Genomic DNA, 72,089 nt, shown 5'->3' with positions numbered 1-72,089 from the left:
GGGTTTTTTTTTTTGGGTACTTTTTCCTTATATTTAAATAATAACGATTATAGTGACTTCAATTGTACCATCAATTTTTTATTTATTTAAGATGGTAATCCATATGTACTAAATTGGTTATTATTAGTGACTAGTATGGCCTTTCGTTTTTGGCCAAGTGTACTATCAGTTTTTTTATTATTATTATTATTATTATTATTTTTTATCTATATATATATATATATATAACCGAAGCTTTTTAAGCTCCCACAATTTTCCACATCAGCAATACCTTAATAAATAATAATAAATCTTTAAAAAGCTTCCACAATTTTCCACGTCAGCAATACCTAAATAAATAATAATAAATCTTTTTTTTTCCACCAAATACAGGTTACAAACCGTAGGTTTCAGCCAATACTTAAATAAATAATAATAAATCTTTTTTTTTCCACCAAATGCAAATTACAAACCGTAGGTTTCAGCTGCGGCTATCTCAAACCTATCTCTCAAATGCAAAATTAGCCCTAACAAAACCCTTGATTAAACTCTCTCTATTTCAAGCTCACTCCCATCTCCTTCATCTTCTTCTTTAACTCACTCATTCAATGCAGCTCCCTCCTTTTCTCAGCCACAACTCCTCTGGCTAATGTCAATTTTGATTCATGGTTATTTTGTTCTTGAGTTTTTATCATCTGGGCATTGATTATTTTTTGGCCCCCTTTCTGGGCTTTTGGTTTTTAGGACTGACTTGAAGAATTTGGATCATTTTCCATTTCTGATGTTGGACGAATTTGGATCCTTCCGTTTCTGATGTTGGACGATTTTTCAGGTATAAAGAATTCCAATCTAATCTTTTTCAAGTTTCAATTTTATTTGATTGATATGGGTTAAAATTCAAATTGAAATTGGTTTAAATGGAACAGAGCCTCAAAGTTATGTTTTAATTATATGTCTTCAATTAGGTTTTCTATCTATTTAGAGATTTCAAATTCTACAGGTTTGGTAAGAAAATATTGTAAATATCGATGGGTTTCATGGTGGAGATGGTATCGATTTAATTTTTTTTCTATGTTTTTGAAAGGCCTAAGAGTCGGCTTGAAGATTAATTTATTTTGGCTGAAAAATTAATTCATATTGTTGTAGATTATGTTTTCAGAATTTTTAGTGACATGTATGGGCTGTGTGTTGTAGATAGTTATGGGCTGCTGCTGGGGTTTGTTTAATTAATTTATTTTGGGTTGCTGCTGGGGTTTGTTTCAGTTTCAGGTTGCTAGAGTTTTTAATATCATTTTTTATCTAAATTTGTTTTAATTTAGGCTTATGTTTGGGCATGTGATTTTTTGAAAGAAAAATTCTTTTTGTTAACAGAGAATGTTCATAATATATGATTGTTTAAGGTCCTTAGATATTGTCAAGAACTGTTTTTTTTCTTTTTTGTTTCTCTAAAACTACACAGTAAATTAAAACATGCATTTCTCTTTACAAAAACAGTCCAATGGACAGTGAGATTGACATGTCTTTCCATTTGATTTTGAATTTGATTGTGATTATCAATTTTTCATATACTTACTAATATATTTATTGTTTCTATGTCTTATTGTGGTACAAATTGAATACTTTAGTGGGGTTTTTCAAACTTGGGCTTCTTCCCAGTTAAGTGATGGTATTATGATTTCTTTTGATTACATTTTTGTTTATGGTATCTTAATTTCTAATGTTGTTTCCACTTTGTAATTTTTATTTCATGTTAAATTATGCTTGATATGACTTTTGATTTTAGTTCTAATATCACATTAGCTACTGAGCATGTGAATCTGTTTCCAGCTACTAAAGCTTAGAATGACCTATTTTTGATGCTGTCTTCCAGATCTTGCACATTTGTTTGATGTCTCCTAAAGATTGCAATCTCTGTAGTTCTGTACCTCTATAATCATAATGCACCAGAGCATGTGAATCAGTTTCCGACTATTAAAGATTGCAAAGCCAGTACCTCTTTTCTCTGAGAAATTGAACATTTTGGTACTACACACAGATAGACATACATTGATCCATGTCTAGGTTTAGAAATATATATTATGTTACTTTCTTTTTTGCATGCTTGGAGTTGCAAAGGATGTAGGAGTTAATTCTCTCGCTGTTGTTTTTGTGAGTAGGTATTAACTTGATTTAGGTGGTCATTTATTGCACTATTATTGATCTTCGTTATTCTGTTTTTTACAAATTATTTTAATTAAAAAAACAAAAAAAAAATACTTATTTTGCAGGTTCTACTTTCATTTTTGGATAAAGAGCTGCATACTTAACTGCATTGACTCAAGGTTTGTTAACAATTTTTGTAAAAGATTTTTAAAAAAAGTTCCTGTTGCATAAAAGTTATATATAAATAGTCAATATAAAACCATTAATCAGATCATTTACTGCTTTGCTACTAATACATGTATTGCACTATTTGTCTGATGTAGATAGTTTTGTTTATGAAATCTATATTTGTTCATTATTCTGTTTACTTGCTAAATAAAAGAAAAAAGAGAAAAAAAAAAAAAAAAAAAAAAAAAAAAAACTCCTTTGTTTTTAGACTATTTTCATTTTAAAAAGTATATTTAACTCAGCTGAGTTGTTATACAAAATAAAAGAAATATTTCTTTAAAACGGTTGGAACATATTGTTTATTGCGATTGTTATACTCATCATAATTGTTTTTAGTTGTTTTTCCAATAATTCATTGTGAGAAGGTAAAATATTTCTTTTAAATGGTTGGAAGGTAAAATATTTGTTTTCAATCATACAACCTGCCCTTGAATATTTTGTATCTAAAAAAATTCTTCTCTTGGCTTCAACTCAAACTAACAGCTACCGTACATCATTTGTAAAGGAAAAACCAAACAGCTCGGCAACCCAATCTGTTCTGTGTTAGACAGCACCTTTAAGATAATATACCCGACTGTTTTGTTCTTATTACAGAATCTGAATCTAAATTCCCAAATTTTTGAATGTTTACATAAATTTATGATCTTTTTCACTCATTTTTATTGTGTCCATGCTTTAATTTAAAAGATATTGCATTAAACGACGTCGTTGGGTTATTTTGGCATTTTAAAAGGTGCAGGAGTGGTGGAGAAAGTAGAAGTAGAGATGGAGATAAAGGAATATAAGTATGAGGAATTAGTTAAAGCCCTTGAAAACTTTGAAAACAGGTATTATATCTTTCTATTCTTTTTGTTTGTTTATCTAATTTCTTTGACTGGATTGAAAAGAATTAGATTCCCATAGGTGTATAAAATTTGTTAACCTTGACAAACTTTAGTAGTTTTGGAAATCCTTAAACATTTTTGGCAGTTATAAATAAACAGTTGAGTTCTTTCTCAGTCTAACATTTTAATCTATTTAGATTTTTATAATTTTGGGTGTGTTATTCATGGTTGATATACGTGCCAATTTGTTTGGTCTGTTATCCGCTTATCCTGTAACTCCCTTGATATCCTTGCTCCAGGAGGTATAAAACAATGCAAGAAAGCTTGGCAAGCTAAAACTTTTAGAGTTACTTCCTTTCCAATTGAGTCTAAAATCTTAACAATTTATGTTAGGTTTGTTAATTCTGCTCCCAACAATCTCCCTCTATGTTCTTGATATTTGGTTCTTTATTTTGTGAATTTTAATTATTTTTATTTTGCTTCATTCATCTCTCTTCAAATATTATGATTATTTGTTGGTGATATTTCTGCATTATGGCGTTTTTAAAATAAGGCTGCTTTTGAATCAATTTGTATCTATGCTAATGGTGTATATATTGAGAATTTTAATAATAAAGGCATGCAAGATTTTGATAAAATCATGAATCTTAACTTTTGTTAAGGGCTGCAAAAGTAGGAAATGAAAATTCTAGAATTCTGCTTTTGTTTGCACAATTTTACAAGGCGGGAAGCTTATGATGGGGGAGCTTTAGTTGTAGAGCACAGAGAAGAATGAAGCAATCCAAGAGAGACTCTTTGTGATACTGTGTAGAGTCAACAACAATATGCTTGCACTTGTTTTCTCATATTTAATATGATAACTTAAACAAGTCTTATGAAGAAAATAATTTTTATTGATAAAATATAGTTAGTGAACCTGCCCCCAGCAATTTAATAAGATTTTGATGTTGATCTACAAAACTCTTTGAATATTATGATCATTTGTTATTAGTGCATGTCATATATTTTACTTTTTGTTAGTGTTTCTTTTAAATGTGATATGTAATCTTTTGATTTGAAATTTTACCCTTTTTGTTGTGAGGGCAATAACCAGTGATAGAACATCATATTATTTTTCATCTACTCAAATTGTAATTCACAACAACAAAAAGTATGTAAGCTTCTGCCTAGAATGAACATTGTAAATTGCTTCAAATGAGCAATAATTTGCTTTGTTGGCAGATTAAGAAATATTTGACAAGGTCACTATATATATATATATATATATATGTGGGGCCAGAGAAATTATGATTCGGCCCACAGTCTACTAGGGCCCAGGGCCCGTGCTGAGGAAGGTATTTGCCGAGGACGAATAGGGAAAGGCCGAAATGCCTGAGGGCACAGCCAAGGATGACCCTGTCCTCGTCATTCCAAGACTTCAAAGGGAGGAGCAACATCTCGTTGAAGGCTGCCCCTAAAAAAGCCCCCTGAAGAAGAGACGAGTAGAATGAGACCCACGTGAGGGTACGGTGTAGAACTGGTTCAAGGTAAATACGTCTCCTCCGTATTAAATGCGCCCGCAAACGTCCTAACCATATTAATGAGAAAAGACGCCTAAACAGGGTGACTTCGGTCATCGCAACTAACAAAAAGTAAGGGGAGGCAGCTGATGAGACGGGTACTTAAGTGGGCATCTGCCTGATCAACAAGTGGAGAGGTAGGATCAACCAAGAAGGGCTATATAATATAAAGGTTGATGCGCCAAAAAGGGGGCTGGGAAAAAAGGCCAAAAAACCAGAGCCTCCCAGACCGTATTGAGGAGAAAGACTTCTCGATGCGAACATGGTTTACTTTTGTATGAACACCACGGTTACCCGCTAACCAGTGACTAAGGCCTAGCCTTTCAAACCCACGCTTTACAAATGATATTGTTTGGGCCCTCTTTACGTACGAGCCCAATATCATCTTGGGATCGTCACGAATTGAGTCCTTACAATATATATATATATATATATATATATATATATAAAGACACACGCACACCTACCTTGGTTGACCAGCTCAAATCCTAATGAAATTTGTATATTCCTTTTTGTGTGAGTTATTCCTTAAAATCCAAAGCGAAAAGGTTCATTTAAGTTGACTAAATTTCTCTCAACCCGACAAAAAATGCATTTAATTTGATTAAAAAAAATATTTAGCATTTCAAAGAACTTTCCCGTGGATCGCATGGGTTAGCGACTAGTTATTATTATTACTAATGCTAGTCCATAAACACTAAATTGTTCGATAAATACATTTTAAATCCTGTCAAAGACCTTGTAGCTGAATTGGCACCTTCCCATGTACAAAGTGCTTGGGGATCTAGGGGGGAAAGGGTTCGAACTGCGGGGTTAACAGCATGTTGTAATTATTTCTCCAAAAAAAAAAAAATCCTATTTTTCAAAGATGATTTAAACATTATAGTTTCAAAATTTTCAAATTAAACCCTAAAGTTTAAGAGTATTACAAATTAAGTTCTATAGTTTCATTAGTTTAAATCTAATCTCGGACTATTAAATCATATCAATTTAAACCCTATAATTTTTTTGGTTTGATTTGGAGGTGGGTTTGATTAGGGTTTAAACTTTAAATTCATAGTAAGATTTTAAAAGTTGATGGGTTTCATTTGAAATTAACAAAACTATAGGGTTTAATTTGTAATAGTCTTAAATTTCAGATTTTAGTTTGAAAATTTTGAAATCATAGAATTTAATTTGAAACCACACCTAAAGTATATGGTTTAAATATATCTCTTGTGTGTGTTCAAATCACCAACCTGACGACATGGATTGGTTTTCCATGGGTTGATGGGTTAGGTTGGATTCTAATATTCTTTGAAACTTAGGTTGTAAAATTTTTTTAAAATTAAAATAAATAATTCATGATCATATGCGTTTAAAATTGTTCTTACATGAAAATTCTCATTTAAAAAAAAAATTGTAATTACATTTCCATGCATTGTGTGATTGTTTGAAATTGCGTTTCCAAGAATTTCATATGATCATCCTCTTTCATGGATTGTAACTATGTTCATGCATTTTAGTATTAGAATCATTGTCTTACTTAAAACAAGCCAAATATGAATCTTATCTTAGTTTAGGGGATGATTGGTAAGAGGATTTTTGTTTTTGTTTTCAAAATAGTATAAAAACAATTTTTAAAAATTTGAACTAGAAACCAGTTTTTAGATAATAATTTTTATATTTTACGTGTTTGGCTCCCACTTTTAAGAACAATTTTCAAAATACTAAAAACAAAAAAAAAAATTTGGGAGACCATTTCTATTTTTGAGATTTAAAAAAAAAAAAATTACAAAAAGTAATGTGTAAAATCTGTAAATTACTTTTTTTTTTTTTTTTTGTGAATAATGATAAAGGAATAGAGATCATCATTTTTTTTTTAATGACAAGTTTCAAATTTGAAGTGTGAGAATTCTTTTTGTAATAAAGATAAGCCCTTTAATTTAAGAGATAAAAGAGTTTGGACAAATGTGTGAGATCCACTATTTTCAATTTATTTACAACTATGTCATTAAAAACATTTTCTATATCCCGAAAACATCCCTTAGCCGTTTTCAAAATCCTATTTTAAATCAAGAAAATAGGATACAAGTTTTTGAAAACTGTATTTAGAAAATATTAGTCAAATAATAAATTCAAGCGTGGGACCCACCATTTTATGGATTGCAAAACAAAAAATTATATTTAAATACTCTTACCAAACAGGCCCTTAGTTATTATTATGATTAAAAAAAAAAATAATAACTATGTTCTCAATTTTGGCATTTCATGGATTTCTTCTTATCTTTACCCTATGTTTGATTCATATGAAAAGGGAGAGATGGAAAACGGGGGAAGAAATTCATGATTATCTGATATTAACTAATATAACAATTCTAAATATACAAGAAAATCTTGTAAAATTTTCTCAATTAATTGAACTGTTAACTATTTTACTCATCATAGGTATAAACACTGTATTTTGTACCCATTATTAAATTTTAGTCCCCGACCCCAATGATGAGTTTGACATATGTCAACTAAGGATAATTAAAGAGTTCACAATAGTTTGGAAGTAATCACAACTTAAAAATGCTCAAATCGCTTTAAAATCGATATTGAAAAATGACATTTGCTCACTCTTTTAACCATAACCTTTGATCCACAAAGAGTTTTTGAGTGAGGTTTATTTTATTGGAAAGTAGACATCCTGGGCTTCAATTTGAATATAGAATTTTCCTAATTTGGACTTATATCGAGTAAGTTATGACTATTTGAAATTGGGTCAACTGGACAATTCGATTTTCTTGGTTTTAAAACTTCATTTTAAAGGCTCAAAATATCATACTTTGATGTGGGCCAGCCCATATATCCTTGAGAATGTCCAAAGATCATTAAAATGCTCCAAAAACCCTAATTTTAACTTATGAATACTCATCTTATGTCTCCAATCAAAACCTTAGCCAGAGAAAGTGATTTTGTTGTCCTCCATATTCTCTAAATCCATTTGTTCTCTTTTCAAAACCATAGGACAGCACCTTAGATCATTTTCTACAAAATTAAAACCTCTCTTTAATTAGTTCTAAGGCAAAAATTTTTGCTTTCAAAATTGTTTTCTAAAACCTTTTCAAAATCTTGTGTTCTTGAGTTGTGATTACTAATTATTGTTGTGTTCTTTGATTATTGTTGTCTTCTCCATCTAGTATTTATATTGTAGGCAATGGGGTCGGTTAAAACAATCTCAAATCTATGATTCTAAAGCAAGGTGAGTCTTTTCTCTATGATTTCCCACCTTACTACATATGATTCATATGAGTTCTTGATGTAGTTTCTCTAGTTATGTTATTTTATTTGCTTATTGATTTTATTATGTTTGATATGTTTTAATTTTATTTTAGGACGTTTATAATCTGTTTTAGGTTGTTCTTGTCTTATTATTCTGGTTTTATGTAAAGTATAATATGCATTTTTAGTTTATGTTAGTTTAGTATATTTGTTTTTTCCATGTTTATTTGTTTATATTGATGTTTGTTTTATTTTATTTATATTAGTTTAGTGTTTAGGGTTCTAACATGCTTGTTTGATCTCACATGTTATATTTTTGTTTGATTAAATTTGTAAAAATGTAATTTTTCAAATCTGTGTTATCTTTGTTATGCGTACGCACCCTGAATCCAAATTATGGCAAAATCTTGTTTTTATTTGTTTTAATCATTTCTCACATGTAATTTGATTCTATTTGAATCTGTTTTAGGTTAATTATTTATGTTTAATTACTATGGTTGTTTGAGTCTTTTTGCTATATTTGGTTTATTTCATAATCTTTTCTTATGTGTATGATTTAATTGTTATCTTTTCCTTTTTTAATATAATATGTTTGATTGTGTTTTATTTGTGCATGATGTATGTTTAGGTTAAGGATTAGGGCTCTCTTAATAAAGACTTTAATTAAATATGGTTGTTTGAGTCTTTTTGCTATATTTGGTTTATTTCATAATCTTTTCTTATGTGTATGATTTAATTGTTATCTTTTCCTTTTTTAATATAATGTGTCTGATTATGTTTTATTTGTGCATGATGTATGTTTAGGTTAAGGATTATGACTCTCTTAATAAAGACTTTAATTAAATATGGTTTAGTAACACATAATAGAGGCCGACCCACAAGCCGAACGATCTTGGGTGCCTAACATTTTCCCAAGCCGTACCCAAACTCGAGACCCATATTTTGGTATGTGGACCCATGTATGTAAGTGATTAGCCCAAAAGGCCCAACATGGTTCCTAGACCTAATCTAGGTAGCGACTCTACTTTTTTCCGCCATGGTCCACTTAGCCGATCGAGGCGTACTCTCCTTTGCGCCCACAATAGGTCAAAATAAAATTAACTTATATTATATCAAGACCTACAACAACTATAACAAGGATATTGTGAAAATATTTTGAAATTCTTGTGTCCTTAAATTTTCTGATATGAGAAATTAGAACATTATAAAGAGAACCTCTATGCTTTTTAAATGAAATAAATGAAAATTTCACCAAGGGAAATGTTTTTTCAAATTCCATTTTCAATTCAAACTTCTTTTCCAAATTCAAAATTGATTTATTTTCAATTTTCTTTTCCTTTTTTTCCTTAAAATTTCAATTTTGAATTTAAAAATTTTAGACCCCATTTTTTTAAAAAAAATTCTAAAATTTTGCAAATTATTATTTTTTTAAAATTCAATTTTCTTCCAAATATTTTGAAATTTTATAATTTTTCTTGAAATACAATTCAATTTTTTAGAAATGTAATATGTTATTTTTAAATTTTTTGCATTTTGGATTTCTTAAATTTTTTTTAAATTAAAATATTACCTTTTTCATGTTTTTTCACTTACCTTTTTTTTAATCAAAATTTTAGAAAAAAAATTCAATTTTGAAATTAAAATTTTCATAAATTTTTTTATTATTATTTGTTTTTGAAAATTTTTCTATTTTTTTAAATTTAAAAAAGATTAATTTTTATTATTTTTGCTAAAATAATATTTTCATCACTAGTCTATGTTATATTTTCATCCTTGAAATTTAAAATTTTTTCCATCCATGAAAATTTAAAATTTTCTGCACTTCAACCCTCATTCCATTCATGTTAAGTTTTAGGAACAAAAATAAAACCTCGATGATGTATGTCAAAGCCAAAAATATAACCTAAATAATATCCTCTCTCTCTCTCTCTCTCTCTAAGATCGACCACTTGAAATGGTGTCACATGTTTCTCACACGTGATCTATGTATTACCCATGGATTCATGAAATAGTGACACATGGATCATGTAAATAGAATCCTGATTCAATTAAGAGAGATTAGCCACCTAAAACAGTGACACATGTTCCTCTCACATAATCCGCTCTAGTACATGGATTCAATTGGTGGAAAATGAAGAATTATGTGATTTATGAAGTCACAACTAGTCTTTGGGTTTTAGGCTGTAATTGGTCATCTGCATCTAATCTATTTTGTTAGCAAACCTAAGTCCAAGGGACATTTAAATTTTAAAGGTTCCTTAGACTAGATATGGGTCAAAATTATGTTTGTGAAAATAATGTCTTAGGGCATAAACATGATTTCGAAGTTTGAGTATGCGTGTAGAAGATGTCAGGCACCCCACGTTATCTATTTGGCAACAATAACTCATTTTAACTTTATGAAAAACAAATTGAAACATTGGCTTTTGATATCTAGAGTGACACATTTGTTGTGATGTGTATTTGGAAGCTTGGAAAAACACATTTTTGAGTTTGGACAATTATTTTAGAAAGCATGTGGGATTGTTAGGTTTGTGTCAAAATATTCTGACTCTTAATATAACCTAGGACGACTGCTTGCTTTTTTTTACAATCGGGATATCATTGCCTTTGTTGGAGTAGGAGCAATGCAACCTATCACAATTGGCGAAGGTTGGTAATGGTCTAGGTACACATCATGCATGTTTTGTCAGTTTATATGAAATTCGTGACTTGATTTGATAATGAAAATCCGATATCACTTTGCCTTATCTTCACAGTAGGTGTGTCATGAGACATTGGTGGTCTCGAAAAAAATATGAACTTTTGAGAGAAGCTCATGCATGTCCTTGGTTATGCGATTTTCCTACACAGTGGCCATGCCATGAAGATGACTTAATACACATGACATGTTCTAGTGGGTTAATTTGGTCATTTTCATAAAAAAAAAAATTGTATGGACACTTTACACACATATATACTTAGATTATGTTAGAGTAAAAATTCTATCTTGTATAAAAAAAAATAGACAAGCATTTTTTTTTTTAGTTTTATACAATATTCAAAAAGGAAAAATTCACTTTTTGTCTCTATGTTTTGTGGGTATTTTCATTTTAGTCATTGAGTTTTTATAAATGTTGTTATAGTCCTTGAGTTTTTTAACAACACTTCATTTTAGTCCATACCATCAAATCACTTGTGGAATCTGATGATGTGGTCAACGGAATGCTTACAAGGCACACTTAAAGATGACATGGTTTGTAAAATAATCAAAAATATTTATTTCCGTAAAAAAGTCACATAAAAAAAATCTTTATTCAATTAAATTTTAAAGGGGAAAAATGAATTAAATGAATCAGTAAAAAAAGAAACTCAATCCTCGTTTTATCTAATGATAAAATCAAACAATAACCATATATAAACATAAAAACTTAATTGACCCAAAAAAAAACTTCAACATCAATAAAATCCCAACTTTTTGATTTTCCTTTTCTACAATTTCTCAAAAACCAAAAACCCAAACCCATAAACCTAAAAGCCAAATGACCAAACAATCCCCAAAATTAGACCAAGCCCAAAATGAGAAAACAATAAAAAAAAAAAAAAGGGGGGGTGGGGGGGCAAAATATATTCCACTTGTGTGTGTGTGTTTCTTGGTGTGTATGAGAAATCAGTATGGTTATATGGTACGAGAGGAAGGGAGCAAAGCTATTAACATAAATTTTTACCTCGAGAATTGTTAAATGAGATTAAGAGGTTGAGATTTTGATCTGGCACATAAAAAAGAGAACAAAAAACTGCCACTACTCACTACTTAATAAAATCAAGTATGTGTGTGTGTGTTTTTTTTATAAACATGGAATTTCGAATTTTGATTTGGCACACAAGAACATGGTGTCCATTTTTTTGTTTGTGGTGTTTGTACCTTTTTGGGCTTGTCTTTACTCATAACACTATGCACAATAGGGGGAACTGTGTATGTTATGTTTGGATGTCAAAAAAAAAAAAAAAAACACCATGAGTTAGATGTTGGGTTTTTTTCTTTTTTAATTGATTTTAATTCTTTCCTTCTTCTTTTTTTTCAAAATTGTGGAACGATTCTTCTTTTTTTGTAGATTTTTTTTTTTTTTTTTTTTTCAATAAGATTCTAACTATTAAATTTTTTTAGTTATTCAATTAGCCACAATCATCTTTAAGGGTGCCATGTAAGCATTCCGTAAATAAAATAATGATAAAGACCAAAATTAAATGTTGTGTAAAAACTCTCAAGAACTAAAATGAAATGTATGAAAACAAAAGAACTAAAAATAAAAATAGCCCCTGAATATGTGGACAAAAAGTGAATTTTCACCAACTAGAAATATTGCATAGTGTATCCATAGTCAAGTCATTTACCCTTTCTTCATGCAAAGTGTTATGTCATTAAGACGCTTGCCCAAAAATGTGCCATGTACACACTTGGGTTTAGTCATCCAACATCTATAGGCTACGGCACCCTAATTAATTAAAAATGGTAAAGAGCATCAAGGAATGCAATAAGAGTTGTCTCTGATTAAGATTTTTAGCGTGTTTTGGTCATTTCAAAGGAGTTCAAGTGTGTTTTGCTAATTTGTAGAGTGTAAGAAAAGTTTGATAATTTTCATCACGTTTAAGGGATAATCTAGAAAGTTTTTCATAGTTGAAGTTAATTTGGTAATCTTGTAGGTATTGGGAGCAATTTGGTAATTCTTGCAAGCTGTTTTTTTTTTTTTTTTTTTAACAGGGGAGGGGGGAAGGGAGATAATTTGGTATATTTTTGGAGGTTTAGGGAAGTAATATTAAAACATTGATGGTTTTGGGGATTTATGTTTGATGTAATTGAGGATTAATTTGGCAGCCTTAGTAGTTCTAATGGTATTATGACTTAATTTAGGTCAATCTTGTAATTTTGGATAATTTTGAGAATTCTATGGTAATTTGGCAATTTTGATAATTAGGTAACTCTAACTTCGGTGGGTTTGGAGATATTTTAGTTTTTTTTTTTTTTTTGAACATGATATTTTAGTCACGAGGTATTTTGCCATTTTGATACAATCTGGGATCAATCTTTAAATGAAAAGGATGTGGGGGGCTTTATGTAATTTTGGAAGAGTTTAGGTCAATTTGGTAGTGTTCATAAACTTTAGGGGTAATTGTTACAATTTGTACAGAGCTTATGGTTATTGGAATCTTACATTTGGGCCTTTGTTTTGGGTTCGGGTTTAGGTAATATTTTGGGCCTATTTTTGGATTATGTACAGGTTAGTGGGTTACCTGACTCATACCTGATATTTAGACTTATGCTTGGATGTTTGGATCAGGCTTAGGCTAAACATTTTAGAATGAGAGATGGATTTGGGAATATTGGGCTCTAGATTTTTTCTATAAAATAACTTAGATTGGGCTTTAAGAATTGGGTATAATTTTTATTAATGTGTTGGTTATATTTATTTACAAATGGGCCGATGGAGTTGGGCATGTGGCTTTCTCAGGATTCGAAGGTACTATAGGAGATTTGATGGGTTTTAGGTACTCAAGTTCGGAAGTTCCGATCCATTTAGGGATTTTAGTTCCTGGGGCTTGAAATTGGTTGCCACTCTATGGAGGGGATGTGATTGGTTGATGAATAACTATTTCGGGTTTTCTAATGGTTTGGAATGTGAGATTGAGAAGAGAACTATTTTGAATTTAATCAGGAAAAAAAAAAAAAAAAACTAGAGGGTAAGGTGTTTTGTTCTCTGTTGTTACTTGTGACTTGTGAATGTATAGGTTATATCTACATACTACATATTTATTATTCTTTTGGAGTATTTCATAATTTTTTTTTGGTATAGGGTGGTTGATTCTATGAATTCTTAGGCTATTTTTACGAGTTCTAAAATCATAGTACACCATCCATTTTGAAAGGGAAAGTCCAAATACATAGGAGGTGTTTGGTATATATGTTTGAAAACATGTGTTTTGTTGTTTGAAAACATGTGTGGAAATATATGTAGTTGAAAAAATATGTGGAAATACGTGTAATGTTATTTAAAAACTGAAAACATGTGTTTAAACATGTCTACCAAACAACCCCATAATATTTCACACTCTCTCATGCTTTTGTATGTGGTAGGTCTAGATACTCTCAAATCTATGTTTCTATCTAGATACAAGATTTGACCACGACTCTTGATATTGAAATTTTTTTTCACGTAAAAATATATATATTTTGCGTTTTGAAATGCAAAATTATTAATTAATTTTTTTATTTAAATTCTATTGACATTTTATTATTAATTGATAATATGGCTAACTCACTTAAATAGGATTTTATCAATATTAATTTTGATAAATTTTCTGTAATGCTTTTTCTATTACTAGCAAATATTTATCCAAAGATACTTTTTGAGATTAAGTAGTTTTTCTTTTTCTTTTTTTCAATTTTTTTATATAGTTTTTTTTATATCCAAATAGTTTTTTTTTTTTTTTTTTTTTTTTTTTTGTAGACACTTATATTAAAAAAATTAAGAATAAATGATTCTATGATAGAAAATTAAAATTTAACTAGAATAAAATAAATTTTAAAGTATAGAAAATAGAACCTACTTTATCAAAAATACAATTGCATCTTTACCTAATAGTATGATGCACTTTATACTCTAAGTTGCACAAATAAAATTTATCAACTACAAGTTAAAGGACATGCTTGGCACAAAAAAAAAAAAAAAAAAAAAAAGGTGTGCCTTTTGTACTTTTAAGACATTAAGTTTTTTGAATTGATTTTGTTTACTTCACTATTAAGTTTTATTTTTTTTATAAGATAGAAATTCTATTCTAACCTAATTTAAGTATATATGTGTGTGAAACTCCCTCCTGTAGACTTGAACCTTGACCCTTGCCCCCACTACAAAACGCGGGGGTCTTGGGCCGCGTTTTTTAAGCTGTGGCTATAAAAAACGCGGCCCAAGATGGACTGAAGCCGCGTTTCATAAAAACGAGGCCATACACAAGTTCTTAGGCCGCGTTTTTTAAACGTGGCCATAGACGGGACCTTAGGCCGCGTTTATTTGAGCTAAAAACGCTGCCTAAGGACCTCCGTACTTTATTTTTTGGCAACTTTTTTTTTTCTTTTCCTTAACTGTGGCCACGTTTAAAAAACGTGGCCATAGACAGGTTCTTAGGCCACGTTTTTTAAACGTGGCCATAGACGGGACCTTAGGCCGCGTTTATTTGAGCTAAAAATGCGGCCTAAGGACCTCCGTACTTTATTTTTTGGCAATTTTTTTTTTCTTTTCCTTAACTGTGGCCACGTTTTTTAAACGTGGCCATAGACGGGCTCTTAGGCCACGTTTTTTAAACGTGGCCATAGACAGGTTCTTAGGCCGCGTTTATTTGAGCTAAAAACGCGGCCTAAGGACCTCCGTACTTTATTTTTTGGCAATTTTTTTTTCTTTTCCTTAACTGTGGCCACGTTTTTTAAACGTGGCCATAGACGGGTTCTTAGGCCACGTTTTTTAAACGTGGCCATAGACAGGTTCTTAGGCCGCGTTTATTTGAGCTAAAAACGCGGCCTAAGGACCTCCGTACTTTTTTTTTGGCAAATTTTTTTTTTCTTTTCCTTAACTGTGGCCACGTTTTTTAAACGTGGCCATAGACGGGTTCTTAGGCCACGTTTTTTAAACGTGGCCATAGACAGGTTCTTAGGCCGCGTTTATTTGAGCTAAAAACGCGGCCTAAGGACCTCCGTACTTTATTTTTTGGCAAACTTTTTTTTTCTTTTCCTTAACTGTGGCCACGTTTTTTAAACGTGGCCATAGACGGGTTCTTAGGCCACGTTTTTTAAACGTGGCCATAGACGGGACCTTAGGCCGCGTTTATTTGAGCTAAAAACGCGGCCTAAGGACCTTCGTGTTTTATTTTTTGACAAACTTTTTTTTTTCTTTCTTTTCCTTAACTGGGGCCATTCAATAGTAACCCAAACACCCTAAAACCCCATTTCCCAGAGCCACAAAACATTTCAACCCAGAGCCATTTCGGTCAAAAAAAAAAAAAAAAAAAAAAAACACAAACCACAAACATCGTCGCCGTTGAGCTCAGCCGTCGCCGATGAAGCTCAACGGCGACGCTCTAGCGTCGATCGCGACGCTCAAGCGGCGTCGCGATCGACGCTGATCGCGGCGCTCAAGCAGCGTCGCGATCGACGCTGATCGCGGCGCTCAAGCAGCGTCGCGATCGACGTCGATCGCGACGCTCAAGCGGCGTCGCGATCGACGCTGGAATCGCGACGCTCCAGCGTCGATCGCGGCGCTCAAGCGGCGTCGCGATCGACGTCGATCGCGACGCTCAAGCGGCGTCGCGATCGACGTCGATCGCGACGCTCAAGCGGCGTCGCGATCGACGCTGGAATCGCGACGCTCCAGCGTCGATCGCGGCGCTCAAGCGTCGCGATCGCCTGAAGCGTCGATCGCGGCGCTCAAGCGACGCGATCGACGCCGAGCGTTGGCGATCGGCGTCGATCGCGGCGCTCAAGCGACGCGATCGACGCCGAGCGTTGGCGATCGGCGTCGATCGCGACGCTTGAGCGCCGCCGTTGGCCTACTGAGTTTCATTTTGATTTTCTTCATTTGTTACTGTTGATTTTGCTCTGTTTTGCTGCTGGGTCAATGCAGGAATCAGTGAAGGAAAATGGGTTTCTTCTTTTTTAGCTAAAGTTTTGGTTTTGTTGAGTTTCTTGTGTTCTGTTTGTTTACTGGGGAAATAGAATGAATAGAAAGAAAATGATTTCTGGGGTTTATTTGGTTTTCGAAAGAATGAATTTCTTTGGTGCTGATCTATTTCTCTGGTTAGTATCTCTTGCCCTATCTTTTTCCTTTCCGCCGCATCAATAGAATTAGACAAGTTTTTTTTTTTGGGTCAGGAATTCTTAGTAAAATTATCTCTCTTTGCTTTATTTTTCTTTGACCCATGGCCGAAAATTATTTTCTTTTTTTTTTATAGTGTTTTGATTAATTTTTTGTTTGAGCATATGGACTCTTTTTCGTTGAAGGAGATGTTTTGTTTGTGTTCTTGTACTGTTTTCTTGTATTTTAGAACATGTTGTGGTTGATTAATTTTGAAATTTTCTGGGTTTTTGTTTGAATTTGAATTTGCTGGGTTTGTATTTTTGTTTTGAATTTCTTTATTTATTTAAAATTGAAATTTTAAAGTTTGAAAGTATTAATTTTAAAAATTTTAATTTTAATTTAAAAAAAAAACTTTTGATTACCGAAAATTAATTTTTGGTAATCAAAGTTTTTTTTTTAAAAAAAAATTTAAGGGTATATAGCCGTGTTTTAAACGTGGCCTAAGGTTAAAACCTTGGGCCGCGTTTAAAACGCAGCCCAACTTAGGCCGCGTTTAAAATGCGGCCCAAGACCACAACCTTAGGCCGCGTTTTAAACGCGGCTATAGGACCTGGTCTTGGGCCGCGGTTAAAAAGTGTGGCCATAGGACCGTGAGTCCTATAGTCACAGGTTTTAGGCCACACTAGAAAGCGTGGCCTAAAAAAACGCGGCTATAGGCTATAGCCACGTTTTTTTGACATATAGCCATGTTTTAAAAACGCGGCCATAGAACCTTTTTTTTGTAGTGCCCCTACACTCCCATAAACATTTATACTTATAGAGTAACCAACACACCAAAGATGTGCAGTAGTTACTACACTATTAAGTATTAAGTGTATTAAGTTATGTTTACCCCAAAAAAAAAGTGTATTAAGTTATATTACAAAAAATAAAAAGTAAAATACTAAATGTCACGTGGGAGGCTATGCTAAAATGATGGTGAATAGGTGATGTGATAACTCATACACTTCTTCTTTTTGACAATGAGTCATGCTAATTGAAAAAGAGGAAAAGTATTCAAATTTTGAAAAATAATTGATTTTTTTTAAAGGGAAAAGTAGAAAATGTTTATTCACTTTCTTTATTTTGGAGACTATCCTTAATTTTATCTTTTTATGATTTTAATAGAAAATTCATTTTATTGGTCAATAAAGAGGTCTTAACTTATTTTTTCTAAGTGGAAGGGGTTTTCAATAAAATGTACATTATGCAAGCCCGATAAATATAATATATTTTATTAATTAATAGCGCCCCTTCTTTCATTCGCAAGCCTTAGGCCATCACCTTAGTTTTCTACAAGGATACTAAAGAGATGCTAGGTTAAATTTTCATGTATTGGGGCCATGTTTGATAAAATTCAAGGAAGATACCTAATAACCTTACCTTGAAGTCCATTAACAGCTGATAAAGCCCTAGAGATAATGATTGAAGATTAATTACCGTAATGATGATACCCACCTATATATTGATGGTCAATTTAATTTCATTGACAATGTACTAGTGGTAGGGTTTCCAAAACACTTTGAGATGAGCGGTTTCTGTTAAACTACAGTACTACACTAAGAACACATGCTCAATTCCTGAAAATGAATGTACCAGAGATAAGGGTATTCTGATACTCTGTCAAAATCAGACCATATATATGCAAGCGCATATAAGTCGTTGATAATATCCATACCTGCAAAATATAACTAGAGAATAAAATAAAAAATGCTAATAACAACTAGGCACAGTGGTGGGTATTATATCGTTTCAATTTGTACATACATCTATGCAACCTTGATGACTGTCGGAAGATTATCTTCTATGACAGAAATCTAAACCTCTCAAGAAAAGGGTAAAGAAGCATGAGAATTCAATATTAGTAGCTCTGAGGGGGCGGCTGCACATACATCTCAGGGGGTTCAAATGAACCCCTGACTTGAAAAAAAAAAATTTATATATATATATATATATATATAATATATTGCTTTACTAATTTAATACTTTAAAAATATTTTTGCATACTTTATTTTAAATCTTACACACTCTGATCACATATCAGCTTATCTCACAATTAAACAACAACTTATTATATTATTTATGGATGGATGAGTATGGTTGTGTGAATTAATAGTTATTTAGTGCAAGTGGAGTTGAGTTTTTTCATCTAATTTAAAATATTTTTATAAAAAAAATGACAAATATATTACCAAAATTGCATAAAAACAAAAATATTATACAAACTTAACAAAATAAAATTGTTATAATTATATTGACAATAAATAATGAAAACTGATAATACACTATCATGAGATAATTTCAAAATATGAAAACTCATAGAAGAAAATTGTAAAATTTCATATATTTGTATGTTTTTGTTTTCGATAACTCAATATATTCAATTTTTTTTTCTAAATTAAATTTTTGTTTAATTTAAGTTTCTTACCGACCTCTCTAGAAAAAATTCCTAGAGCCGCCATTAGCTTTGTCTCCAATGGCTCAAACAGTACTGAAGAAATGAAAATTGCAATTTGGTGGTTAGACCCACTTGAGTCTTGATCCTCAACTTAATTAGCGAGGAATATAAACTGAATGAAGGCCATGTCTGACGATGACTGAAGGATCGAAGTCATGTAATCTATGATAAACATAAAAAATAATGCAGGATTAGGATTCCCAACAAGAATCATTAATAATTAATTAATAATTCAACAAATAAAAATAAAAATAAAAATGAATGATTGCACAGGGACATCATGGGGATTCATGGGTTGAATCTTGCGTATATATCTCCATGCAGTTGTAAGTTTAAAGCGAATGTGAACCTTCCTGTTTACATGTCTATACGATCCCAGACAAGATATATTAATTAATTATGCCTATGTCCTTCAGCGCAAAAGGCATACTTTTAAGAGACATCAGCGGTTGCCATGTGCCGATATTGACTGAAGGATGGGTTCCCAATAAATGTAGGGTAACTATCAACTAACGCATCTTTATTATGTCAGAATCCATATGAAGATTCAGGAGGTTGTCAAAGGAAAATATTTGAGTAATAGTGCATCCATTATAAGCAAATTTATAATAAATAAATTAAAAAAAAAAAACAAAAATAGTAGTGGTTGTAGGAAAATTTACCTCCCTAAATAACTAAAATCTGCAAGATATGCTGCCTTGGTTCTGGTATCGTACATGCAAACATATAAAAGGTCATATTTATTTATACCATGTTAGCAAGGGTATCGGTTTAGGAGGAGGAGTTATATATCATGTTTTCATAGAATCTACTCTCATGTGAGGGAAAAGACTCATATTATGAAAACATGATATATTTTTTCGTTTAGGAAAGTTATTGTTGTGCACTATAAAGAGAAAAATCCTAAACTTAGTTTTCACTAGCTAGCAAGTACTTTGACGGTCACTGTTTTTTTTCCATATGTCTAACTCATTACTCATGGGAGATTAATATATTTTTAAAAATAAAAACTAAAGATGTAGAAGATAAGAAGATGAAGATGAACAAGACAATTAAGTAATTTGAAGATTCTAGAACATCTCTGCTTAATAACACGAATTTTCTTTCTTTTCTCGACTTAATTTACATTAAATATAGATGGCAGTTGGATTGGGGACTTGGCAACCTATACACAGCTGAATTCTATGTCATCTTTAAAAAGTAAAAAATGGGAAAAAAAAATTAAAACAGACAATCTTTACCATGCAATAAGCTTAACAACACGACAAATTTTACAATATTTTTCACAAGGGTTAAGATGTTAGATTATGATTGATGTAATAATCTCAACAAAAATGATGTTGCACTAAACACACCATCTCTAGCTCTAACAAATTATAAAATTTATTGTGTTTGTAATATTATGATTTGCATGCCATTTATAAGTTTCGCAACATTGCAGTGAGTGGACCAGTATCGGCATAGCATAAGACGAGGACATGGTCAATTTGTCACTGCTTGCTTCTATTGGTAGGACTTGATACTGGTTCAGTGGTTCTGGAACAGTATATTTATGCCAAAAATACTGTTCGATTTTAGGAGCACGTGTTCATTTCCAAATGTGAAGGATAAGTTACCAGTCCCAATACCCTTGTCGCATGCAGCAGAAGCCTCAATGTTACTCATGATTTAGTCTTTGACTTATGATGAAATGCTGCAACAGTAGAAAAAGACTATATAGCAACTCTACTCACTCATAGTATAGCTGAAAAATACTAGCAAGATTATCCACGTGAGAATATTTTGCGATACATTGAAAAACTTGGGTAGTTATTAATCTATATATGTCACGTTACCACGCATCATACTCATCAATACTGCAGTGATTTAGAGCAGGTTGGGAAAACTCTTGGTGACTGCGAATGAATTTCAATTCCAAGACTAAACAGCAGTGGTGCACAGATCTAAGAGAGCTAGTGATGCTACAAACAAACAAACAAGAAAAAAAAACATTCTCTGAGAATTTTTTTTATTAGTTCTTATTTTACCACACCATTGACATCATTATATATCATCTACTATAAGTGGCGGCTCCAAGATTTTTTTTTTTTTTAAATTGATGAAATTTAAATTATACAAAATCTAATAAATTTTTTTCATATATTGACAGAAAAAAGAAAAACATGCAAATATATAAAATATTACAATTTCCTTCTACAAGTTTTCTTACTTTGAAATTGTTGCATTATAGTCTTATTATCAATACTACAAACTACATCTCTTTCAAAAATTTATTGAATTTTTCATTTCTGTTGGTAAGGACCTAACATATTGTTAAGGACCTAACATATTGTTAAGGGAACCAAAATTTAAAAACAAAATTTGACTACAAACTTAGTTGTAGTTTAAGGCTACAACTTTCACTAAACAAATTAACATGGTTAAATATTTTAAAATTTTGACAGTTGAATTGCATGTTCTTTAAGTTTTTAAAACACATATCAAATTTCATGTCAATCGGATATTATTTACTATTTAATTCATAAACTTATTTTTTATGTATAATTTTAAAGTTTGTTTGTGATCCACTTAATTTGCTGAAATTGAAATTTTTTTGTTGAAGTAGTACAGTGGAACTTATAAATAGTACCAAAAAGTATAGTGGGGGCCTATGAATAATAGCAAAAATAAACTAAATAATAAAATAAGCTAGTCTTTTTAATTTGGAGCCAAACGCACACTTAGACTACAAAACTCAAAATTTAAACATTTAATTGATAACATAATTATTGATCTTTGATTTTATTTATATTTTGCAAGTATAGAGGATTTAAGAAGAAAATATAATCCAATAATGGATTTACCAACTTATTTTACTATTTAATTTATTTTTGCTACTATTCATGGGGCTCATTGCACTTTTTGGTACTATTCATGGGTCCCACTATATTATTTCAGTTAACTTTTATCTTTATCTACAATACTTTCAGTAAAAAAATTTTAGTTTCAGCAAAATAAGTAAATCATAAACTGACCCTCAGTATATAACTAAATTTGTTGTCAAACTTTATCCAAAGTGTAATTATATTATATCTAAAAAAATTTAGAATAGTCACAAAATTTTTTCAAGATAAAAAAATTATAAATTTTTTAAAATTTATATATAATAATTATTTTTTCAACCCGTGTCTACCATTAACAATATATCACTTTGACAATAATGAAATACTAACCGATATCATGCACTATGCGCTGTTACATTCCCTTACAACAATTCAATAACAGCAAAAAAATTAAAAATTAAAAATAAAATTAAAAAAATAAAATAAAAAAAGGAAAAAGAAAGAAGGAAAGAAGAATAAGAAAAAATGAAGGAATCTTGATCCCTTACACAAAGGCGGAGGTAGGGTGTTGGCGGGAGCAATTGCTGGCCCCACCAAAACTCACCGCTTTATATATATAGTAACTTATTGTTTTCATAAAAATGTGTATATATAAGTTATAAAAATTGAAAACAATTATATAATATAAAATCCATAAATTGATATATATTGCTTTGAAAAAGTTTTAGGCTTACAATATAATGGAATTTTTTTTTTGGTTTTCTAACTTTAAAATAATGCTTAATATTCACAAGAGTGATATTTTATTCTACAAATTAGTTTTTAAGTATGATAATGTATATGTTGTGCTCATCTATTTTTATCTAGAAACTAACTGGTGTTATGCTCGTCTATAATGTGTATAAATATATGTATGTTTGTGGATTAGTTATAAATTTTGCCCCACTGAAGTCAAATCCTAACTCCTTCACTACTCTCCATATTATGGATAATTACTGTGTCATTAGACTTTTTATTCCTACTACTTCCATTATTAAATTTCATTGAGGATTTTATATATAAAGAACACATCTTCTTAACCATTTATTTTTGTGTGTATGTGTGTGCCCGCGAATGTGTGTAACCATACACCTCCTTTGGTGTGCAAGTCTTATGGCCTCCATTTTCTAATTATTATTCTACTCTATTTTCTATTTGGCTTGGCATTTTCACTTTGTATATATATTATGCTAAGTGGTTTCCATACTTTATTTAAAAATAAATAAAATAAATTGTAAGGAAATAAAATTATTTATTGTTGAATACAAATAAATAAAATAACATATTACAATTTCTGCTTAGGTGGAAGGTCAAATGAATACATTCATTTAAAGCTTTACTTAGGTGGAAGGTTAAAAAGTGATATTCTTAGATTCTATTATCAAATAGTTAGTATGATTTTTTTTTTTAAATAGTAATTGTAAGAATGCAATTTGATTCTCTAACCCAAAGAGCATAATACAATGAATTTGTAGAGAGTGGATTAGAAAACTAGACTTTAATGAGTTAGACAACAAAGAGGATCTAGATGACAAGAAAATGTAGGTAGACTGATTTAATTTAAAGAAAATTGTTATCAGCATAGTCCGAGGAGATCAGTTCTTATATATTAATTCTCAAGTTTGATTACAAGTTTAAATCTTGATTGCTACAGTGTTTTTCTCTCAATTTCTCAATCTCCCTCTCTCATTGCCTTCTTCCTATTTTATACTATCCCTCTGCCTTCATATTTGCCTTCCATGTGTAGATTAGAGTGTTGGTGCTGATCTCTGTCACATCAGCACCTTCTTAAAATCTCTAGAGAGTAGCTGTAAGGCTGAAATCTACTGTTCAAGTATCACTTCCTCATTAATGCGATCAGAGAGTTAGTTGCAGAACATTTAATGCAGTGGTAATAGCTTTACCTTGAGATATTTCATGGCTGTCCTCTGTCCTGTTCCTTCCTGATACTTATCCTTATCCATGGAATAATCCAAAACATTACTCTTGATGGTAGATCACACCCTTTGACCTCGGTTTTGCTCAGTCGAGGAAGGATTCCTTCTTGAACCACCCTTCTGGATCGCTTTAATTGGATTTCACTTCTTCACTTACTAACACGGATCCTTATGAAAGTGTTTACCCGTCCTCGGATTGCCTAACATCCTTGAATTGGGCCCCTAGCCCAATATATACATAGATATGGACTCCTAGGCTTATCACCCCTACAATAATATATAAATATTTGGTAAATTAGTCCAAAGAAACTTTTAAAAATGTTAACTAGCTTAAAACTTGTGGTCTTTTTCCACATAAAATATGTTTTTTTAAAATGGTATTCAATGTTTTATTTTTGTTTTTTTTTTTTTTATGCAACTAAAATTCTTTAGTAAAGATGTTTATTTAATCAGTAGAAAATTAAGGGCAAACTAAGAAATAAGAGACTTCAAGCAAACTTAATTACTCTTAGATTTTTATTGTAAGTTAGTTCCTTGATCTTATATGTGCATATATGGGTGTCCACGCATGTTTTCATTTTTTATTTTCTTTAAAATTTCTATGTGATGGTAGTAGATCTAAAGTACACATGTTTTTATTTTTTTCATTTTATTCTTCATAATTTCTTTTTGAATGCTGACAAATGGTTTGGTAAAAATTAAAATATTAACAACCTACCAACTTCTTTATAGACTGATAACTTTTTAATTAAAATTAAAATTTAATTTTGTACATTAAAAGAGAAATTATAGTGAATTTTGTACATAATCAATCATAGATTATTTTTGGGATTTAGAAGGATCTTAATTCAATTTTGATAAATTAATGACTTATTTAAAATGTATAACTATTTTGTGTCTTTTTTTTTCTTATATATTGTTAATACTGAAAGGATTCTAGTTTTATTTTTCATATTATATTTATTCTTGCATTTTAGTATAATTTTTATTCGTAAATTTAGAAGGGAAATAAAATTGGTTCATACTTTGGCCCCAAAACTAAAATCTCAGCTCCTGACTCTCTTTTTTTCCTTGCCTTTTTTTTTTTTTTTTTTCTCCATATCATCATACAAATCATACATATGAACGAGATATTAATTTGAACTGTCTATTAGAATTATATATATATATATATATAATGTTTGAGTATGCACGAAAATTATAATGAAGGGCATTTTTGACATTGACGAGGATTGGTGAATGGAGGAAACATGAGAACGCACAAGTGAGGAGAAGGAACACCTCCAGCGAGCGGTAACGCTAAAAAGAGGGGCACTAGCTATGGGGTCTAGGGATCATCGCAGGCAAGTCCTCCTACAAGGATTCCCTTGTCCAACTTAGTGGATTCTGGGAACTTTGTCAGTCTAACCTTTTACCATGATATATCAGATCAAAACTATATGGTCCAGATCTTGTTGATGGTGGCATTTCTTTTTGCTTTTTTTTAAATAAATGTGATAGTATTTTAATTTATGATATCATTTTTATAATAATTGTCTTTTATTATCAAATCAACACATTAATTTATTTTTTTTGTTTAAACAGGGTTTAAATTTTAACTAACATATAGATATCTGTTTCTCAAAAAAATAAAACATACAGATATCTCCATATACCCACAGGCATAAGGAAATTTATACATATTATAACGAGCGCAATGTTAGAAAAAATAAATAAGATGAATTAAATCAAGTAGACCAAGAGTAAAATTGAGAAGAAATAAGAACTTATCGTTAGATTGAGAGCAAAGGCATGGAACTTAACCCACTATCATGGAACTTAACCCACTATCCTAAAAAATGATTTCACCCCACTGGATATAATTTATCCTTGGTGCAAAACTGGCTTCGAAAATCACCCCTCAAGATTCACGGCAAGCTTTGGTTGTATGCACTCTAAATTGGTTAGCAATCTTAACCAATAAAGGATTAAAGGAAACATTAAACTTTTTAAATCTAAGGAAATTGATAGATTGTGTTGTAGCTAGGGGTCTTCAGCAAATCAACTAGATCTTGGGTATTGCGAGTTGTGGACTCACCATAATATTTAATTTCAATTAAATCTTCCACAATATTCCCAACAACTCCAATCTCACAATTTTTGCCATTCCCCTCAATAACTCATTTGTCTTTTATTTGATATCTTCTTCAATCTCTTGAAAAGTATCATCTTTAAGCTTCAATTCCTCAATATGTTGTAAAACTTCATCCTTTTTAATCATTTCAAGATTTTCTTCAAAACTTGGCTCTATATTGTTGATCCCCAATCTTATAATTTCTATTGATGGTTGAATGTAGAGTTCATAATGTCGTGGAAGTCTAAAGAAAGCACACATGATGCTCTATTGATGGAACAGAAAATAAACTGTTAGTTCCTGGTAGTAAATCTCAAATCCACGAGGGGTATCCTTGAATCCACGAGGAGAAGAAAATTAGAATCCACCAGAGAAATAATTTGACAGAAGTCTGTGTTTATTGATAATAGTCTATTTGCCTCTGACGGCCACAAAATATATAAATATTGAGAAAAACGTCTAAAACCCTAATTCACACTAATTAAGCAATTATGTGACAAAATATCAAAATTTACCAAAAATGGCATAATTGAGTGAAATGCAGAATTTTAAACTACTGACCTTAAGAGTCATCCCAAAATAGATGGGACCTTATAAATAGCAAAAACACTGTTTTCAAGGCCTTAACGAAGGAATTTGCCTAAATTTAGGTGGCATTTATAGTATTCATTGTGAGTTTGGATCAAAATACCGTTTCCCTTCAACTTGTCAAATTTCATGCAATTCTGACACTATCGCCCCGATGCCCTCTATTGGCACCTCCCTTTAATTTTGCGTTGTGACTTCTGGCACCCTTACTACTCCAGGGAGGCATGTGCTCTGTTCTACACAGTCTCCCCCCGCTTGAAAAGAACTCGACCCCGAGTTCCCACTATCTGGCGCATCAGGAGGATGGTACTCATACAAATCAACAACATTGAAGGTGGAAGAAATATTCATGTCTAGTGGAAGAGCAACTACAAAAGCATTGTTGTTGATCTTCTTTGTAATCTGGAATGGCCCGTATTTCTTGTCCTTCAACTTGTTATAGGTACCAACAGGAAGCCTTTCCTTTCTAAGGTAGACTAGCACCAAATCCCCAACACTGAAAATCTTCTCATGTCTCTTTTTATCAACTGCTTCCTTGTACTTGGCATTAGTAGCTTCCAGTTTCTGTCTCACTTCCTCTTGCATTGCCTGAATATGGTCAGCCATATTCTTTGCAGCTTGACTCACCCCTAGAAGCTCAGGTAATGGTACTAAGTCCAAAGCGTGTTTAGGGAGGCACGCAATAGACAATAGCAAATGGAGACTTACTAGTGCTTCTGCTAACTAAGCTGTTGTAAGCAAACTCTACCTAGGACAATGCAAGATCCCACTACTTAGGCTTCTTTCCTGAGATACAATGGATCAAATTCCCTAAAGTGCGATTAACCACTTTTGTTTGGCCATTAGTCTAAGGATGATTAGTGCTGCTGTAATTCAAGGAAGTGTCAAAATGCTTCCACAAGGTCCGCCAGAAGTGACTAATGAACTTGGTATCCCGGTTAGAGGTAATGGACTTTGGCACTCCATGCAAATGCACAACTTCTTAAAGAATAGATTGGCCACTCGAGTAGCATCTGAAGTCTTCTTGCATGCTATGAAATGGGACATCATCGAATACTCGTCAACCACAACAAAAACGGAATCCATATCTCACTGGGTTTGAGGAAGACCCAGTATAAAGTCCATAGACAGATCCTCACATGGTGCTTGTGGAATTGGCAAAGGCATGTATAAACCAATATTCTGATATTGATCCTTGGCGGTTTAGCAGATTAGACACTTCCTTACATGATTGCCAACATCCCTCTTGAGTTTTGGCCAACAATACCTCTCCTCCATCAATACTATAGTCTTATCTTTGTCCATATGTCCACCCAAACCTCCACCATACAGCTTCATAAAAATCTACTCCCTCAATGAACTTTTAGGGATGCATAATTGATTACCCCGAAAGAGGAAACCATCCAAGATGTACATACTATTGACAGCAATATGAGTTTGTTAACACTTACCTCAAATATCACCAAAATCCTCATCATTCTCATACAGCTCCTTAAGGTAATCAAACCTTACAACTTCAGTATATAGGGTGGTCAACAAAGATGCTCGCTTGCTAAGCGCATTTGCCACCTTATTAGTAACACTAGACTTGTACTTCAATGTGAAATGGAAACGTTGTATATAAGCTACCCACCGAGCATGCATCATGTCAATGCTAACTTGACTGTTGATGTGCTTCAATGCTTGATGATCTGTATATAATACAAACTTCTTCTGAATCAGGTAGTGCTCCCAATGCTTAAGAGTCCGTACTACAGCAAAGAACTCTAGCTCATAGGCCGGTCATTTACTTCGAGTTTCATAAACTTTCTCACTGAAGAATGCTACTGGTCTATTGTCTTGTAAAAGAACATCGCCTATCCCGACCACAAATGCATCATACTCCACCTGAAAAACCTTATCAAAGTTAGGCAATGCCAAAATTGGAGTTGTGCTCAGCTTCTCCTTGATCAAGGCAAAACTCTATTTTGCCTCATTTTCCCATGAGAATCTCCCCTTCTTTAGACACTCAGTGATAAGAGCTACTATGCTATTGAAATCTCGAACAAACCTTCGATAAAAGGTTGCCAGCCCATGGAAGCTTTGCACATCACTCACTGTCTTTAGGGTTGGTCATTCTCTGATTGCACAAACTTTGTCCTTATTAACATGAATCCCATCCACACTGACCACATACCCTAAGAACAACTTATCAGTCAAGAAGCTGCACTTCTTCAGGTTGATATACAACTCATTGACCTACAACATCATCAATACTTGTTGCACATGATTATAGTGGGCTGCTTCTGTCTTACTGTAAATCAAGATATCGTCAAAATAAACTACCACAAACTTTCCAATAAATGGTTTCAATACCTAATTCATAAGCCTTATAAAAGTGTTGGGAGCATTGGATAATCCAAAAAGCATCACCATCAACTCATATAATCTCTCATTTGTCTTGAAAGCTATCTTCCACTCATCTCCAGGTCGAATCCAAATCTGGTGATACCTACTCTTGAGATCCAGCTTGGTGTAACACTTAGACCTACTCAGCATATCAAAAATGTCATCTAATTGGGGAATAAGAAATCAATACCTGACTGCGATCTTGTTGATGACTTGACTATCCACACACATACACCAACTCCCATCCTTCTTCAATGTTAATAATGCCAGTACTGTACATGGACTCATACTCTCCCTGATCTGCCCCTTACTGAGAAGCTCATCCACCTGCCCTTGTAGAATTTGACCCTCTTGAGGATTCATCCTGTAATGTGGCAGATTTAATAGACTAACTCTAGGAGCTAAATCAATGCAATGCTAGATGTTGCGCATTAGTGGCCAAAATGGCCAAATGGCCATAAAATCCTAACTATATAGTTAATAGTTCTAGTTACCAAACTATATTATTTACTAGCATCTCGAGTCTAAAAGACTTGATTTTGGCCTATAAATCGAGTCTCAGGGACTCGATTTTCATGGTCTAATCATTTCCAATGTGGCATATTTTTCCACGTGGTGACCACATGAAAATCAAGTCTCTAAGACTCAATTTATAAACCTTATAAAGGTCAAAGAAGAACCCAGAGAAAAAGAAAAAAGAAAAAAGAAAAAAAAAAACAACAACAACAACAGAGAGAGAAGAACTCAGGTCGCGCGCCGTGTGCGTCCTAGGCCAAGCCGTGCCGTGCGCCATGCGCGTCCCAGGCCAAGCCACGCCGCCCGCCGTGTGCGACCCAAGCCAGGTAGCGCGGTGCGCGGTGACCTTGGCCGACCGATCCAGGTTCTTCTCTGATGTTCTGGGTTCTTCTCTCTTTCTATTTTTGGTTTTTTTTTTTTTTTTTTTTCTCTGGGTTCTTCTCTGATATGTTCTGGGCAGGTCACCTCTCCTATCTGATCTGATTCTTTCTCCCTTTGATCTGATTGTTGTGTTTCTGGATTTCTTAAAAAAAAAAATTTGTGTATTTTGGCTTGTACGAGAGACTTGAGAGTTAAAATTTTTTAAAATTTTTTTGGTTTATAAATCGAGCCTTAGAGACTCGATTTCCAAGTAGGGAAAAAAATACCACATCAGAGCATGGAAATCGAGTCTTTGAGACTCGATTTATAGGCCAAAATCGAGTCTTTTAGACTCGAGATACTAGTAAATAATATAGTTTGGTAATCAGAACTACTAACTATATAGTTAGGATTTTATGGCCATTTGGCCATTTTGGCCTGCATTAGTGGTAAAACTGGAGGCAGCTTTTCTAGAAAAAGCTCTTAAAACTCCTTGATCAATGGTTATATTGCCTCAGGTATCTCAACAACCTTCTTCGGCTCTCCATCTATCACCATTATAGCATATACATGTTTCAACTCCTTACACTCCCTGTCAAACTCATCCTCATTGTTGACTATGAGAAATGATGGCTTCCCCTCCACTTTAGAAGTTTTGGGTACATTGCCTTCCTCAATAGGAACAATGACAATTTTTCTGTCATTCTTTAAGAATACATACACATTATCCTTGCACCTATGAGTAACATCTACATCATACTACAAAGGTCACTCAATATTAAATGACAGCATCCATTTTAACAATATCACAAACTACTTCATCTACATAACACTTACCCATAGAAAAAGTAACACGACATTATTGAGTAACAAGAGTTTTTGTACCTTTCTTGATCCAACCTATCTTGTATGGAAAGGGATGCTTTTCTATCTTCAATCCCAACTTGGTAACCAAACTCTTCGATGCGATGTTCTCTACATTGCCATTGTCAATGATTAGATCACAGACCCTCTTACTGATAGTGCATCATGCTCGGAAGATCTCATTTCGCTAATCACTATATTCCACCCTCGGTGTGAGCAACAACCTCTGAATCACCAAAGACCTCCCTAATGGCATGCCTTCCTCATCTTCTTGGACCTCATTGGGATTATAGGCTTATGGATCAACATCATTATACACCTCTTCACCCTCCTATTCACCTTCTGCCTTGCCTTTTTCTGCCACCTCCAGATTCACTGCAGCTCGCTTAGGGCAAGTATTAGATCGATGTCCTGGTTCTCCACACCTGTAGCACTTATTCCCAGTTGGCTTAGCATAAGGGTTGGCATTCGCTATCGATTGGGCTGCAAAACATACTACCACCACTGTGGACTAGTTGACACTACTATTCTCCCTAACCACGAGTTGTGATTGTGGTGTAAACATGGGTTGTTTACCTTTGTTGGCAGTGGAACTGAATGACTCCGAATTGCGGTTGGAAAACTTCGAACTTGCCCTAAAATGTTGATATTTTATTTTCTTGGATAGAGTTAAAGCCTCATTTAAAGTATATAGGTTTTGTAAGGATACTTGATCTCGGATGGAAACTCGCAATCTGTGTACATATCTGTTTATCCGTTGATCTTCAGTTTCCTCCAAATCATTGGGATTAGTCAACTTGTCAAACTCCTCCATGTACTCATTAACCGTCCGAGTACTTTGCCTACAATCCTGGTACTGTCTGAACAACTCCTGCTAATAATCTGGTGGTAAGAATCAATCTGCCACTAATCTCTTCATCCTCCTCCATAATCGTATCAGAAGCTTTCATTCATGGGTACGATTTAATTAAACACAATCCCACTAGGCAGATGCTCCTTCCTTCAACTTGTAAGCCACCAAACACACCTATTTATCATCTGCAGTACCCATTTAATCGAAAAACTTCCCCACCTCACTGACCCAGTCCAGATACTCTTCAGTGAAGACATTACCATTAAAGGATGGTAAATCTACTTTCATCCAATAGTCCTTCTGCTCCTGATAATCTCGGCCATTATCCCTCACAGTACCACGATTATTCCCAAGAACTCTCTTTGTGTACTCCTTGTCCTCACTATTCTCTTCGTTGTAGTCTTGCTACCTATTCCAATTTGGACCGTGATAGGGAGGGCCACGCGCTCGGTTATCATGTCGCTCTTCATCATCACGATCAGGGTTTTAGTTAAGCAGGGTGGCAAGCGCTTCTTGAATCTGGTCTAGAGTCTGTTGGGTTGAATCATGAAACTGTTGATTTTCATCACGAAAATCAAGGAACTCAACCCTAGTGAGGACTTGGTTGTTGATGTCATCACTGCTATCATTGTTGTGGTGGTCACCGTCTCACCGGTTAGCCATCAGACCAGGGTAAGTCTAAGCTCTGATACCAACTTATGTCGTGGAAGCCTAAAGAAAGCACAAACAATGCTCTCTTGATAGAACAAAAACTAAACTGTTAGTTCCTGGTAGTAAATCTCGAATTCACGAGGAATTTTCCTGAATCCACAAGGAGAAGAAAACTGGAATCCATCAAATAAATAATTTGACAAAAGTCTGTGTTTATTGATAATAGTCTATTTGCCTCTAACGGCTACAAAACATATAGAAAAACATCTAAAACCCTAATTCGCACTAATTACGCAATTAGGTGACAAAATACCGAAATTTACCAAAAATGGCAAAATTGAATTAAATACAGAATCATAAACTATTGACCTTAAGGGTTGTCCCAAAACAGACAGTACCTTATTCTGACTTTTAAACTAAAAGTTATTAAGGAAAAACAAATATTACTATAAATAGTAAAAACACTGTTTTCGGGGCCTTAATAAAGGAATTCGCCTAAAATTAGGCGACGCTCCTGGCATTTGAGTCTGGATCAGAATGCCATTTCTCTTCAAACTGCCAAATTTCATGCAATTTCGACACTGTTGCCCTGATGCCTTCTACTAACACCTCCCCTTTGATCTTGCGTTGTGACTTCTGGCACCCTTGCTACTCCAAGAAGGCATATGCTATCTGTTCTACATCAATTCATTGATATAATTTCTTGAGAATGAACCCTTTGACCAATTATCTTGCTTTGTATATGAAAATAGTACATCATAATTCATGGGAAAGAATTCAATTGCAAGATTTTTTTTTCATCCTTAGCCATGAACAAATTTTTTCTTTACCTCATTAGATTTTACATATTTATGTATATACACATAACCCTGGAGATGGAGTTTTGGTGAGGTTGGGAGGGCAATTCCCCCCATCACATGGCTCCGCCATAACTTGCCACTATATATATGAGAACTACAATATGAGTACGTATAAGTGTTAAAAAAAAAAAAAAATCCAAGTGTTTTCTTTTAATGAGAGAGAACTTAGCTTCACTAATGATCAAAGGCTAAATGCTAAAATATCAGACACAATCAGAGGTCATATATGTTACAAAGAAAATGTAATCGGACTGACACGTGGAATAAACATGGATCAATCAATATCTTTTCTTCTTCTTCTTTTTTGCTCTCACACAGTGTATCCTCAAGGCTTTCAACTAGAGACTAATCACTGTTCGCGCCAGGTGAGCCCACGAAGGGGTAAAGCACTGGCCCAGGAAATTCTTTTCAAAGTATAGGTAGCAGGATTCGAACTGGGGAGCACACCCAGTCGAGCTCAGTACAAGCACCTTGAGACCAAGAACCCAACCAACTCGGCTAACCCCTGAGTTGGATCAATCAATATTTGATGATTGCAATAACCACATGTAGTATGGTTACATGCTACAATGGAATTATCTTTATCTCAAAAGTGTATGTCTTAATGTGTATATGGATATTCTCTTTGTACAAATATCGATCTTGCCGCTCCTAAATACGATAGAAATTTCTTTAAGAGAAATTGCCAAGATTTTTTTTATCTTTTGTGGCAAATTATACTAACCTCTCTTGAGATTTTAGGATATGTATGAAAGTCCCTTCCATTTTTAAAATCAATACTTAATTTCCTAATTTTTTAGTCATTTGTTTGCTTCTGGTCAGTAAACATTATTTGGAAGTTATTTTAGATGAAAATTTAATTTGAAAAGAATGTATTTTGACTCAGTTTGTAATGAACACAAATGTTTATTGGGAATATTTGTTTATATAAATAAAATCTAAAGGGTTGTAGTGTAATATATAAAAATATGAGAGGGTTTGTAACATTTCTCCAAACCACGAGGAAAGTTGTTGTAATTTAACTCCTTTTTTTCCTTACAGCAAGTGGTAGATAGGTATTCAAATCAAAGTTCACCATTGCAAGAATTAGGTAATATCATTGAATCATCATAAGGCTACTAGTCAACTACCTAAACCTTATCTGAGAAATAAAAATCTTCTATTCTACTTTTAATTTTTATTTTATATTTCACCAACTGCAATATGCTTTTTTTTTTTTTTTTTTTTTTTTTTCTTACTTTGATAACTTTATAAGGGAGAAAAATAGCAGTTTAGCAGAAAATAAAGTAAAACATTCAAAGTATGAGAGGATTTTATTCTTATCATGAGATATTTTGGGTTTCATTTAAATATCTAAATACAATCGGTAATTCTGCTCCTCTTAATTCTAACTTCAATTGATGGTGCTCCTAATAATGTCGCTCTTGTTAGTGCTTGTAACATATAGACCCATGCCTATTGGATCTTATTTTGAAAAGCTGAGCAGATTTTAATAACCACAGATTGATAAGAAAAAGAAAATGCCATTTATTAGTTGGCAAACTTGAGTGCGTGGGAGGATTCCTATTTGCCCTTTTTTATAATGAAAATGATAGAATTTGAATGCATTGTTATATTAAGTGATAATTGTTCTTTATTATCAAATTAAAATATTAATTAATATTTTTTTAATATATGAAATAAAAATAAAATCTTAAACTTGCTGACGCCATGGTGATAAATTTTTACCATACACACCAAGCTTGCTTCCTTAATGATTGTTGGATTCGCAATTGTTGGGTGAAGTTGCTTGACACCACACTCATTTAGCCAAATGAAAAGAGAGAGAAAGAAATAAAAGAAAGACACTCTATTTTAATACTGATAAATACTCTTACACACACTTTATTACAAACGAACTTGTCTGTAATTTTTTTAAAAATTAAAATCGTAACTTCAAGTCATGATTTTAGTTTTAAAGAATTATATACAGAAGTTTGTGTATAGCAAAATAGGTGTAATAAATACTACCCTCTTAATATCTTAGTCATAGTTTAAAAAATATATATATATATATATATGTGGGCTAGAAATAGGGATGGAACTAGGACTTTGAGTTAGGGAGGGCGACTCTGACCTCTAGTTCGGCAACTTCTTAGCCGTAGAGGGTTTTTTTTTTTTTTTTTTGATGTGTGCGTTTGTTGGGCAAAGACAAAATTATTCTGTTTAAAACTTTTTAAAGTGCTAGTTGTTTCTTTGAGTAAAATTGGTTAATTAGACTTTATTTTTTTTTTAGCTTTGCTATTAGTGATTTTTGTTGTTGCATAAATGTTTTTGGGCTAGTATATGTTGTTTTAGATTTTAGATCTATAAATTTTTTTAATGGCCTTTAAAATGAGGAAAGTGCTAGAGGTATATTGCTGATATAGGGTCCGTTTGGATAGAACTTATTTTCCTGAAACTGAAAATTGAAAACACTGTAGCAAAATAATTTTTAAATGTGTAAATAGTACCGTAAGACCCATTTTTAATGAAAAAGTTGCTGGTGAAATTTGTGAGTCCCATGAACAGTGCATGGGTGCACTGTTCATGGGAGAATTGGTCAACAATTGTGGCTTAAAAAAAAAAAAAAAAAAAAAGAAGAAGAAGAAGAAGTTGAAAACGTGGACGTGGACGTGTATCCAAACGGATACATAGTGAGTGATTATTGATAAGTAAAAAAGTGATGTAAGTGATAGGGCCAAATACGAACCAATAAGAATTTGTACCTCAACAGTTTATAAAAATATTGTAGATAAGTTTGTAACGTTACTCTAAAAAGAATCAATGATATTGTTAAAGGGGCAAAATATAATTTTATAGAACAAAATTACTAAAAGTAATGCATATATATATATATACACACACTAATATTATTATTATTATTATTTTTTTAATTTAGGGGGGCCATTGCCCCCCCCTGGTCAATTAATGCCTCTGTCCCTGGCTGGAAAGTGATCATGGAAGGGCATTGTGATGCTTCTCTATATAAATAGAGTTTCCCAATTGAGAGATAACAGCACAAGTGTGACTAACCCTAAAGAAAGCCTATCATATAGTCCAAAGATAAAAGAGTTATGGAAAGCCATAAGCCTTATATTGCAATGCTTTTCACTCAGTCAGTGTATGCAGGCATGGCCTTGTTCTCTAAGGCAGCAATTGCTAAAGGGATGAACCCTTATGTGTTTGTTGTTTATAGGCAAGCTTTTGCCTCACTTGCCTTGGCTCCATTCGCATTCTTCCTTGAAAGGTTATTTAAAAACAGTAGCTATTTTCATATCTCAGTCTCTCCACTCTTTTTCCTGCCTATATATAAATCTTACTGATTTTTTTTTTTTTTTTTTCACTTTTGATGAATATATGTCCTCCAATATTATACAGAAACAAGGCTGCTCCCTTATCATATTACTTACTTTGCAGAATCTTCTTGGTTTCACTTTGTGGGTATGTAACATTTCTAATTTCTATTTTCAAACCATAAAAAATATATTTGTAACACGCCTTTGTATGTACAAATTTTTAGGATCACACTCAGTTTAAACCTCTACTACGTCGCTATCAACTACACATCTGCAACATTTGCGGCGGCCACGACTAATACAATTCCTGCCATTACTTTCATAATGGCCGCTTTCTTGAGGCAACTAATTAACTAGGAATCTTCAATAATTATTGATTAATAATTAGATTGATTCAGTTTCAATTTATTAATAAAATAAACTGGTTTTGTTTATCTAGAATGGAAAGCATTAACATAAAACAGTTGCACGGATTGGCCAAAGTGTTGGGTTCTGTAGTCGGTGTTTCTGGTGCACTAGTGTTTGCTTTTGTGAAGGGACCTCCTATAAATTTTATGCACTGGCATACAACAACTGAAAAGCCAAATACAGACTCATCAATACATAGCTGCTCCACAAGGGAATGGATAAAAGGCTCTCTTATTATGCTCTCAGCCAACACTTTTTGGTCTTTATGGCTTATTCTGCAGGTTTTTCCTTGAGCACAAATGATGGTTTTATTGTTATCCTTTTATGTTGCTTTGTTAATTTTTTGTTTTGCTCTGCATTTTTCTTTCTTAGGGTCCAATTATTAAGCAATATCAGGCAAAACTAAGGCTTACTACTCTACAATGCTTCTTTAGCTGCATTCAATCATGCTTTGTGGCCATTGCAGTGGAAAGGCAACCATCAGCATGGAAACTTGGATGGGATGTCCATCTAGTTTCAGTGGCATATTGTGTAAGTTACTTTAATCTCCATCCACAAACTCACTCTTAACCTATGCGCAAAGCTAATCAACAATTCAACATGCTAATATATACAAACAATGATTAGGTAAAGCAATTTAAAAAAAAAAGAAAAAAAGAAAAGAAAAAGAAACATCACTGCTTTCCCAACCAGCATCAGCATGTTTTGTCTAGATTTTGTTTTGTTTTGTCTTTTCTGTTTCCTTTTCACCTTTATTTGAATGTCCAAGAAGATAACATCCTTATCGAATTGTGAAGATCTTGTCCCATATGACAATCTAAAACCATGATTTATCTGTTCATCAAAACAATTTTATGGATCAATAGTGATCATGAGTTGCATTTCTTACCAAGCGATAAAACAATGTATTAATTCCCAACTCTTTGGTAGGAAAAAAAGATATTCTCTATTTGAAATGGATCCATTTAATAATTCGTATTATTAAATATTAAAAATATAAACGTATTCCAACAGGAGTGGATCTTGTTCCCCGTTGGTTTGGTCACATGACTCACATCATCTAGTGATTATTAGTTGAACAAATTCCTCCCTTTCACATCATAATTGACAGCAGTTCATTGCTACTCAGGCATATTCCTTTGTAAGTGCATATATATATATATATATATATATACATACACGAGTGAAGAGACAGCAGGTACATCAGCTCAGGCACTCACAAAGAAATTTCATCCTCTTTATCCCTAACAGTTTCTTTGAACATGGTAGGGTGTAATTGTAACTGGAATTACCTATTGGCTACAAGTATGGGTGATAGAAAAGAGAGGCCCAGTTTTCACGGCAATGTTCACTCCACTGGCGCTTATTATTACAGCCATCATGTCAGCATTCTTGTGGAAAGAGAACTTTTATTGGGGAAGGTCCATACTTCATACTCCATATTCCATTTCCATAAAGCTTAATAGTTATTTGTCACTGAATATTTCTTTCCAAAAAAATTAGGTATAATGATTCATATATGATCAAATTATCATAGGCCTCTCTTTTGTTTAGTATCAACTAATTATTATTACCATATGGAAAAATTAAAAGATCAATCTTTAATCTTTGTGGCAGTATTGGTGGGGCTATTTTGCTGGTGGGGGGGCTCTACAGTGTCTTATGGGGGAAGAACAAAGAGGATAGGAAAAGTGAAACAGACAAACAAAGACAAGAAACCAAAGAAGAACTCGTACTGGAGTGCATTACACATCACTGAGCAGTGATGGAAAGAAGTCACTACCTTTGGGAGTGTCCTTGTATTTTTTCAAGCTTTGAATTTTTCTTTTCTTTCTTTATGCTTTTCCATTTTGTTTCTTCTGAGTTTGTACTACTTCTTTCCCCTTGTCCTTTTTGTTTCTTTTAAGTTTGTATTATATTGTGGGTTACAGTTAGCTCAACTAGTAAAGTTTGATGATTGAATAAGAGATTTGAAGTTCAATCTCCGCCTACACCAAAAACCGATTGATTTTTTGTTCGATGATAAAGAGCTATCATTAAGAGCAGACGCTATAAATTGATACTCTTAAAAAAAAAAAAAAAAGTTTGTACTATAAAAGTCATCAGCATGCAAACATTGTAATTATGACAATACACCCATAACGAAAATCTCAACATGTACAAATCCTTAATAAGACTTTCATGTATCAAAAGTTTACTATGCTGTAACCTTGGTTCCTAATCTCTAATATAATTAGATATGTCTTTGCTTTGCCCATTTCTATTTGGATACAAATTGCAATATTTTTAACTGGGAACGAAGTAAGATATATATATATATATCTTACCTATTCTTCTAAGTTATGAATTAATGTCGTATTTTGCCCGGTAGCAATCAACAACAAGGACATTTTTATGTAAGATCCAGTTATGTCTGGATTAAAAAGGAAAGAAATAAAAAGAAGAGCATAAAACTCAATGACTGACATTCCTAAGGAAGTGGCCAGCGGTAGCCAATCCGTTTAAACTTGAAAGCCAATAATTCCGCTACATTGTTTCTTTCAAACTTTGATCGATTTTTGCAAATTTATACATTAGTTAAAAGCTAAAACATAGAATTGATCTTGTAGGACATTTTTTAATCTTAATTCATAATTGCCATCCCTTGGTACTATTTTTAATAGGTCGTATTAGTTAAGAATATGTTTTTTTTTTTTTTTTTTTTTTAATGAACAAAAAAAAAAGGATCTCACTTGTGTGATCATTGATCTAGCCCACTTGATTCTGGAAAACTCATGGTGTGGAGTATCCCTATCATGGCACAGCATTTTTACGAAACACGTGACTTGAACCAGGCAACTCCTGAACTCGCAGGTGTGACTCAGTCCGGAAATCCTACCAATGCACCATGCCCCCAGTAGGCTTTTCTTTTTGCATTTAAGAATCTATTGATGGTATGATTTACATAGACAAGGTACACCTCCAAAAAAGTAATAGAAAGATATTAGCGTTGTGTCGGCCACAAGATCTTTGATGCTAAAATTTGTCACAATTCTCTCATTTGCTTGAAAAGAAAAAGGTAATCCATCATTTGACTTTTATTTTATAATGACATGAAACTTCGTTTATAACCTATCATTAAGAAGTCTCCACTTTCATAATGAAGATAAATCATTCTCATTGATATGTTATAATTTTCGCAGATAAAACACTAATTTTTTTCGTTGATTATAAACTAGAGTTTATGAGTTTATAAGAAACTTGTGATTTAAATCTTTCGAATGTGAATATCATTCACATACTTCAATCACATATAATGCATCTCATGAACGGTCTAAAGAGTTCATGCACAAATAGTCTCAAAAAAAAATTATTAATCAAAGAATGTCATACAAATTGAATTTTAGCGCACTACTCCTAACACCAATGCCAAGGGAGGTCTGCTTGCAAGAGTAGAGGAAAATAGAAGGAATTTAGAGGAGTTGGATCGGGTTAACTTTGGGCCTAAGCAAAATGGGTTAAATCGTGTAGACCCTCATGCAAGGAGAGCCTTGAGCTGGGTGGACAGTCCACAAATGTCCATATATAGACCTTCTCTTACATTGGACTTTATTCAAAACTTAGCCCAATTCCTAGTTAAGTCTCTCGGCCCATTCATGAACCAAAACCCGTAAGAATCAAATAAGAATTTAATTATTATATTACCCATAGATTGCTTCACGGTGGCTTTGTCGGGCTTCTGTAGTCTGTAGATCATGGAAATGGAATCAAATGGATAATGTTAGACAAAGTCAACGGAGGGCTAAAGGATCTTACCCTCCATATTATATCCAAATATGCTTAACATTTAATTAAGATCATGTAGATATATAAGCCCTTCTGATTATCAATTACGTTAAGATTTCTTTGAATCTACTGGTAATTGATGAAGAGGTCAACAAATTAAAGGAGCTATTGAACCACATAGTAATTACTAACAAATTCATATGCATGTTACTTAAGATAGAGGTAAAGTGGGTACACTTCGTAACAAAGTTTCGAACAACTTGCATGTTTGATATTGTAAGACAGAAAATATAAAAATAAAACATAGTTTGAAGAGACAATTTCATATTTATATAAGCACAATTAATTTCACAATAAGATCTAAGAGAGAAATCACAATATTTAGACTAATAATTGAAGTAAATTGTCAATTTTTTTTTTTTTTTTTGAATCCTTTGTCCATTATATTTGAAGTCAATCTGATTGACAATGAGACTGTTGCAACCAAAAATATGCGCGGAATAAACATTGGTAATTGATTTTTGAAAGAAAAAATAGAATTTTTAATAACAGGTTAAAATTGAATATTGCATTAAACGAGCTTGATTAAGAAATTTGAATAGTTTTAGAACCACAAATTATTTCACAACTTTTTTGTTAAAACTTTGTCATGGTAGACTATAAGTGGTTAACCATCAACCTTCTATTTTTTCTTCACCAATCAAACTCTATTGACAATTGTAACAAGAAATTGAGAAAATTTTGATCATCCTAAACTTTTTCAAAAAATTTACTCAAAGGACCGTCTTTCTGTTGGCCCTACTATATGTAACTTATAAGAGACTCAAAAAAGTTGAAACAGTACTGCTTAATTAATTGCACACAAATTCCTGATATATTGAAATGCACTTTTAGCTGAAGTATCTTATTCTTGACTTAAAAGGGGATGTGTTCACTTCGTGGCCTTTAAAATTGATGGTAGATGGGAGTAGTTGTTGATGATGATTATGATTACAACAACGTTAGGTAGAAATCAAGATTTTCATATATCACTTTTTTAATATTAATTCACTAAAACAAAAGTTAATGGAAGAACATATATACATACAATGACCCACTTGATAAAACCATGTTGCATGTGGATGTCATGGCTAAGCAAAGCTGTGTTGAAAGAAAAGTAAAAAATAAACCCACTTCTTATAATAATAGCATACGTTTACTTGTATATTTACACGTGCATATCTTGACAAATAATATGAACTCATTTAATCAAATTATAAAAAAGAAGTAGAAGAAGAAGCATGAACTCGATCAGTGTGTAAACACAAAGTACATATCTTTGACAATTGGCAATGAACTCACTGTGTAACCACCATGCGCCAGTAATGACTTCCACGTGCTTTGGTTGAGGTCTACATCTGATCAATTTGACTCCTTAGGAATGTGACGTTGGTTTACTCAAAAATACCCATCACTTTGGTGCCATGATTTTGTAAAAAATACATCAGACTTGGCTAAATTATCTTTCTTTTTTTTTTTTAATTCGATACTTACAAATAGATAGAGAAAATTTGAATTTTAAATGTTAGAAATATTAAAATGTGTCAACAAGTTGATCTATAAGAGCATTCACATCCGAAAATGTAAAAAAAGACATTTAACATCATTAAATACTACTTTATCTATTTTACCAACTCATTTAACAATACACCTAACATCTCAATTATTATTTTTACATATAACTCAATCAAATAATATAAACTACACAATCAAATAATATAAAAATATATGTTTCTTTCTTTTCTCTTCCATCTCTCTTTCCTCTCTTCCTTTTTGTCTCTCTTTTATGCTTACAACCTATGAACAGTAGGTTCTATATATGCAAACACACTATTCATTGGAGCTAAAAAAAAATATAGCATTACATACCCGGATAAACTTGATTTTAGGCTTGTTAGTTGGTAAAATAGCAATTAGAGGATTTTCACACTCTCCAATACTAATGCTTTAGTATTGGTATTACATTGAAAGGTAAAATGAAGTGTATAAAATTGTGTGGTAGTTCCAAAAATGACATAATTGAATTTTTTTTTCTTCTTTTTATTATTTTTTTAGAAATATTTATCTGTTCTTTTAAATGCATCTTAAATTTTCATGTTCATGAACACTTTTTCAAATGATCTTCAAGATCTCAATTTTTTTGATGAATAATACTACTTCGTAATTTAACATTAATTCTGCTAAACCAAAAGATCTTCAAGCTTTGTTTTCATGAATTCTTCTACTTCACTCATCACAGGCCATAAAAATTCTTTAGGTTTCTTAATAAATTAGGGACAATACTGTCATTTCAAGTGCCCTGTGTAGCTTCTATCATGATAGCGTGCCCCATGTCATCATTTTTTTTCTCACATGAATCCGCCGCACGTTCCACATTAAAGAAATAAATCATAGTTCTTCTCAAAAAAAAGAAACAAATCATAGCCCTTCACGTTCCCTCCCTCATTCCCACATAAAACAATATACACGCCTCCATAACATAATATTATACACCATCACGCATCTGAATCAACCCCCCTAGGCTAAGAAAGGCCATGATGCCTATCATTTTTTTTATTTATGGAAAAGAAAGATTTTATTGAACAGAGAAACCGACAAAAAAACAAACAAAGGCTAGCCTATCATATTCTCTCTTTTTCTTTTTCCTTGAATAAATTATGAAAGGGTATGTTTAGCATATCGTAATTGTAATTGCTTGGTAATAAGAATGAAATGATCTAGAGATACCTTTTAAAATAAAAATAATATATATTAAAACTTTTCATGTACCCCATAAAAAAAAAAAAAAAAAAAAAAACTATTCATGTACATTTATTTGGTGATAACATTAACATGATTAATAATAGAGCCCTTAATTTATTTTTCTTATTTGGTACACTATGATATGACAAAACAATGAGATCATATTAATCAAGCTTTCTAATAAATAGATTCTCAAAAAAAAAAAAAAAGCTTTCTAATAAATACTTGTAAAATTATATTTTTACTTTTTGTGGATTTCAATTAACATTCAATTATATATGTATAAATTAAATAATTGTATAATTGATAAGTTAATATTCTTGACATTTGTTCAAAAGTAATATCTGCATAAATATTAAAAAGGCAAAAAAGAAAAAGAAAAAAATCATCCTTCTTAAAAATGAAATTCTAATAACTAACAAATTAACATGCTTAAATAGAGTGATGATATATAAAACAAGCTTGATTTTTTTTTTTAATAAAAAAATTAATACATGTTTCAAAATAAGTTAATACGTATTTCAAATTTGACTACTGATGGGAATCTACACAAGTATTACTCGTCCTTGTGTTGTCGTCCAGAATTCAACCATGCTTGTTCCAAGTCATTTGAGAATGAGAACATACACATACGTTGATAATCAAGTGATACAATGAAAGAAGTTTTTCGTAGACGAGTTTATTTAGACGGACATATGCATGGACGATAAAATTGTACTTGATAATTCCATAAGAAATTCTCCAAAGGTTCTACATATGTAAGACACGACACGTTGCTTAGCACGTGGAAGAAATTCCATACACTCTGTTCCACATATCCCATTTTCTTCACTAACCACCAACATCACCCATGATGGTGATAGGTCCCGAACAAGTAGACCCACGTAAAAATCTTTATAGAAGCGAACAGGCCCCATCTACCAAAGGTAAGTTCTGACCATTTACTATTTTCCATCTTTGTGTTCTAGAGAGAAAACTGACTTAACCATCGGAGGGTCCTTGGTCGGGTCACGCCAGGTCACACCGGTCACCTTTGATAGTTCTTTCTTTCTTTTCAGGATTTACAGCCATCATCATAGTTTGAAGCATTCCAGTCTACTGATTTTCGTGCATCATTAACAACTATAATATTATTTTTGTCCCTAAAACTTGCATGAAGTTTGATTTTTACACCTAAACTTAAAAAAAAATTATTTTTCGATCCCTAAATTATTGAAAACTTTACATCTCTATCCTTAACTTTAAAATTTTATTTTTCATCCTTAAAATATTAAAAACAAATTTTCATTTTTTGCTCCTGAATTAGTGAACAAACTCTTTAAAAGATCAAAAGTGTAACTTTTTAATAGTTTAGAATAAAAAAAGAATTTTCTGAAGTTTAAGGATGAGCTTTTTTCAAAATTTAAGAATTTGATTGTTATCGTTTATTTTTTTCAACTCTTTTTTTTTTTTTAATAGAGTATTTGACAAAAATGTTCCTAAACAATAGCGTCTTTTTTATTTAATGTACTTTAGAAAAGTATGATTTTTAATAGCCCTCCAAAACCTCCCTCTAGTAATGATTAATTTTATTATCTATTTTGTTTGGCTGTATATCAATATATGTAATGCTAAGTTTTGTTAAAAATATATATATATGCTAGGAGAGGATAGGGGAAAGAAAAGGAAAGAACATCTTAATAGTTTTTTGTTATAAGTGTTCGGTTGGAATAATAGAAAAGATGATCGAGAAATAATATATATATATATATATATATATATATATATTTTTTTTTTTTTATTAAAAAAAAAAAAAAAAAAACTTGGGAGGGACATTGAACCTAAGTTATCCTCCATGTGAAAATTGAGAAATGTTATTGAATTACAAAAGTCTTGGCATTAAATTGAATTAATTTTAACAGATTAATTTGATAAGATATTCAAATTACCTATGTGGTGGGCAAAAAGTATAACTAACGGATTAAACGGATTTTTAACGTGCTACTTTCTGCTTACACAATTAATTTTTAGAGGTGGGATGCAAGGTCAACCTTTAAATACCTGTTATAAGATAAATAACGATAGTTAGATCAGTCTCTGGTGTGATATGAATGTATTCAATTAGAAAAAACCCTGAAATGACTAAGTGTTCGTCCTCGGGTTCAGTCCGAGGAAGAGGTTACAAGTGGATAATCTCTCTTTTTTCTAAAAAAAACTCCCTCCTTGGTTGGGAAGGTGTGAACCGACCTAACAAGCTATCCCTTCGGGTAGGGGTGAAAACCTTGGTTTTTCCCTTGCTAGAGTTCTGGTTGTCCTCGACCCTTTTATGCTCCTCAATCCGATCCATCAATTGATGCATACTCTAAGGCGGTTTCATAGTAAGCGATTTCCACAAGTTGAAGTGTGTAGGAAGGCCTACCTTGAAGGTTCGTATAGCAACATCTTCAAAGTCTCCATCAATCTCATTATAAATTTCTCAATTTCTATCAGAATAATTCTTCAAGGTCTCTCCCTCTTTCACGAATATTGAAAGTAAAGAGTCTAGGGGTCTAGGGACCCGGCTACATGTCACAAATCTTGCCCTAAAGCCTTCGTTAGCTCCTCAAAAGAATGTATAGATCCTTCCTCAAGACTATCAAACCACCTCATGGCCACCGGACCAAGGCTTGAGGGAAAGACTTTACACATAAGGGCTTTATTCTTGGAATGGATGATCATTCTTTGATTAAAGTGGCTCACATGTTCAACAAAATCGGTCTTTCTATTATAAATGGTAAAAGTGGGCTGGTTGAAGTGCCTTTCCTATGGCATCATGCCCCTGGCCTCTTCTTGGTGGAGTTCTAGACTTTCTATGATAGTGTATTCATCCAGAAGTATGATGAGATGACGATGTGAACGATTCACTAGGCGAAGTTCTACTTTGAGGTCGGTAACTTCTATCGCTTCCAGTACTTAAATCTTGATCTGGGGAAGGAGTCCTATCCTCCCTTATTTGAGTTCTACGACGAAGACGCCGACGTAATCGTTCCACCTTCTTCTGCAGGTTGTACACTTCCTCATCGCGCGAATTATGATTGGCTTCATGCTAACCAGTTCGCTCAGAGTGAATGAAGCGATAAATCCTTTTTTGTATTTATTTTAATAGAAAAAAAAAACATAAAGATTAATGTTGAATGATACATAAATCCTTAAGTTTATAGTTCGATAATTAATTTGTATAGCCTAGTATTGCAATAATTCCATAAAATAAAAGAAATGGTGTATACATGTTATACAAGAGACATGAAATAAAGTTAAATCACCTATAAAAATAACAAGTGTACATTTGGATTTTTTTTCTTTTTTTATTTTGCTGAAAGTTTATCTATTTTGTTGAAAGTGGGTAAAAGTACATTTTGTTAAATTACCGATCATCCCAAAAGTTTAAGTTATTATAAAATAATAAATTTAATTACATACTTCTAATACTCCTCCCTTCATGTGTGAGCTCAAACTCCTTTTTAATAGGTGATGTTCAACATGTGAGATTTTTAAATGAGAAGTAAAGTGGAGGAGACAGAGATCAAACCTAAGATCTCTTACTCTAATACTATGTTAAATTACCAATTCTCTCGACAACTTAAATTTTTGGGAGAATTGGTAGTTTAATAACTTTTGAAGCAATCGGTAGTTTAACATGATATCAAAACAGAAGGTTCTGATTTTGATCCTTATCTCCAATCAACATCCCATTTTAATTGTTAAAAATTTCACTTGTTAGGCCTCACTTATTATGGAGAAGTTTAGGTCCACATGTGAGAGAAGGTGTTAGAATTATGATTAATTAATTAAATTCACAATTTCCAAACAATTTAAACTTTGGGAGGATTGGTAGTTTTATTTTTAAAATTTGAGTTTTAAAAAAATTGTATAGTAATAAATAATTAGTTAAAATAAAAAAGTAATCCAAACTCACATTATATAGAGATTTAAGAATAAAAATGAGGAAAATTACATTTTAAACCTTATAATTTATGTGGCATAACAAATTTAACTTGTAATTTATAAAGTAACAAATTAATTTTTATAGCTTCGAAAATAACAAATTAAACCTTGAGGTTTCAAAAAATAAAAATGTTAGGGACATATTTTATGTAATTGGCTAATCTTTTGACAAAATGTACTTTACTTGTAATTGGGTAGATCTATGATGAGTTTAAGACTTCAAGAAACATGTTGTTCAAGTTAAGTGTTAAAACCATGAAGATCTAACCAAGAAATAAGTGAAGAAGAGTTGTTCATTAAAACTCAACAACAATCTCAACAGAAAGGCTTCTAACGAGATTTAATGTTGAAACTTAACACAAGCTATATCTGTAAAAAATTACGAAATTAGACTTTTCAGATTTGATTACACGCATATGCTTATGTATTTTTGTAGGGTTTCTTTTTCTCATAACCCTAGATATATATAAAGATTATTTTAAAGGCTGTCGTGCATGCATTGTGTGACTAGAGGTAGAAATTGCTCTAGTTCATCATTCTCTCTGAAGAAGCTACTGTGTCTTTACGCAAAGGTTTTGTGACTAGGGAGTTTCCTGATTTTCATTGTTGATGAATTAAAGAACTTTGCAGCCAACAATCTTTTTCAAGTTGATGAGTTAGTTACGTACTAAGATCCGTGCATCATTGGTTAGTCACGTATTGGGATTCGTGCATTGAACGGAGAGATTGCTACTACAATACAAGTCCAATTAAAAATTAGGGTAAATGTTTAACTGTAGATTGGTGTTTCGGGATAGGCCAAAGAGTTTGGTAAGATTCATTATACTTGTAACCGCTTGTGATTGATAATAGTGGATTTTCGAGAGTGGTGATCTTAAATTCACTCGATAGGGTTTTGTCTCGGTGATTTTCCCCATTCGTAAACAAATCACCTGTGTCAAAATTTATTTTCCGCTGCATTTAGTTTAGTTGGTGATTTGTTTGTACTACCACGCCATTGCATATAATTAAATCTAATTAATTAACTTTGGTAATTAATTAATTTGCAAGGGGTTAATTCTTTTTAACCCAACAAAAAATGTAAATGCTTACTGTACATTAAACTTCAAAGTTCAAACACAATTTTGTTCCTAAATGGACTAAGGTTTATTTTGTTATTTTTAAAAGTTTAGGTTTTAAGTTGGTACTTTTGATCTTATAAGATTTGATTTGTTATACATCTAAATTATAGGGTTTACAATGTATTTTTTTCCAATAAAATAAACATCTTAGTTCTAGAAAAATAAGTAAAAAATTAGGAAGAAAATTTACAATGAACTTAGAGATGAAAAGTAATGATTTTAATATTTTCATCTACGATATAGAAAATCTAATATTCTTTATATGCAAACATATATTAAAAATGAATTGATAATATATATATATATTATAACATAAGCTTGGTGAATGACTCAGATTGGATTTAGATTGATTGTGTCAAAATTGAGTTTTTTTTTTTTTTTTTTTTTTTTGAGAAATAGGTCAAAATTATGTACAAGTAAAAAAACAAGTTGCTAACTTGCTATAGTATTTTATCCATACAAATTTAGGCATATTAACGAGTTTGGGTCTAACTTTATCATGGGTACGTAATACAAAGAGTATCCTCTCATATATATATAGTAGATTCTACACATTTGTGAGACCCACCATAATCGCTAATTTTATAAGATTTATTTTTCCCCCAAATCTATTGTTGGATGCTTCATTCATAAGATATTTTATTATTTTTTAATTTTCAATTCCATTTTTGGATGTTGTTGGATCCTTGCCACTCTGGCTAACAATTAGTAATATTATTATTTTACATTACATTTAAGAAAATATGGTCTTAAATCAGCAACAGTTTCTATCATGTTCTTTAAAAAAAAAAAAAAAAAATGACGCCTCTCCTGTCCTCTCGTGCACGCGGTTCATCCAATTCCAATGCGGGCCGCGTCAAAGGCAAAGCTACGAAATTCTCGGATGCACGGACCGTAGGTCAGTCAGTTAACGGAAGTTAAAAAAGAAAGAAACGGAAAGGTCAACCGTCAAGGCTAAAACAGTCATTTCGTCATACTAAAAGTGAGTGGGAAATTAAATAAGACAATAATGCTACTAGTACTAAATTTTTTATGTATTTTTATTTACGTATTTATTTAAGGAAACGTAGTAGAAGTAGTAATTTTTTAACCATGTTTATGTTAGTGTTCCTGAGTTAGATTTAATAAGCGCTTTATGTCCAAAAGTCTAAGAGGAGAGAGAGAGAGAGAGAGAGAGAGAGAGAGAGCGCGTGTGGTAAAAAGCGAAGCATCTACAGAAGAGAACAAGATGGTGAGCTACGTGTGTTCTTCATCTTTCTTGGTACGTCACTTTTATCTATGTTTTCCCAAATTCCAAGTGGGTTCTTGTGAGTTGCAGTTGGGTTCTTGGGAAACTTGTAGTTTTGCACAATACTGTCATAAAAAGAAAAAGAAAAAAAGACTTGGTCTTTGAAACCTCATTTTGGGTTTTTCTTGAGTCTATGATAAGGGCGAATCTTTTCACTGACACTCAACAAATTTCAGATTTTTATTTTTTGAAACTTTTGAGATATAACGCTTGCTTTTTAATTTTCTGATTTTGTTTTTAATCATAAAAAAGGGTAATTTTTTTTTTTTCGAAACTAATTTTGGGGTTTGCATTTTAGTAGAATTATACCTAAAAGATTTAATCTTTGCATGTTTTTGATGGATCTCTGGTAGCTTTTGGAGTGAAAGAATGGATCTTTGATCAGAGTCAAGTCAGGCTCATCTATTCCTTTGGCTTAGTAATTTTTACTAGTGCAGAACTGTGTAGGTTTCTCACTTGTTATTTACTTGTAGATATTTAGCCTGCATTATTTGGTTCTTTTCTATATAAGTGAGTTTTCTTGTTTTTATGGATGCTTTTTGGTTAGGGGAAATTTTAATGTGGGATAACCGTGCGAGTATGATTTTTTTTTTTGCTAGGTTGTTCATTTGAATTAGATCGTTGCCAAATAGGGAGTTTGGTTTTGAATTGATGGTGGTTTATGATTCTATAAATCAGGTTTAAAATCCAAAAAAGTCTGGTATTTTAGGCTGCTTTAGCCTTTAGGACCATGTGAGTCTGTCTTTTTTGAGAATCTCCTTTTCTTGCTTTGTGCTTTTCCCTGTCTGTGTTCTTTGCTATAAAGATTAGTGAATTTGATTTGAGTAAGCGAATTCAATTTGCAGTTGTACTTGGAATTTTAATTGCACAAGCAATGGGTTTATGGTCACTGGTCATCCTTTAAGTTAAGTGGAATATATAATTTCATTGAAGAGATATTCACATTACATTTACATCTGGGGCTATTGGCTTCCTTGGAGTAAATGTCGTTCCGTAGCCTAGTTCGTGATGTAAGGGATGGATTAGGTAGCTTATCGAGGCGGAGTTTTGAGGTGAGGCTGCCAGGGCATCACAGGGGGAAATCACATGGATCAGTCCATGAGTTGCAAGATCAGCCTTTGGTTATCCAGAACAGCCGTTGGGCTAGCCTTCCACCTGAGCTTTTGCGTGATGTGATCAAACGATTGGAGGCAAGTGAGAGTACATGGCCTGCTCGTAAGAATGTTGTTGCGTGTGCTGCTGTCTGCAGGTCATGGAGGGAAATGTGCAAAGAAATTGTTAGAAATCCTGAATTCTCTGGGAAGATTACTTTCCCCGTCTCCCTGAAGCAGGTGAGATATATATATATATATATATGATCATTAATCTTGCTAATCAAATAGTTTTGTACAATTTTATTGCTTAACTATTATCTCCTTCTCAATGTAATTGCTTGGTTTTGGTTACCTCATGTGGATACTTCATTTTGGAGAAATATTGATGGTGGGATTGCAACTGACATGGTTTTCGTTATTTTTTGTTTACAGCCTGGCTATAGGGATGGACCCATTCAATGCTTCATTAAGAGGGACAAATCAAATTTAACTTACCACCTTTTTCTTTGTCTTAGCCCTGGTAAGCACTTCCTTCAATATTTTGATTGCAGCTAATGTTTTTTTGAGTTTAATGTGAATTTCCTTGGTTTATGATCAATTGGGATCTTCAAGTGCTGTCTGCAGTTTACTCACCATGGATCTCTAATTTCCTTGCATAATAGACAGATTTTTACAATGGTATTAAAGGAGTTCTGCGTCTCAAAATTATATGGCTTCCTGATTTGCTTAGGACATTTACAAAGTTTGTCTTGGATTGCAATTAATTTTTTTTTTTTAACATCGTTTTAATGATTGATTATTGTGATGCCTACTGATAATGTTTGGTCATTGTGACAACCTCGGTCAATCTATTTCTGCCACAAGTATATTTGCCTCCTTGTTCATGTCACAATTAGGGGCTTCACATTATTTGTGTGGCATTGCCAGGAGACATGGTTCTTGCTGAAGCAGTGTGATGAATTTTGTATGCAATGAGGATATTGAGCTAAGTATGGACATGAAATGATACGGCACACTATATGGAAGATCGTTAGGACTTTTAAAGCTTGGAGATGGCTTTGATTGAGGCAGATTGTCAAAATCATCCTTCTCTTCTTTTTATTTTTTATTATTTTTTTATTTAAAAATTTCTCCTTTGGCCATGATGGGACTGTGTCTTTGATGCGACTTGACCATGTCTGAAATTTTAAAAAATAATTATTTTAGCCAAACGCTTTATATACATGCATTCAACTGTGTCATGCAAGGCTTTTTGCTGTGTCCATGCTTCATAGATACCGAGTTTGCTGCTAATGAGCTCTAGCTCAAATAGCACTTCCTCTCCTTGTAAGAGCAAGGTGGAGGTGGAGGTTGAGATTGTGGATTCAGACATATTAGGTGCATGTGTAACCTATTAAAAAAAAATGATAATGCTAAGTTGTTTGTTGAAAACAGATGTGGCATCATCCAAGTATCTGAAATGCTAATTAAGTGTATGTGTGTGTGCACGTGCGCTGTCTAGTAGGCCTTAATTTTAACTCAGCTCGAATAAGTGACATTGTTCGTCATGACTGTCTCATTTGATCTTGTTCCAATTTCAAGCCTTATCAGACATAGTGGCTAATTCAAATTTACATGTTTGTATCATAATAGCCCATGGCTTTAAGATTGTAGACATTCTACTTAGGATCTGTGTCAATGATGTAAATGTTGGGGGCTGTTTGGTGAATCTTGAATGACAATTTTGGCTCACTATTTAAACTCAGTCTGATTCCTTAAAATATCTATTTGGCAAACACATGGTGACTTGTGTTGAGTAGAGTCTGCATAATATTTTGAGCGAGTGATGGATTTGGTCTGTGATATATGGGATAAATCTTAAATCTAATTCTTAATGATATGTGTTTTTTTTTAATACACTGGTCCAAATGTCGTTGAGAAGAGCTACCTAATATATTGATTTATTCTACTACTGGTTACCAAATAGGCCTTTGGAGGTCGATTCTAGTACCTGGTGGCCTATTTTATTGCCAATTTTGGCTCACACCCCTCAAGCCTTGCTCTGCCTGACTCACCCCCATTGCCCCTTGTTGCTAAACCACCTCCCATTGCCCTTTGTCATGCCTCAACCACCTACCATTGCCTCTTGCCTTGCCTCACCTGCCACCTCTTCCCTAGTTGTTTCGATCCACTTATGCCCGACATTGTTTTGCTTACTGTTGTTTTTCTCATAGCCATTGTCGTTGATGGGCCAGCCCAATGGAACTGTTTGATTTCAACCAACTACTTGTAGAGGAAGTTCTGTTGCAGTATTGCAGAGCATTGGTTGCAAATTTTGAAATCCAATATGATTGGTTTGGGTGGCATGTTGTTCCCAACCAGTGATTACCCCTAGCTTGTGCTTCTGGTTTATATGTGATTGATTTACTTTTAATGTATACATCAATCTTATTTGCCCTGTGAAATAGGCCTGTGTTTGGGTATGTTGGCAACCTTTTTTTTTTTATCATTCTATTGAAGGGCATTTTCTTTTTGGATATTGTGGATTAATGGTAATTTGCTTCTAGCATTCCGGTACTAATCCATTAGTGTGCAAATTTTATTTAATGGTTATATTTTAACATCTTAAATATTATACATATATTTTGTTGCAAAATTTTCCCTTTTGCTTTGCCTTTTGTCATTCTATCTGGTGTGCTACTGACCAATTTATGGTCACACAGCTTTGCTTGTTGAAAATGGGAAATTTCTTCTCTCTGCAAAACGGACCCGGAGAACAACTTGCACGGAGTATGTGATTTCCATGGATGCTGATAACATTTCAAGATCAAGCTGCACTTACATTGGAAAACTCAGGTAGGACTGGTCCACCTCACTTCCTGTTCTTCATTTTCTCTCACTAAAATATGTTAAAGTATGGCAAATTCCATATTAACCCCCCCGCCCCTCCCAAAACACAAAAAAAGGGTCCGGTTAAGTAGCCAATCTAATATAGTTGCCAGCACATAAGTAGCACTTCATTAGCAAAAAAAATCCTTTGTCAAATAAATTGTTAGAACGCCTTGTTTCCATGTCATATGACTTATAGTCTTGATTTTTTAAATTTTATTATTATTATTTTTTTGTGATCGTATACTAAGGATGTTGGGGGTACATCATAGTGATTAAGTTTGTGTTGCATACAAATTAATGATTTATATCAGTTCATCAATTTTTGGTGGGTTTAAAGTTGTCTAGTTTTTAGTAGATAAACCTAGCCTAAAAAATTATGTTTTAATGCGCTTTTCAACATGGATAGATGTTATTTATTACAACCATGAATTTGATTAATGAGATGGTATGGTTAAAGTTGTGCCTTAGTTAAGGATTCTGAAGAAGTCAATAAACTTATTTTCTTCTAGATAGTTTGTACTAGATCATGTTGATATAAATTGCAACATTTGTAGCTTAATCTGCTGGGGTCTAAGCTGTAACATAGATTGACTATTTAGCTTATGGACCATTTGAGATTAGATGGCAAGTTTAGCAACATGATAAATTCAGACAATGACAAGTCAACTCAATACCTGAATTTTGTCTACATGTGATAATCTAGTCACAACCTTTTTCACCATTCATTGCTATCTAGCTCCATATCTTCTGTAAAATAATAATCAAGCTGGACTACTATTGTAATTGGCATACCTATTTTCAGTTTCAACTCTAATGCCCCATTTTTGAACTAATTTTAAACTCCACTGCTGCAGCTAAGTAGTATTTGTTGCATGTGTACCATAGCAAATGAGCTTCTTTAGTGCGAAAACAATTGCTGCAACCTAAAAATTTCTCATTTAATGCAAATATCAATTTGTAACTACTTGTATTGCTTCTTAATTTAAATGGCACTTCATTTTGGCTGTGTCCCTTTACTGGCATGTTTCTTGACCTTTTGCATTATGCCATTGAAGAGTATATGAAATAATTAATGCTCCTGGAGGATTTACTTAGTAGTAGTATTATTTAATCAACAAAGGATAATTCAATTGTTTTTATCACCAGAGCCACTGTGTCAACCTAGGAATATTAATTTGTTTTGAGTAGCCTTCATTTTAAATAAATGATTTCAAGCTTGTAATCAGGTTATCATATGAAGTATTTTTGCAACTACATCTATAATTAAAATGCATATCTACATTTTACTTCAGGTCAAATTTTCTGGGCACCAAATTCATTATATATGATACACAGCCACCCTATAACAATGCTCAGCTGTCTCCGCCTGGCCGAAGCCGTAGGTTCTACTCGAAAAAAGTTTCTCCGAAGGTCCCCACTGGCAGCTACAACATTGCCCAGGTCTCGTATGAGCTCAATGTGCTAGGCACTAGGGGACCACGCAGGATGCACTGCGCAATGCATTCAATACCTGTCTCATCAGTTGAGCCAGGTGGCTGTGTTCCTGGCCAACCTGAGCTCCTCCCTCGTTCCCTTGAAGACTCATTTCGTAGTATTTCCTTTTCGAAGTCAATTGATAACTCGACTGAGTTTAGCAGCTCCAGGTTCTCTGATATTATTGGGCCTCGTGATGAAGATGAGGAGGGAAAGGAGAGACCATTGGTTCTCCGAAACAAGGCACCGAGATGGCACGAACAGTTGCAGTGTTGGTGCCTGAACTTCCGTGGGAGGGTGACTGTTGCATCCGTCAAGAACTTTCAGCTAATTGCTGCAATACAGCCTGCTCCTGCTGCCGCTGCTGCTGCTGCTGCCGGCACACCGATGCCATCACAGCCAACCCAATCTGACCATGACAAGATTATTCTGCAGTTTGGTAAGGTTGGGAAGGATATGTTTACCATGGATTACAGATATCCTCTGTCAGCATTTCAGGCTTTTGCCATTTGCTTGAGCAGCTTTGACACCAAATTGGCATGTGAATAGAAGACGACAGACATAATGGTGAGAAATAGAAAATTTAGTTAGTAATGTCTTATTTTATTTTATATTTCTTTTGTAGGGTTTTATAGGATGGGGTGGTTGTATGAAGTCATTGTAATCCTCAATGCCCTACTAACAATACACGCAACATTCCCACCTGTTATCTTTTTTCTTTGCTTTGTATGATTCCATTATCTGTCTTTGTTGTTAAAAACTTACGCTTATATTAACAATTTGCTATTGAAAGTTGTTTGTTTCGTAGGTCCGGTGCCCATGTTATGCTTCACAAAAGTTTCATTTGTCTTAATCTGTTTAGGTGAAATTCAATAAATTCAATCAAAGAAAATTATTCAGTGGTCAGTAATGCGCCAAATACCAATTAGACGGTACATGGTCAATGTTCTCTTGGGGCCCTACTCATTGAAGGTGTTGCCGGCCCTATTTAGAGTCGAAAATTCCTAAATGCTCCTCTGGGCTCTTTAATGTGTTTTCTCTTGATGGCTCACTTTCCTTGAAACTCTTCTTCTTTTATTATTTATTTATTTATTTTTGACAAAGTATGATTCCAACCCGGTTGAGCTATCTTTTTCAACTCTTTACGTGGCGAGTTACAAGACTATTTATGCATATTATTTAAACAAGTTACATGATTAGGTTACAACAATATGACTTCAAACTGATTCGAAGTCAAAACTTTTTTCTTATTTCTTTTATTTTATTTTTGGTGTAATTATCTTTTTGGTCTTTATATTTTGGGGTATTTTCAATTTAGTCCTCGAGTTTTTAAAACTTTATTTTTGGTCTTTATATTTTTAAATTTGTTATTACTTTGGTTAAGTGATGGTACAGGAACCAAAATAACAGCAAATTTGTAAATACATGAACAAAAAATGAAGTGTATAGAATTTGAGGACCAATTTGAAAACATGACCAAAATACAAACAAGATCATGTTGTTTTGATGCATCTCCGAACTGATTAAATTTCACTTGAACCACGAATTAGAAATAATATTTTATACAAACAATAATAGAGAATTGTTATGAAATTTTCAAATATCATTGTAATTATTTTCTTAGTAAAATTTCTATCATATTATTTCATTAAATCCTTACTCATTTTGATAACTTCCTAATTCATTTGTAAAATTCTCATTAAAATTTATGTTATACTTTTTATATTGCTAGTTACTAATTTATCATGAGATTTTATTTGAAATTCAATTAATATATATGTATATATCCTATTTAAATCGATATTTTTTAGTACATATTTATAAATAAAAATATTTACATCTATCTAGAATATGAAGTTATAATATGATAATAATAAAATAAATTTTAAAGTGTAAAATAAGTAAAATTTAATTAATTATCGTATCAAAGTCTCTATCATAACTTTACTTAACAATTTCCCAATAGCCTTAACCTGCTTAACTAGTTTAGATTGATTCAATACATAACTTGAAGAATTATTACTAGCTAAATCATTAATTTCATATAGAGAATAAAATATTGTGGTTTTATTACTTTTCAAAAAAGAATCAAATATTATGGTTCATGTATAAAATTGATCAAAAGAGACAAATATTAAAAAAAAAAGGTTTTACTTTACCTTGATTAAGGCAATACAAGGTTAATTAAGGAAAGCTGAAATCTAATTTTCAATTTTGATTTTGGTATTGAGAGAGAGAGAGAGAGAGAGAGAGAGAGAGAGAGAGAGATGTTGTTTGGTGTATGGTCGTGTAATTGGGTGTAATGTTGACAATATATTGTGTGGGAAAATAGTTTATGAAAAATTGAAGCCTCAAACCATTAGGAAAAATTAATTGTAAATGGTAATTCAATTACTAACAATTTTTTTTTTCCTTTTCTAGTGAACAACTTTGAGTTACCATTAGGAAAAATTAATTGTAAATGGTAATTCAATTACTAACAAATTTTTTTTTTCCTTTTCTAGTGAACAACTTTGAGTTTCAATTAGGTTGGATTTCTAATGACTAACATTTTTGAGAGCCTTATTAGAAATAGGGGAGAGTGTCCACTACCTACCAAGTTTAATATTTATTTCTCCAATAAAACCAATTAATGCTTGCAATTTTATGGTATTTTTCTAATGGATAGGATTGGGCAATGACCTAAGTATAGTAAACCTTAATTGGTACAAAGTAGAAACCACGTATGACCGTATGAGGGTAGGAGGTGGGAGGGGGAGTGGGGGTTATGAACTTTAAAGTTTAAAGATGCTCATAGATTATTTTCCTTTGCTAGATAACCATGAAGTTGTCCTATAGCATCTCCTTTTTCTATCTAATAGAATACTAAGACTATAAGGTTTATACCTGATTAAAATATCATAAGATATATGTATGTTCTCTCTTTCCATGATTAGGAGGAGAGAATATAATTTCTTCATTTCCTACTTGAAAATGATAGATTTTTGCAAAAGAGAAAAAAAGATTATGTTAGAGGTATATAATTTTTCAAAATTGTTGAAATGATAAGTTGTGATTGAAACATGACTTTCACATAGACTAGTTACTTACACAATTTTTATTAACTTCAATCATAAAATGACACCTTATTTTGAAAAAGATTTTTTTTTTTTTTTTTTTTCCTTTTTGAACTTCTTACTTTGATAGAGAATATATCCGAAGAAAGCAAAATGACTAAAACACCTTATATAGCATGCCCTTTTGAGTTTGTCACTGGATCTTTTTTCTTTGGAATATTCCTGAAGCTATTAGCTTCCATTGCATTGGAAGAAATCTACTTCCTGTTCTTTGGAATATTCTTGAAGCTATTATACACTATGGAATAGTTTCTACCCTTAGGTAGGCTTTTCTTAATATTTATTTTTGCTTGGTAAATATTTTCTTATAAATAAAGTTTTTGCTAATTTTGATTCAGCCAAGACTTTTATAGTTCAATTGCTTGATACTTCTTAATATTTCCAACTGAGAAAAAAAATTCTGCATTCAAACAAGAAAGAAAAAAGGGGGGGGGGGGTGTGTGTGAATAAAAATAGTCATAAAGAAGATGGTCAAAGAACTTTTGAGAGAACATAAAAGGACTTTGGATTCATCATCTACACGTTACAACAAACTTTAAGAACTGAATGAAGTAAGAAACCTCTAAAAGCTCACATAATATGGTCATGCTTGGACAACAAGCCAACGACACAGCAATTCCTTGATGGGGATCTTTAAATTAATCTTTACAAGGGTGAACTTACAAAGGCGACGGGAATATTGTCTCACAGTTATGATAGAGAGAACAGTATTGACTATTGATTGAACCTTGGGGCTCAACCCTGTTGACAGAGTTACGAGAGGTGAGCACTGTTTACCATCCTAGCCGACCAAATTGAATGCAAAGCTCTGCATGCACTACCATGGAGGCATATGTATGCTCCAAACCTCTATGAGGACCAGATGGTATGGGACAACTCTGATCATTATTAGTATCAGAGAACTCACTAAATGATCAACTCTAAACGTTTGGTGGCTGAGACAGGATACGGATATCTCTCTAAAAAAAAAGCACACACATGCTTAGTCACAACACAGACAGAAGATATATATAGCATTCTCAAGGGCAGAGCTGGGTACATGCATCGGACCAGACCCAAGATTTGACACTTTTTAAATAATTGACCTCATTATGACTTAACCCTTATAAAATAAAAGCTAATGTCTCTTACACGCACTTACACAACCATACACTTACATACTTTTTGAACTAAAATTATTACTTAAAGGAGTTACGATTTTAAACTTGGAAATCGTGATTTAAATTCATGATTTTTGTGCAAAAGTGGTGTGTTGTATGGGTGTGTGGGTAATAGACATCATCCATAAATAAATTACTACTTACCTTTATTGGATATCAATTTGACCCTCTCAAGTTACAACAAGTGTTATTATATCTTAATATGAGTAAGTATGGCCCTCTCAAGTTACAACTCCCAAGTCCCAAGTGTCATTATATGTACATATCAACTTCATTTCCAATAAAAAAAGATATCTACATATTAATTTAATTTATATTATTTTTTATGAATACTTTCTTTACTAAAAACAAAAGGATATGGACTTGGTACAAGGACACTAGAAAAAAACAATTTAATTTTTGACTTTAATCTTATATTGTATCAATTATACAAATATTAAGTTTTTACCTTTATTGATACTTTGGCACCCGAAGCATTTATATGTTTTCTTTTTTACTCTGCTTAATTAGCATAGTGTGAATATATGGTATATAAAAGTAGTAAAGGGTGACAATATGTAAACCATTCAGTTTCTGTGAGGGTGTATTGCACTATATGTGGATTGTGGCTATCGCAAGCATATGCTTTGAGCATCTCTTTTATGTATTAAATTCATATAATAAAGACTGAAAATGTTTAAATGTAGTGGAGTTTTGAGTGGGGAAGGGGGGGCTGACTCATTGTGTAGGTTTTTTGTGCCAATCAATCAAAAAACTTGCAATTGTGTAATAACAGTCCTAAAGAATGTTTTCTCACAAAAGAGTCAGCTTCTTTAAAAATATATTTGTGTTTTAAATTGTGAAAGATAATTTTCAAGAAATTTGAGTGCAGACTATGGATCTACCTAGGATATATCCATGAAAAAATGACACGATCATGAACCAATTTGCTCTCAAAAGGGCTCCCCTTTCTCACAAAAAAGTGAATCTGATAGACCTAATCTCAGAAGATTGCCTAAAGATGGTGGACTATAATGCCGTAATCTTTTGCGCATGATGCGATATGGAGATAGAGATTTCTCTATATAGTGATGGTTGGCGAGCACTAAAATCTGACAGATTACATCTACTAGGTTTATATAACAATAGTGCTTGTGCAACTGGACTCACATAGTGGTCACTACGTAGTGTGACTTTCTAGAAGATAAAGCACTCTAAATTTTAAATTCGGACTCCTTTCTTTAAGTACTAGCAAGCACAGAAAGTTTTTGGAATGCAGTGTGACCCAAAAAAAAAAAAAAAAAAAAAAAAAAACACCTACACTCAGAGATTACACAGTTTCATCAAAACCTGGTATATATCTAATTAAGGAACTGGACAAATTTTTTTTGATAATCCGCATAGACAATATATTGAAAACAAAAGAGAGATTACACAATAGCTAGCTGGGTTTGCTCCTTTACAATAACATCAACAAAAACCTCTGGAGCTGAACCCAAAACAAAACAACCAGAAAATTTGTTACAGAGAGACCAAGATGCTAAAACACGAGCAGCACTATTGGAATCCCTAGGGGTCCACTTAAACTCTACCCTGCAACTTGAGGACTTTAGCCTTAAAGTATCCTGAGTTAGAATTGAAATTCTCCATGGAACTGCTGAAGTGGGATTAGTGAGAGCATCTACACATACCTTGGCATCACTCTCAATAAATGCTACTTCAATATACCATGAGACACCACCTGGACAAATTGAATTTACGAAAAATGAATGCATTTATTTGTTAGGTTTGAGTATCCGGTTTGGATGGTATGAAAATTTAAAAATTCTTTTAATATAATTTGATTGTTATGGCCGGTATGCAGATTGAAATATATACATACATATATATATTAATATTAATATTATTTGATTGTTACAACTTAAACCAAGTAAAGAAAAGATATTACAAGTCTAGGCACTAGCACTTTGAAAAAACTCCCTAGGCCAACGATTTATCCCGCTATAGGCCCATCCTTTACGAACAGTGATTAGTCTCTGGTTGAAAAATTTGAGAAAACACAGTGGGAAACCAAAAAAAAAGAAAGAAAAAAAATTCAAATCTCAGTTCTCTGTAGGGATTGTATCAAATAAGGTAATGGCACACGACTGCAACATCCTTGATAGGCACACAACTACGACGTCCTTATTTGGCCAAATGGTCTCTTATGTGTAATTTTGTTGGGTCCTTCAACTCAGGCAGTTGCCCACCCTTTTTGTTTTTACCCATTTTTTCTCATTTCTTTTTCTATCCCTTCTATTTCACCTCATACCAAACACACTCAGTATTCACCATCAGACTTTTAAATGGGATACTTTAAACTCCAAATTTTCATGTATTTTAAAAAATAAGTAAAATACTATTTTTGTCCCTAAACTTTATCAAAAGTTTGTTTTTTTAAATCTAGAATTAAAAAAAAAAATTGTTTTTTGTCCCTAAACTGAAAAATTCATTTTTTTGACCCTAAACTATTGATTTTTTTTTGTTTGTTTGTTTTTAAATTTTACCAAAAGTTTATTTTTCATCCTTAAGCTATTGAAAAAAAAAATATTCTTTTTTCATCCTTACTTTTTGTCTCTAAACTATTTAAAAAAAATCTCTTTACAATGTTTAAGGATAAAAAAGAATTTTTTAAAGTTTAGGAACGAAAAATAAACTTTTGGTAAAATTTAGAAACCAAAATAGTATTTTACTCTAGAAAAACTTAAATGAATCTATTTTACTCTAGAAAAACTTAAATGAATCTCAACTTCACACATAAAATATCCTTTATGAAAGTTTAGGGTTTAAAATGTCTCATTTAAAAAAGTCCAAGTATGTATACCAAAAACAAAACTGTTTTTTCTCCCCAACTAATTTGTGATATTGGGTCATCATGAGCCCATAACAAATTTGTATATCGAATACGCTAGGCTTTGTCTTTGTGGGCCTATTCTCGTTTCTTCGAACAGTGGCAACCAAGCTTGTCCAAAATTTTCCCCCTTATTACTTTAATACCAATGGAACCATGCCGCGTTTGCTAACTAAACAATCTTTTACTACTAAAATTCTAATAGAGCTGGTTTCTCACCCAAAAAAAAAAAAAAAAATCCTAATAGAGCTACTTTTCCTATACTGAAAAAGCAGTTACCAAAGTATTCTTAATTCTTTGGTCTATCTTTTATGTTTAGAGAACCTGCATTGGCCTGTTACTGAGGCGGCTATATGAGCCGAGTATTCTAAATTTGACTCATTTTCTTGTCAAGCAATTTCTTGTCAAGCAAGTTCAAGCTTGTCCACGATTTATTTGATTAACTTATTTTTCGCTTATATATTGTGAAACTATGACTAAAATATTTTATCGTTTCACAAATTCATGACTAAAATATAAATAGTTTATTCATAACAAAAATTCATAAAATTGTGGTAAAGGTAAAATATTTTAGTCACGGTTTCACAATATATAGGAAAAGAATAAGTTAATCAAATATTTATATCATTGTTGTCGTTGCTGTTGTTGAGAGAGAGAGAGAGAGAGAGAGAGAGAGAGAGAGAGAGAGAGAGAGAGAGAGAGAGAGAGAGAGAGAGAGAGAGAGAGAGAGAGAGAGAGAGAGAAATAATAAAAAAAACAAGTAGCATTGCTATAGTGCATTGCTACTAGTAGCAATTGATGCATTGTAGCTGTTGATACCCATTTTTTGAATCCGTACCCAAAAACTTATACAGAGGAAAGCCCAATGAAAAGTAAGGCCCAAAGGCCCACCAAGAAGACAAAGAGCAAAAGAGGTCCAAAGAAAGAAATGCAAAGGAAAGCGATCTGTAGCAGAATACAAATTTGCTGCAGAATAGAGCTTTGCCGCAGAATACAGTTCTCTGGCAGAATGGCTTCGGCAGATGAAGATAAATTGGGCCCAAGACCCTTTTGATCCAGTCAACATTATTTGGCCCACAAAGGCCCAAATCCTTTTGTATAAAAGATAGATAGATGTGAGAACTAAAATGAAAAAATACGATGAAAAGAAACAAGGAACAATAGGAATTGTCAGCAGTAGGAATTGTGTGAAGCAAAAGTCAAACTAAAGGAAATGACAAAACACAGCAGGAAACGCGTGAAGAAATAAGACAGAGCCACGCAGCAGAATAAAACAAAGCTAATCTGCTACGACAGAAATGGCATGGGAGACAAACACAGAAGATAGTGGAGCAAGTACAAAAGGGCCGGAGCACCACCAATCTGTATCCAGCCAATACAAGGGAGGTGGGCCCACGGTCAAGGGGATTCAGAGGGTGTGGTTGGGTGGTAGGGGGAAAAGAGGGTCTATATTTGGTTTCCTGTTATGACTTCTTTTGGGAATATACCTTGCTGGGATGGTATCTTACCCAAAAGAAGTAATAAATGGTAGGGACCATCTGATGCATGTCATAAAACTAGGTAGTGAGGTAACCCAATCCTTATTGGTTAGTCACCTAGAGGTAGAAGTATACAGCAATAACAAATGAAAGGGAATTGGGTCATGAAATGAGTAATGTTGCAACTGACGTATTCTGAGTAATGGTAGTGGCCGGGGCAACCAATGCCCACAACAAACCAAAAATAATTGGTGAAACCCTAAGGGTAAAAGGGAGAAATCCCATTGAATCAGTTCACTATAAAAGGGAGGTAACCATGGCAGAAAAAAAAAAGGGGAAAGAAAAAAACACGGAAGAGAGAAAAACACCGAAAGAGGGAGACTCAATGGAGGGAGGCACTTAAGGGGCAAAGCCCATGGTAAGAGAGTAGTAAGTGCCCAGAGAGAGGGACCCAGGAAAAGGAAAGCCCAAAAAGGGGGAATAACCCACGACATAAGAGTAATAAGAAACTAAGAGCAAAAAAAGAACGGAGAGAGAGAAAGAAAGAAAGTGGTAAAACAAAGAGAGAAAAATACGGCAGGAATATGGGCATGCATCAATAGACTATCTTTTCCCTCCCTCTTAGCAAACCCACTCTTTGATGTCCCCAAAAGTAAAAGTTAGTAGCCATTTAGGCCTATTCTCCAAAATGCACAACTTTGATGGCAAAAGCCTATGACAAGGTTGTTCAAGTTGGGGTTTGGATTCTTTCTTGGTTTACTTATCCTATGGGAAGATTCAATACTTGATTTTGATTGCAAATATATTTGATTTCTCTCATATAAATTATATCTGCTGTATTTAATCATTCTGCCGAAGCATGTTTTTATCACGTTTGCTGCATCAGTTATCCTGCTGTGGTATCTTTACTTTTTTTTACTAGTTATTCTGCTGTAACACATTTTCACTATATTTACCGTGTTAGCTATTATACTAGCTAAAGCTATTTTGCTAAAGCTTTCTTCTTTATTTGTTATTACGTATTTTACTTTTAACACAAACTAATCATTATCTTGTCATAAGTATATATGCATATATCTTGTTCCTCATTTTCTACAAAATATATTTTATATATGTACATGTGAATACGTATAAGTATATATACTCATATATGTATGTATATATTTGAGAATATGCAAACCCATTTAAACTAACATTTGTTTAATGGGTATTTTCTTTGGGTTTTAGATTTGTTTATGTGCAAGAAGTAGAAAAGTATTTCTGCAGTAAAAACGAAGAGTAGTCATTCACATTGCAAAAGGCTTTATTGCACGGTAGAAGGCTTTTAAGCATAGCAGACAGCTTTAATGCACAGTAGACAGCTTTATTGCACAGCAGAAGGCTTTACGGCAGAAAGCTTTACTGCACGGCAGAAGGCTTTAATGCACAACGGACAACTTCAAATGCACAGCAGAAAGCTTTATTGCACAGCAAGAAGCTTTATTGCACAGCAGAAAGTTTTGCTGCATAGCAGAAAAGTCAGTCCTACAGCAAAAACTGGAGAAAAGTTCCTTTTGCGGTAGAAACTGGAGAAAAGTTCCTCCTACGGCAGAAATAAAGGATAAGCCTACTTTGCAACGTCTTCCCCTTGGACTTGGACTTGGACTCAACGTTTGCGCACAAACTGGTAGCAGCAAAATGGTACTTTGAAGCCCATTCTGCGGAGCGTCAAGCCTGACTTCCTTCTTAGAAAAAGAAACGGAGAAAGAACCCTTAACAGTAGCTAATGCTAAACTTTTTTTGGCATTTGACACATCTGATGGAGTTTTTTTTTTTTTTTTTTTTTTTTTTAATTTAAAATCTTTGGTGCACTAAATGCTAAAATTTTTTAGCATTCAACACATCTAATACTAGTGGTCTTAAACAAGACAAAGTTTGAATTGTTATTTTTCAGAGACAATTAACATAGCTTAAGAACATTAGTATTTGGTTTTTAAAAAAATCTCATTTTACCATCTCAAAAGCTACTTTATTTATTATACCATACCATTTTACAAAACACCTAACATCCCAACTTTTATTTTACCATACAACACATTAAAATATTATATCTACACTATAAAATAATATAACCCAATACGCAAATAAAACCCCAAAACCCAATAAAATAACATTTAAAAAAAATACCACCTTACTACAGTACCATCATAAAAGTAGGATGGTACTGTAGCTCAATGGTAAAATTTTTTAGAATTAGAAGTGTGGGTAATGCAAGATTTATGGAATTTGATTCAAATTTTAGCATGCTAGATATGGATGCTCTAACTTGTCCACCTAGGTTTATCCCAATAATGCTGTCTCTCGCACAATGACACCACTTTTAAGGTCTTTAGCTTTAAGTTTAGCAGAGCCATAAAGTGCCTTTTGTTCTAGACAGAGCTTTAAGCCAACATTTGAGGTGTTCAACAACCCTCTACAAAAGTCCTTGAGGAAAAAGTTTAAGAATTCACTATATTCATGTTTTATAGATTCATAACTTTATAGTTTTATTCACTTTAATTTGCCAAAAACTTTTTTTTTTGAGAAGATAATTTGCCAAAAACTGAAAGCACTAATGAAAGATCTCTTTAGTTTAAAACTTTACTTTTAAAACAATTCTATAGTTAAAAATATACTTCTTTTCCCCCTTCCCCTTTTTTAGGAGTTAAAAATCTGTTTCTAACATTTATGTCAAAAAGGTATTTGCTAATGGTCTTGTAACTGAATTGACACATCTTCATGTATAAAGTGCTTAGCAGCATATTGTAATTATTTAAAAAAAATGTCAAATATATATTTATCATACACTAGTGTATAAAGTCACGTTAATAGTTATGAAAAAAAAATAGTATGCATCTAGACTTATTGTTCCTTATTCAAGAATATACGGATATAATTAAAATCATCTAATGAGGTTTGTTTTTTTTAATCATGGTTAGAAATTCCTAAATCTACCCCACACTCCTGCCATCTTAGGTCTCAGAGACCATGCTCACTCGTACTTAGTACCTGTAAGGAGGTGCTACGAACGAAACTAGGATTTGGAATTGGGGGGGGGGGGGGAGGTGACTTTGATGCTAGCTACATCATGTAGAATACTGTTATCTGGATTCAAGCATCAAAGATTTTCCTTTTTGGTTGTGTGATTATTATTATTAATTGTTGTTGTTCTAGTTTGCTAATATCTATATTTTATTTTTTTAGGTCATGGATTCCTCTACTAATGCTCCCTTTGTTTCTACACAAGATGATGGTTCTACCGCTACACAAGTTGATGGTTCTACTGCCACCCAAGCTGATGGTGCTACTGCCACCTAAGAGGTTGCTACAGCAACCCAAGCTGAAGCTACTGATGGTGAGTTGCCCCAGTTCCACCTAGCAAAGTGAGTAAGATTAGTATTGGTAATGGTAAGAAAATTCTTTAGCTTGGAATCATTTTGAAAAAGCAAAGGTAGATAAGGGAATCACTATGGCTGTATGTATTTATTGTAAAAAATCATATCATGCTGATAGTAAGAGTTGTGGTACTAGTAATTTGTTAGCACGTGACAAACTATCCCAAGAACCCTAATAGAGATGATAAAGGGTAGAAAACCTTAGCTTTTGAACCCAAAAATCATGGAGATGAAGGGTTCCAACTTGTGTCAACAACCTTTTCTGTTGAGGCTTCTAGAAAGGCACTAGCTGAAATGATTATAATTGATGAGTTGCCTTTTAGGTATGTTGAGGGGTATGGGTTTAAGAGATATGTAATTGCCTTACAACCTAAGCTCTATCTAAAGGATATTCCATCTCGTCAAACTGTGGCTAGAGATGTGATTGGAATTGATAATAGTGAGAGAGAGAAGCTAAGGAAATCCTTGAAGGGTTGTAGTGTGTGTCTTACTACGGACACATGGACTTCTATTCAAAATTTGAATTATATGTGTCTCACATGTCACTTTATTGATGATGCTTGGAAGTTGCATAAGAGAATTTTAAATTTTTGTCAAGTTGAAGATCATAAGGGGGAGACTATAGGTAGAAAGATTGAGATGTCTTTGCGTGAGTGGGGTATTGATGGCATATTCACTTTGACAATGGATATTGCTAGCTCCAATTTAACCACAATTAAATTTTTGCAAAAGGTAACAAAATATTGGAATTGGACAGTTTTAGAAAATGAGTTCATGCACATGAGGTGTTGTGCCCATATCCTAAATCTCATTGTTGGGGAGGGTTTGAAAGAAATTGATGCATCTGTTGCTAGGGTGCGTGAAGCTGTGAGGTATGTGAAGTTCTCGCCCAATAGAAATCAAACTTTTAGGAGTTTTATGGAGAGGTTAGGTATGGAATCCAAGAGTCTTCTTTGTCTAGATGCACCTACTAAGTGGAACTCAACTTACCTTATGTTAGAAATTGCTGAAAAATTCGAGAAAGTATTCTTTAGGATGGACTTTGAAGATGATGGTTATTCATCATACTTTAGGACCAAGGAAGATAGTGGTGGTTTGGGATCCCCTTGTATGAGTGATTTCCAAAATTGTAGTGCATTTGTGACTTTCTTGAGGTTTTTTTACAATGCAACAAAGAAGTTCTCTGGCTCTTTGTATGTTACCTTAAATGCCTTTTTTTATGACATCTTTGTTATTCAGGAGTGTATTTCTCATTTAGTGAAATCCCAAACCCTCTTGAAAAACACAGCCACAAACATGCAAACTAAATTTGAGAAGTATTGGGGGAAAGATGATAAAATTAATCCTCTTTTGTATGTGGCTGTGGTTCTTGATCCATGAAAAAAATTGAGGTTTTTGAAGTTTTCTTTTTCTGAATTTATGGGAATGTAGTGGGGAAAGTGATGGTTTATAAGGTGAAAGATCTTTTGATGAAGTTGTATACTTTTTACTGTTCTATTAATTCCCCAAATGTTCAAGAACCAAGTGGGAGTGAGAGGACACAAATGGTAGGTGATGCTAGTGATCCATATGTGATGGTTCACTCTTGATATGAGCTTTTCTTGGAAGCTGAGCAATTTGTAGGTTGTAGTAATGAGGTTGAAAAGTATTTGGCTGAAAATTGTGATGGTAGAAGGGATGTGAATTTTGAGGTATTGGGGTGGTGGAAGAACAATTCTAGTAGGTACCCAATGTTGTCCAAAGTGGCTAAGGATGTGCTGGTTGTACCAGTTTCAACTGTTGCATCTGAGTCAGCATTTAGCACCAGAGGCCGCATTGTTGATCCATTTTGAAGTTCTCTCTCTCCTCTCATGGTTCAAAATCTTGTATGTGCACAAAATTGGCTTCAAGCCACAGTACCAATTTCTCATCGCCAATCAAGGGATGAGGTTGAGGCATTGGAGGAGGAATTTCATGATTTAGGTAATATGTTTAAATTTTGGTACTTATTGTCTATTAATTATTATTGAATGTCTCATGTATTCAAACAAAATTTAATATATTTTATTTATTTCCTTTTCTTTTCTAGTTTTAAATCAACAATCATCATCAAGTGCATCAACAATTACCAGCTCCAAATTGGGTTTTAGCTCAGGCAAACGACCCTTAATTAGTGTTGAAGATTGATAATTGACTTGGTATGTTACTGACTTTGGCCTCTTACTGTTATAAACTTGCTTCCCTTTCTATTTGGTCTTGCATTTGGTAGTAATGTATTATTTGTTAAATATTTTTTTTGTCTTTTGTAGGAGTCATTTGTTTTGTGAAGGAGGTAGCCTTTTGGGAACATTTTGGAAGCTCTTTTGTAAATAGCTTTTCTAATAATACTAGTCTTAATGCTTATAGAAAAGAAATCCTAGGAATCATATAGGTTTTCTTTTCTATTAGTTATAGACTTATTAGCTTGAGTATTTGTCATTTAATGCTTGGGAAAAGCTATTTTTTTTGGAAATACTTGTGGTATTTCATAATTTTAATTAATTATATTGCTAGGAACATTGTATGGCCAGCAAGGTTACTGCCTTCTTATGATTTACTGCCTTATAACCTTGCAATAATCTAATTTCCTTCTCAGCCTATATGGCTCACCTATTATATATCCATTATATATATATAGATGGAAGTATTGCAATATAAATCTATAGCTTATGCTTGCTGTGGTTGGCTTATTTTTTGTTGGAAATATTACTTGTTGTGTGGTTGGCAAGTGAAGGTTTAACACAGGTTAAGCTACTGGCTTTTATGCTTATGAGTTTTTCTTGAATATATATGACTTGTGTTAAGATATTGGCTTACTGTCAGGTGGTAAAAATAGGCATGTTTTGTGTATTGTTTTGCTATTTTGTCCAGGTTATTGGTTGTGTTAATTTTTGGGTAGTCAATGTGGCTGTTTAACAAGTCATAGGTGGTGAAAATAGGATTTTGTGTGTTGATGTGTTGTGCTCTTTGTCTAGGTTTTACAATATAAGTTGATGTGTTTATTTTTTGTGGTCAATGTGTGGATGCTTAACAGATGTAGTAAAAATAGGTTTATTTTGTGTGTTGTGGTGGGGTGTTTTGTTCAGGATATTTAATGCTTAACAGGTGGTAGAATTGGCTTTATTTTGTGACCTATGGTGAGGTATTTTTTCCAGGAAGTTATGTTCTGAAGGCCCAATAGATTTACAAGTGAAGTAGTTGCTTAATTTAAGTTTATCTTGAAGGCCCATTTAAAAAAAAAAAAAATGGAAAAGGGAGGCCCAATTTGTTTTATATGAAAAGTTAAAAAAATATGACACTCAAGTAATTTTTAAAACTACCAAACTCCTTAATTTGGGTTAAAAGGGCCGAAAAAATTGAACTAAAATAAATTTCATAGAAGTCCAAAAATTGGGCCCATTAATGACCCAAACCCGCCTAATCGATAACTTCGACTCGCTCATCCGATGGCCTGAAGCACCGGATCCGACCCGACTGTTCGGTTGACTACGAGTTTAATATCCAACCACCCGATCCAAATGGGCCAAGTTCAGTTCAGGCTCAAACTCGAACCACCCCGACCCGTGGACAGGCCTAGCTACATGTGATGGCTTCAGCATCCAGCTCTACTGTGTTAGCCGTTGAGGTTTTATTTATTTATTTTTTATTTTTTTAGTGTCTTTGATGCGTATTGCTGGATAAGGACAAAATTATTTTGTTAAAATTTTTTAAAGGGTTAGGTTGTTTGTTTTGGGTAATATATATATTATTTTTGTTATTGGTAATTTTTGTTACTGTGCTAATTTTTTTTGAGCTTGTATATTTTGTTTTAGATTTTAGATTTATAAACTTTTTTTTATAGTCTTTAAAATGAAAAAAATGCTAGTGCTACAAATGTTTTTATAAATTGCTGATGTGGTTAATGGGTATTTTTATGTGAAAAAGTAATGTAAGTTGTGAGTTTAGATACAAACTAATAAAAATTTGTACCTCAACCATTTGTAAAAATATTGTAGAAAATTTTGTGACTATAGTATTACTCTCAAAAGAATTAAAAAAAATTGTTAAGAAAGCAAAGTGTAATTTTATAGATTAAAATTGCTAAAATCAATACCCATAATATACTAATAATTTTTTTTTTTAATAAAAAAATTTGGGGTGGGGGGGGGGGGGGGGGGGGGAATTGCCGCCCATTGTCCAAGAGTGGCTCCGTCCATTAAGGTCATTGACAAATCATCTATGGCTCTGGAAGATCCAAAATGCGGAACAAATTTCTCTTGCTTACTATGTTAATAAAGAAAAATTATAATAATAATACATCGTCTAATCGTCTAGAATGGTCTCAACAATTGCTTTCAATAGTCTAACATTGTCTAATCGTCTAGAATGGTCTCAACAATTGCTTTCAATAGTCTACCGTGCAACACGCGATGAATGGAATGCCTAAGACAAATAATAGCAGCGGTAAACAAATTTGTGCCACTTTACATACATTCTTTCTGACCATCATATTTCAAGCCGACTAAAGAAGACATTAAGCAGAGACTATAAGCCGTCGCAAAATGCATTATTTTCTTCTTGTTTTCGCATGTGGAAATTATTAAGTCCGTCCTCGTGAGTCTTTCCTCTCTCATAGGATTAAAAAAAAATCATATGTTTACGTACAAAATCACTCTCATAATGTATG

General features: G+C 32.9%; 3 protein-coding genes across 6 annotated transcripts; 2 read left to right on the top strand and 1 right to left on the bottom strand.

Moving 5' to 3' along the window:
* Positions 1-28,248: 28,248 nt before the first annotated feature.
* LOC126696595 (uncharacterized) lies at positions 28,249-29,547 on the bottom strand. Its single transcript, XM_050393305.1, has 5 exons — positions 29,375-29,547; positions 29,209-29,323; positions 28,930-29,034; positions 28,587-28,683; positions 28,249-28,487 (listed from the first exon to the last, which is right to left on the bottom strand). The coding sequence occupies exons 1-5, from the start codon at positions 29,545-29,547 to the stop codon at positions 28,249-28,251; spliced, it is 729 nt and encodes a 242-aa protein (XP_050249262.1).
* A 6,790-nt stretch (positions 29,548-36,337) lies between these two features.
* LOC126713020 (WAT1-related protein At1g43650) lies at positions 36,338-38,998 on the top strand. The gene is made up of 7 exons (XM_050412614.1): positions 36,338-36,556; positions 36,688-36,750; positions 36,830-36,946; positions 37,045-37,294; positions 37,386-37,544; positions 38,283-38,434; positions 38,631-38,998. Exons 1-7 carry the CDS (start codon positions 36,384-36,386, stop codon positions 38,770-38,772), a joined length of 1,056 nt encoding a protein of 351 aa, XP_050268571.1. The 5' UTR covers positions 36,338-36,383; the 3' UTR covers positions 38,773-38,998.
* A 10,734-nt stretch (positions 38,999-49,732) lies between these two features.
* LOC126713019 (tubby-like F-box protein 8) lies at positions 49,733-56,176 on the top strand. 4 transcript variants are annotated; one of them, XM_050412613.1, is made up of 6 exons: positions 49,775-49,904; positions 50,285-50,374; positions 50,777-51,262; positions 51,458-51,545; positions 53,728-53,860; positions 55,189-56,176. In XM_050412613.1, the coding sequence occupies exons 3-6, from the start codon at positions 50,915-50,917 to the stop codon at positions 55,916-55,918; spliced, it is 1,299 nt and encodes a 432-aa protein (XP_050268570.1). In that variant the 5' UTR covers positions 49,775-49,904; positions 50,285-50,374; positions 50,777-50,914; the 3' UTR covers positions 55,919-56,176. The 4 variants fall into 4 exon arrangements, with proteins under 4 accessions (XP_050268567.1, XP_050268570.1, XP_050268569.1 ...); XM_050412612.1 differs by lacking the exon at positions 49,775-49,904 and adding an exon at positions 50,531-50,663 and having other exon boundaries at positions 49,917-50,374; XM_050412610.1 differs by lacking the exon at positions 50,285-50,374 and having other exon boundaries at positions 49,733-49,904.
* Positions 56,177-72,089: the final 15,913 nt, after the last annotated feature.

Source organism: Quercus robur, chromosome 2 (genome assembly GCF_932294415.1).
Source record: "Quercus robur chromosome 2, dhQueRobu3.1, whole genome shotgun sequence".
In the NCBI taxonomy this organism is placed as follows: domain Eukaryota; kingdom Viridiplantae; phylum Streptophyta; class Magnoliopsida; order Fagales; family Fagaceae; genus Quercus; species Quercus robur.
Note: the sequence above shows the minus strand (reverse complement) of the source record. Positions and strands in the feature narration are given on the sequence as shown.

What these genes read in the sequence shown, in the direction of transcription:
- LOC126696595 (XM_050393305.1), bottom strand. Translation starts at nt 29,547, where the DNA reads ATGAATCCTCAAGAGGGTCAAATTCTACAAGGGCAGGTGGATGAGCTT. An exon ending in AGAGATTATATGAGTTGATG is followed by an intron (nt 29,035 to 29,208) that starts GTGATGCTTTTT and finishes ATGATGTTGTAG; the next exon opens with GTCAATGAGTTGTATATCAA. An exon ending in GAAAGTTTATGAAACTCGAA is followed by an intron (nt 28,488 to 28,586) that starts GTAAATGACCGG and finishes TATTATATACAG; the next exon opens with ATCATCAAGCATTGAAGCAC.
- LOC126713020 (XM_050412614.1), top strand. Translation starts at nt 36,384, where the DNA reads ATGGAAAGCCATAAGCCTTATATTGCAATGCTTTTCACTCAGTCAGTG. An exon ending in CTTTATGGCTTATTCTGCAG is followed by an intron (nt 37,295 to 37,385) that starts GTTTTTCCTTGA and finishes TTTCTTTCTTAG; the next exon opens with GGTCCAATTATTAAGCAATA. An exon ending in TAGTTTCAGTGGCATATTGT is followed by an intron (nt 37,545 to 38,282) that starts GTAAGTTACTTT and finishes TGAACATGGTAG; the next exon opens with GGTGTAATTGTAACTGGAAT.
- LOC126713019 (XM_050412610.1), top strand. Translation starts at nt 50,915, where the DNA reads ATGTCGTTCCGTAGCCTAGTTCGTGATGTAAGGGATGGATTAGGTAGC. An exon ending in TCCCCGTCTCCCTGAAGCAG is followed by an intron (nt 51,263 to 51,457) that starts GTGAGATATATA and finishes TTTTGTTTACAG; the next exon opens with CCTGGCTATAGGGATGGACC. An exon ending in TTTTCTTTGTCTTAGCCCTG is followed by an intron (nt 51,546 to 53,727) that starts GTAAGCACTTCC and finishes ATGGTCACACAG; the next exon opens with CTTTGCTTGTTGAAAATGGG.